The sequence below is a fragment of the Sturnira hondurensis genome, unplaced genomic scaffold, assembly GCF_014824575.4.
Source record: "Sturnira hondurensis isolate 20B ecotype Veracruz unplaced genomic scaffold, ASM1482457v3 Scaffold0020184, whole genome shotgun sequence".
NCBI lineage: Eukaryota > Metazoa > Chordata > Mammalia > Chiroptera > Phyllostomidae > Sturnira > Sturnira hondurensis.
Window position 1 is genome coordinate 84635 of NW_028092815.1, and position 72089 is coordinate 156723.

Below are 72089 nucleotides of genomic sequence, written 5' to 3' on the forward strand. Positions count from 1 at the left end.
GGGGCTGAGACTATTTTTCTTGTTCCCAACAGGGGGAAGGAAGCGCTGTGGGCGCCTGTGGGTATCCTAAAGGACTTTGACATTTTAATGGGGACATTGGGTCACTACTTCAAGTCTGTATAGCTTTAATAAACCTTTCCTTTTCTTTTCACAAATCTCTGTCATTGAAAGATGTCTTTCTTCTGGTGGTGGACAGATAAGCCTAGTAAGTATTAGTATACCATCCTTGGGAGGGGCCCCCATTTTCTGTAACAGTTTTTGGCATCCTTGGGTGGGCTAAATATTGCTCCCCCCTCCCCCCTTGAACATCTGTTCTGTAACACTTCTCCAGCCTCCAGCCTCACAGGCAGACACGTTCTTCCAGTTCCCATGAGCCTTTTCTGGGGATTTTCTTCTTTGCTGAGTGGCTCAGGTCCCTGTCGGGCTCCTGTCCCCAACACTCCACTGAAACTGCCTTACCAGCATGACACACTTATTCCTAAACTTACTCAGATTTTCAGTGGCATCTGAAGTGGAGGACCGGGTCCTTATTCTCTAGCCTCTGACTCTGCCTCTCCCCTTAGCCTGCATGGCACTGTTCTTTCCCTGGGCTGGTGTTGCCGCTTTCTGCCATCCCCGTGGACTTCTCTCTACACCCCCTTACATGTAAGAAGCTCCAAAATGTCACCTCTGGCCACCTTTCCTTCTGGGCTGACGTCTTCCTCTGAGATTGCACCCATACGCATGAAGTCATTGATGCCTCCTGGGTCTGAATCCCTAGTGCCAACTCTCACTCCCTGGCAAATGAACAAATGAGCAAAAAGAAGATGTACAGAAAGGTGTACTACATAAAGGCTTGGGACAGTTTTCTTCCACTTACTCTGAATATAAAGATAGATGCCCCACAGGAGTCTTAAATATAGCACATCCAGAGATGAAATGATTCTCTATTACCTGTCTCTCTATATCCCTCTCTAATCTCCCAGCCTGCTGCTCTTCCTCTGCTGTTGTTTTTGTGAAACGTGAGACATACAGAACCATAACTCTATACTAGTGCATTATAAGGAAGGAAGCCAGTGCATTTTCTAGTCTGCAGATGATGCAACTTTTAACAGTCCAAAGTCCATGTGCCTGATGCTTCTAAAGGTTCAAACTCAGGATGTCAGAGTTTGGAGTAAGGAAAGTTTTATTGACTGAAAGGTGCCAACTGAGTAGATGGGAGCCCTTCTCTTCAAATCCATCTTAAGAAAGTACTGAGTTCGGGCTTTTTTTTTTTGTCCAGGGAAGGGAAAATGCCAGGGCTTGTTTTTGTAAAATTGAAGCCCCAGGCAGAATTCCTGTAATAATCAGCATGTCAAAAGCAGAAGCTATTAGCCTGAAGGCTGTGGGAACAAGGAAGGTTTGAACAGATGGAGACAGGGAGACGGAACACTTGACTCTGTTAAACAGTCAGAATCTCTACTGCAATGAAACAGCAAGGTTAGATCTCTAATATATATGTATATGTAAAAATGTATATATATAATATATAAACATATATGTATATATATAATGTATATATTTTATATATATCATATATATATATGTGTGTATTTCTTTATTTCTTTCTAACTGGCTGGGTTATTTCAACCTAGGATTTTATGACATTGACATTGGGCTCTTTCTCTGTGAGTGCATTGCATTTCCCCTGGGAACAGCCATAAGTCACAGTGTTAGTTTCTGATCATTTCCCAGTCAAGGTCTCATACCTTATAGTAGGAATAAAGCATATCCATAGCCTGCAGGCTAGACAGAGGACCTTGAACTTTTTTATGTAGGCACTGGAGAAATCATTTAAAATGTTTAAGAGAGAATGCCACTGAGCACATAATGCATTCTAAAACTAAATTAGGATTTGGTATTTTTCCATGTGAATACTTCTTATACTTCCTCCTATGGCTATCTACTATTAACTTGTTTGTATCTCCATGAATTCTTCTCAAAACCACCTCGATAACAGCACTTGATTAATCTTTCTAAAACATTGATTTCATCATATCATCCATGTGCCCCCAAATGTCTAATATTTTTTATTACCCAGATTAGAGGATAAATATTATCTTTTGGTAATAACAGACTAGCTTGTAGCAGAATGATGTTCTGTCAAGAATAACCATAAAACGTTGTCAAAATAGACCAAATAATACTGTAAGGTACTGGAGAGCTACCAAGGAAGTGAAGATTCGAGTAACCAAGATCTGAGAGAGAAAGGAAGTGCACAGAGGTGATCCAGTTTGGGGCACTGATTTCCTTGTTGAGGCATTTGCCAATCTCCAATGGTGCCACAAAGGCTACAAAGTGGAGGACAAAGGGGAGCTGAAAGGTTCATAGACTAAGCAGTCATACAGAGCAAGATATAAAATTAGAATTTAAGTTCTAACATAAATAAAAGTCCTGGTAAACACTCAAGACATTCAATTGAAATGTTCAAAGACTAAATCATGTGAATAGGGGACACAATTAAAAGGCATTATAAAGCCTGAGGCTTAGTTTCAAACTATCTTTATTTTTCTAAAGATTTAATTAATTAATTAATTAATTTATAGGAAAGGAGAGAGAAAGAGAGGGAGAGAAACATTGATGTGAGAAATATTGATCAGTTGCTTCTTGTACATGTCCCAACTAGGGATGAACCCGCAACCCCAAAATGTACCCTGGCCAGGGAATCGAACTAGTGACGTTTTGCTCTACAGTATGATGCCCAATCACTGGGCCACAGTGGTCAGGGTGATTCAAAGTATCTTAATCCTTGAACAGATTAAGTGACTTGACCTTGTATCAATACTAACTGCCAGCTGAAAACAAATTAATATCCTCTCTGGAGGTAGATAACATCATCCATAAATTTAACTTATCTCTAGACTTTATCTGGCATTCAATCAAAATATTTGGCATTCACTCAAAGCTTACCAAATTTAAAAGGCAAGATCATATGATTGAATACTAAAATCAAACAAATAAATGCAAATGTTGACATCATCAAACATAGGCTTTCAACTAACTGCAATTAATTAAAATGTTCAAAAATTTACATGAAAAACAGATACTTTCAGAAGTTGAATTTATATATGTGGCTATAAAAGAGAATAAATAAATAAACAATAAGTGTAATAAAAAGCCCACAAAGACATGTAGTTTGAACCCCCAAAATACTGAGTTGACCAAAAAGTTCATTTAGTTTTTTCTGTAAAATAAAAAACACTTTTTATTTTCATCTATAACTTTACTGATTTGAATATTTTAAGTATGTTGGCTCTCCTGTGGGTATAACTTTGACTGTTCTCAGTTAATGTCTTGATTTGATTGCTATTGTTATCAAACAGAGGTCCAAGGCGGGGGATACTTGGCCCACCAAGGGATGCCAAAAACTGCTACAGAACAACAGGGGCCCCTCCCAAGGATGGTATACTAATACCTACTGGGCTCTTTTGTCCGCCACCAATTGGAAAGACATCTCTCAATGACAGAGATTTATGAAAAGGAAAGGAAAGGTTTATTTAAAGCTATTCAGGCCTAATGCCGTCATTAAAATATCAAAGTCTTTTAGGGTATACACCTACACACACACACACACACACACACACACACACACAGCACTCCCTTCTCCCCTGTCCTAACTCTGGGTACCATAAATCAAGAAAAGAGTACACGTCTGTTTTTCCAGGCCACTGGTATCATCAGCTGTATTGCCTGTCCAGGCAGGATCTCCAATTAATCCAAAGTCACGCGGCACCTTCCACTGGCAAGAGTTCTTTGTACCAAGTTCCAGTCAAAGTCTCTCCTGCTTTCCAGGCCACTCAGCCAAAGGGAGCGCCCCAAAGCCACGTGGGCCTCTTCTACCAAAACTGCAGGGGTCCGCACTCCACCAAAAGCACATGTCTTTCTTCTTTACCTGGCTGCAGGGATCTCCATTCTGGCAAAGCTGCATAGTTTTCCCTTTCCCTTTCCCTTTCCCTTTCCCTTTCCCTTTCCCTTTCCCTTTCCCTTTCCCTTTCCCTTTCCCTTTCCCTTTCCCTTTTGGCAAGAGGGGGTCTGCACTCTGCCAAAACCACTTGGCTCTCTCTTTCACCTGGGCAAGAGGGGACCCTTACTCTATTAAAGCCACATGGCTCTCTTCTTTCATGGCTGCCGTGTCTGGGTTTAAATTCCCACACCCATCTTCCTTTGCAGCCCCGTTTCTGACTCCTCCCACAATCAGTTACACCTGCCAGTATTTCTGTATTATTACAAGTTTACTGGGCTGCCATCGTTAGTCTGGGCAGGTATGGCCCTATGGCGTGGAGCCAATAAACTCCAAGCTCTCATGCAGGCACTATAACTTAGAGGATCAGCCCCCAGTTACATCCTGGGTAGAAGCCACTTCATTGTCCCTGGCTCAAAGCATGGCCACAGCTCCATTTGTCCCTCCCCTCCCCAGGGGGGTGTGTGGTGAGGACATCTTAATATTTCCTGGGCACCATGAGCTCTGGACCCGATTCCAAATTCTTTTCTGGGGCTCCCCTCCTGGCTGCGCCCTGTTACACTATCAACTTCAACTGGTCTACCCAACTGTGGAGCATCACCCAGCGAGAAATATCCAGCACGAAACTTTGCAAACCACTTTTGACATATTTGATCAGCCACAGCACCTCCTCCACACACTGCACAAATCTTTTTTTTTTGCATTTCAGTTGCATTTTTACCTGTCTTGAAATAATAAAGCAAAATATGCCAAAAATGTTGCATATTTTCTTCCATCTTCAACATTAAAATGACTACACAAAAATCCACCAAATTTGATAATTTTTTTAATGCATGCTGATATGACAGGTGTCAAAATACAATTTAACAAAATTGTTTTGAATGAAGTTAAAGACAACTAAGCACTACCAGAGCCATCTTACAGAAAAAAAAATGAACTTTTTGGCTAATCCAGTATCAAAACTTCATGAGATATAAAGACTAATATTTAATTAAGAGACAAAGGTCATCAATCTAAATAGTCTGAATTCAGGTAAACACTATTTACTACAGACATAGTATAATAACAAGGACAGAAAATGGTGGAAAGCAAAAGGATGAAAAAAGATAAACTATGAAGCACAAAGAAAAAGAAAGCTTGTATAGCTAAATTAATATCATACAAAATCAACATTAAGGCAAAAAGCCCTACTAGCAATAAAGAGGGACATTTCAAATACCTAAAAAAGGCATAAGGATAGATAAACAAAATCATATTACTGAACTTCAAAAATTTAGTTGGATATGCCATGGCAGGTGTGACTCAGTGGATTGAGGGCTGACCTGTGAATCAAAAGGTCACAGGTTGGATTCCCAGCCAGGGCACATGCCTGGGTTGTGGGCCAGGTCCCCAGATGGGGGCATGCAAGAGGCAACTGATCAATGTTTCTCTCATACACACATTGATGTTTTCCTTGCTTTATTTCTCCTTTTATTTCCCTCTTTTAAAAAAAATAAATAAAACCTTTAAAAATATTAGTTGGATAAGTTAATAGAAAACATAAGTAATGCAAAGAGGAATAAGAATAAATATGACATGAATAGTCCTAACAGGTATCAAATAATTTTTGAATTGGTAATTTAACACTTTCTCATACAGAAAATCCCAGGCCTAAATGGCTTCACCACCAGGAAATACTTCCAAACATAATAAAAATAAGCACAAAGCACAGATTCTTCCAAATAACAAACTATAAGATTGGGTGTTAGATAGAAGAGTATGAGGCCGAATGTAAGACATGTGTCAGAAGAGTTAGTTGTAATTAGAACGGCACGCTCAATATTACTTGTGTTATGTAACAGCATAATGCAACTTGGAGCTCACTCTCAAGGTGATTGCTTTTGATGGAGATTGGGTTTTAGAATCATGCCTCATCCTTAAATAAGGACTTAGCCATGCTCTGGTTTACTGCGACTCTGGGATGGTGCTCCAACCAGGGAAAGGATTTCCTTCTCACACCTGGGTGAGCATCCCTTGGCTCAGCCACACCAACCAGTGGGAGTCAAAGAGGGTGGTCTCCAGGTTGGAAGGACTGAAGCTGATCCCCATGCCTCCTATGCGAACTTGTGTAGTTAAATACACACACACCATTTCTTCTGTATGCATTACTTTCCAGAGTAATGGAAAGTAATTTCTTTCTTTGAGACCACTTCTCAAAATGTAAATGCTGTCTGTTTTTCCCCAGATTCCATCTTTATTCAGGAAGCTATGCTGAATTTGTTTTCCTGCTATAGCAGCCGGATGTAATGTTGCATTATTCACGCATTCACATTCTTTGTTTTATCCTATGCTAATAAAGTTTCTGTAGTGAAAGAATATCTAAGAGTTGGAATAATTAGCACACTTGCAAATACAGTCACACCTCAGTGCTTGTGGGCTTCAGAACTCGTCAAACCCTGTACTTGTCACATTTTGACATGAAAAAATGTTTTAGCACTTGTCGGTCGCTCGGGACTTGTCGGACTTGCTAGAACTTGTGTGAGTCACAATGCCACCTGCAAGAGAAAAGGCTTCATTTTTTGGTACTTGGTGGTTTCATCACTCCTCACAAGTTCTGGAATGAATTAACAACACATATCAAGGTGCCACTGCATCCATAACTCTTTCTAAAATCTATCTATTTAATAAGCAGGATTGAGAGCTGAGCAAATCAAGGCACACAAGTGTGTTGGTCACCTTTTTTTAATATGTTAAAGGAATATTCTCCCTCCTTACACTTACAAGGTGTGCCCCAATGACCACTAGAATGGATATAATTCTTTTTATTTATCCAATCACTCGGTCATGCCCTCACAATATTCACTGAATGTGGTTTCTCTGCCAGAGCTGAGTGAGACAATCCCCAACCTTCAGAAGTGGGGAGAGCATGGAGACACAGTCAGCAATGGGCAGTGATACTCAGAGATAAGTTCTGCAGTAGTAGCAGGAACCAGGGGCGTGTGAGCTAGGAGTAAGCCATGGTTATTTCTCCCTGGAAGGGAAGACAGGTTTTGTGAAAGAGGTGGAAATTAAGTCAGGCTTTAAAAACAGATGGGTAGGAGAGGAGTTTGCTGAAGAGATAGTGAGAAAGTAACAAGCCATTCATCCAGATGCAGGGTCAAGAGTGAGAATGGAGAAGTGAATTTGTTCATTCAGTAAACATTTCTTGGGTATCTGCTATGCACCTTGACTGTTATTTGATATAAGGGATGTAAATTTTAATAAGGCACCATCTCTGTTCTAAGGGAGATCTCAATCTTTTGGACAGATCCATAGATTTATGAATGTTTGTAATAATATTGTGAGGTGTTATTAGGGCAAAACTATTAGATACCAGAGTTTATACATAGTGAGCAACCCAGACTGGGAGGGTCAGGTAAGTATTCTCTGGGGAGGTGACATCTAAGCAGAGTCTTTTTAGAGGAGAAGGAAGCAAAAAAAGAAATTTCCTTTGTAAGAATGAAGCTATTGGAGGTAGAGTGCTCAGTGTGGCAACAGAGAGGGTGTGAGAGAGGGTGAAAGAGGCTGGAAAAATGGACATGGTTGAGAAATAAGGATTTTACCTGAAAGCAGTAAAAAGGCATTCAAGGAGTTTAAACTAAAGTTGTCACATCCGTATTTGCACTTTTAGTAATAACAGTAGTAACAGCTATTGAGCTTTACTCATTGCTAAAATCATCTGGATTTCTGGATCTGAGATGAGGAGGTATTGGAGGGATGATCTGGAGAGAGAGAGTGAGAGAGGATCGTGTCCAAATTACGGTGCTAGGAGCAAGAACTGGCATGTAAACTGACACAGAGTTAGAGTCCATGGAACCTCATCATGATTGAATATAGGAGAAAGATGGGACATGCAGGACAAATTGTGGATTTCTGGTTGGATCCATGGGGGAGACAGTGGTGTGGGCCACTGAGTGGGACTGTACGGAAGATTTGGTCATGGTACACTATGGTAAGTCTGAAGAACATCAGATAGGGATGTTTGGGATGCGGCTCTTCACACCTTTATGCACACTGGCTCATTTAATACTCATAACAACCCCTCTTGAGTAGACCAGGCCATCTGCCGTCAACAGGGCAGGAGACAGTGTTCAGTGTTCTAGGAAAGATGCGTGCAGAATGGGGAAACAGTCTGAGTGAGTTTATTCCTGTCTTGTTTATTTTTTGTTTGTTTGTTTTTTTATCCTTTAGATGATGCAGGAAGGCAAGAGAGGGCTGGAGCTGCGTATTTCCCTTCCACAAGTCAGTTAAGCTCCGATCAGGCCTCAGTAGGTTGGTCTCTAGTAAAATAGCTTCTCTTGCAGCCAAGTCTTGTTGAGGAGAACAGAATTTCTGGCATATTTTAAATGGTAACTTCTCTTCTCTCTCTGCTGAGGCACAAGGGGTTTTTCTTAAGTCTTCAGTGTGAGAATCCGGTGGGGCTCCCAAAGGCAAAACTCAGGGAAGCGTGGGGCACACCTGCAGTTTTCAACTCTCAAGTAGAAAAATTCCAGCAATTTGTCAACTGCAGGTCAGACATTCTTCCCCAGGTGCTGGTTCCTAAGGAAGTTATGCTGTGGTGAGCTGCAGTTCTCTGCCTCTGCCTGTTTGCATCTCCAGTTTTGGGAGAGCAGTCAGTGCTATGAGTTCAATTTTCTTATCTAGGAAAAGCTGTTCACTTTTTGGTTGGTTCAGCTTTGATCTTGTTGGTAAGACATTCACGCTGGACTAGGAACTGCAAGTCCTCCCAGCCTTCTGTCCTTGCATGACAGCACTCACCATCCATTGTTGCAGCCTTCTGTTTATGCATTTGTCTTCTCCAATAGCATGTGAATTTTGGGTTAAAGAGGAAAGATGTGTCTCATTTCACCTTTGTACTCCTAAGAACTAGCCCAAATCTAGGGTAGGGTATTCTCTCTGAGCTCTTGTTGAATAAATAAATAGATGACTTAACATTTGTTTTAATAAAGTTTCCAATGGTGTTTGTTTCAGGTTATCATTTCTTTTTTCTTTCTTTTTAAAATATTTTATTGATTATACCATTACAGTTGTTCTATTCCCCCTGCCTTCATTCCCCTCCACCCTGCACACCCCCTCCCCGACCATTCCCCCCCTTTAGTTTATAACCATGTGTCTCAAGTTCTTTAGATTCTATATTTCCCCCACTATTCTTGCCCTCCCCCCTATCTATTTTTTACCTACCCTCTATGCTATTTTCTGTGCCTTCTCCCCCCTTCTCCTCCTTCCACTCCCCTGTTCCTAAGCCTCCATGTGTTCTTCATTTCTATGGTTCCACTCCTGATCTAGCTGTCCTCCTGGTTTGCTTTTGTTTAAGGTGTTGTTGTTAATAACTGTGAGTTTTCTGTCCTTTCACTGTTAATATTTTTCATCTTCTTTTTCTTAGATAAGTCCCTTTAGCATTTCATATAATACGGGCTTGGTGATGAAAAACTCCTTGAACTTGACCTTATCTGAGAAGCACTTTATCTCTCCTTCCATTCTAAGTGAAAGTTTTGCTGGATAAAGCAATCTTGGCTGTAGGTCTTTGGATTTCATGACTTGGAATACTTCTTTCTAGCCCCTTCTTGCCTGTAAGGTCTCTTTTGAGAAATCCGCTGACAGTCTGATGGGTACTCCTTTGTAGGTGACTGTCCCCTTATCTCTTGCTGCTTCTAGGATTCTTTCCTTTATTTTAGTCTTGGCTAATGTAATTATGATGTGCCTTGGTGTATTCCTTCTTGAGTCTAACTTCTTTGGGACTCTCTGAGCTTCCTGGAATTCCTGGAAGTCTATTTCCTTTGCCAGACTGGGGAAGTACTCCTTCATTATTTGTTCAAATAAGTTTTCCACTCGTGGCTGTTTCTTTCCCCCTTCTGGTACCCCTATAATCCAGATGTTGGAACGTTTAAAGATGTCCTGGAGGTTTCTAAGCCTCTCCTCATTTTTTTGAAGTCTCATTTCTTCATTCCTTTCTGGTTGGATGTTTTGTTCTTCCTTCTGGTCTATTCCATTGATTTGAGTCCCAGTTTCCTTTCCATCGCTATTGGTTTCCTGGACATCTCCCTTCATTTCAATTAGTTTAGCCTTCATATGTTCCTCTAATTTGTGACTATAATCAATCAGTTCTGTGAGCATCCTGATAAACAGTGTCTTGAACTGTGCATCTGAGAGGCTGGCAATTTCTCAGTGGCTGAGAGTTATCAGCTCTGGGACTTTGAGTTCTTCTTGCGCCATCTTTTGGGCTGTTTGTGCCTGTTTCGTAGCAGGATCGGAGCCCTAAGGTTTTCACCAGAGCAGGGCAACTAAGTCGCTGGATTGTGACGTTGTATGTGGGGGCAGGGTCAAAGAGGAACAATGGCATCCCGTCTGCTGCCTGCCGCCGCGGCCCCCACTGGTGCCAAAGCTGCCACCGTCACCGGGCCCACACGTTTCGTCCCACTGCACACGAGTGTGTCACTGCTGTCAGCCCTCACCCCCTGGGACCTGCATGGTCCATCTCACTGTGCGGGAATGTTCGACTGCGGTCAGTCTGCCCCGCACCCCCACTGGTTCTGGGCTGCCTGCCTGCCTAGGTCGGGGGATCTGTCCTGCCTGACCCTGCTCGCTGCTAGCTCTGCCCCTCTTACCATCCCCGTTGAACGGTTAGATGTAGTCGGACTTCTGTATAATTCAATTTTCTGTCCTTTGGCTGTGTCTTTGTTCTCCAAACCTTAGTTGTATTCAGACTTGGTTATGGGAGAAGGCACAGTGTTTCCACCTATGCTTCCATCTTGGCGGAAGTCTCAGGTTATCATTTCTAAGTTGATTCTGAATTCCAATTTTGTCAACCTGTCTACCAGCGACTCATCCTGGTTTTAGGTCATTTGCATACTAAATAGGTGTATGTTTTCTGTGTCTCTTCAAATCATTTACAGCAAATGCTGCTTGGAGCAGAGATGTGCACGTCCAGACTGCCATCCACACAGCAGGAGTGCAAGCAGGGGGATCTAGGGGGTTGTCTCAGACGAAAAGGCTTGGGGAGTTATGTGGTGCTATTTATGTTTTCACAGATGGAGTAGAGCCCCAAGGCCACATCTGTGGAAGAGAGGAACAAAACAAGAGCTTGGGAGGTGGGCAGTGATTTTACTGACCTAGCCCGGCCTGCCAGAGGGCTTGGTAGTTGCTCCTGCACCTTGGTATTGGCTCCAGGCTCTTAGAGATACCACTGGGCCTCTCCTTCACCCTCCTGCCCCACTTCACCCTACCCTGTCACTGTCTTTCTGTTACAGAACAGAACACACACAGACAGGGCCAAGGGGGGGGTTCACAATATACTATTACTGAAAGGACCCCCTACCAGGTTTGATTGTCCGTCGCCAAAAGGAAAGATGTCTCTATGCCAGAGATTTGTGAAGAGGAAAGGAAATGTCTATTTAATGCTATACAGACTTAAAGTAGTGACCTAACATCTTCATTAAAATACCAAAGTCCTTTTTGGATACCCTGAGACGCCCACAGTGCTTCCTTCTTCTCCTGCCCTAATTTGGGGTACTGTAACTCCAGAAAAGAAGTGAATGTTTGTGTTTTAGGCCACTGGCACTGTCAGCTGTGTCGCTGTCCAGGCAGGATCTGTAATTAATGCAAAGCCATGTGGCACCTTCTCATTCCTACTGGTAAGAGTTCTGTCACCCTTCTTCCGGGCAAAGTCTCTCCTGCTTCTAAGGTCACATGGCCAAAGAGAATACCCCAAAGCCACATGTTCCTCTTCTACCAAAGCTGCAGGGGTCCCCACTCTGGCCAAAACTGCATGGTCCTCTTCTCTCCACCAAAGCTGTGGGGAGCGGGGGGAGGGGGGTCGCCATCCTGCCAAAGCTGAATGGTGGTTCTCTGCTAAAGCCCCATGGTGATTCTCTCCACCCAAGCTGCGGGGGTCCCCACTCTGGCCAAAAGTGCATGGCTTTCCCCCTAAATGGCTGCCATGTCTGGGTTTAAATCCCTGTGCCAATCTTCCTCTGTACCCCCATTTCTGACTCCTCCTATGTTCAGTTACACCTGCCAGCATTCCTGTATTATTCCAAGTTTACCAGGCTGCCATCATGAGGCTGGGCAGGTGTTGCCCCATGTCCTGGAGCCAATCTTCTTCAGGCTGCCACGCAGGTGCTGTCTCTTGGGAGACTTGCCCCCTGGTTCAGAGCATGGCCACAGCTATTTAACATATCTATGCGGCCAGTTAAAAGTTATAGATATGTTAAATGACCATGCCGTGGATTAGCTACAAAGCTGTTGCTACACAAAACAGCTCTGCATGTTTCTGCTCCATGTGTCTCTTCCCCCAGCTCACACCTGATGGCGGGAGGGGTATTGACATCTTATATGTCTCTAATATTTCCTAGACACCCTGAGTTCTGGACCCCATTCCAAACCCCTCTGTAGGGCCCCCTCTTGGCTGCACCCTGTATTGCTTCCAACTGCAGCCATAGCTTTTCTCATGTGATCTCCCTTCTCGCTAGAAGTCCGGAAACCACTTGCTTTATGGCCACAACCTTCCTTGTCTCATTCATTTGGCATTATTTACTGAACTTCTTTCCATACCACAGACATTTTTCAGGACATTGGTGAATGAGTAGAGATTTATCTTGTTTTACATTAACGTAACCTTTTGTTTTACTCCACACTGTCATGGGCAAGCTATGTAGTATCTCTGAGCCTTGGATTCCCCATCTATACAAATGGAGATAGTAATATTTATTTTACAGGTTTTTAAGGTTTTTATATAGGTTGAATGAAATTTCTGTTCAGAGTTTGGCACAGGGCAGAAACCTAAAGCATAGGTGCTTCCCCTCCTTTGCCCCAGACTGAGAGAAGAGAGGGTCCAGCCCCATCCTTGTATTTCACCCTGTCCCTGATACACAAGTGATTAACACATGCTTACTGTGTCAAGTTGAGTCGAAGGCAGCTGTGGCTGCCCCACCTGTCCACCAGCAGGCAAATTATGCCTGGCCACCAGACTCCAGTCCAGGACATTACAGCCCAACATTTCCAAGCCTCCTCTATTTATCTGGTCTGGTCTGTGCTGGAGATATTTCTATGGGTCATTATTGTAAATGGCTACAGAACTGCAAAGACCTTTTTCTCTGGGTCCCTCTTTGAAGTGTATTTGAGTGCAGTTCATCTGAGTTAGGAGCCCTCTGCTCAGCCTGTGCTACAGGGAAATTAAAAAGTACTGGGTCCAGCCCGAGGCTTCTAGGATGGATGCTATGTCAGACATATTCCCATAAGGTTGTTGGTGGACTTTACTGGGTATGATGGTAGCTTCAAAGTTGTGAAGCTCATCAGTTCTTTTAACTGAAATCACCAGACCCACAGTCTCATTATCAAACTTCCTCTCTCTGCCCTTCCTTTCACTATGCTTTTTTCTTTTCTCTCCCCCCATCTTCTACTGTATCTTGTTGTTCCTCCCCTTTTTCTTCATTTATCCTTCCTTAGTTATTCATTTCACTTATATGTTATTAGTGTCTCCCATTCCCCTTCTATATCTCCATATTTATCTTCTGCTTTATCTCTAGTTCTCTTTCTTTCTCCATTCTTTCCTCTGGGGAGTGATTCAGTTCAATTCAGCATATTCAGAAAGCACAAACTGTGTGCCAAACTCTGTGTAAGGACCATGGAGGACAGAAAAGAACTATATGTAGGACATGACTTTAGGCCTTGAAATACTGATGATTCTCTCTCCCCCCACTCCCTCCTCTCTGTGCCCTTCCCTATAACCTCTCCTCTCTCTCTTCTTTCCTCCTCCTTCCATTTTCATCTCCTTTCTCTCTCTCCCTCTTTCTTCCCTGTATCCTCTACTTATCTTTCTATTAACTTTTTCTTTTTTGTCCTCCTCTATTCATTCTCCTGAAATGACATCATCAGAATTCTATAATAAAACACTTTCTGGGTTACAAGGTTGCATTTATGCTAATCTTATTTCATTTGCTATAAGATAAATGCAATGCAGACAAAAAGCCATTTAACTGAATAAATTATAAAATTATTCAGCAAAGGATGGGTTTGGTATATTCATTTATTACCAATATTAAATACACAGGCAGCACAAAGTATTCCATATTTAATTAGATCTACAATTTCCATCTTTATGAATAATAAAAATGTTTCCCAATGAAGCGATCTTTCCTCATCTTTTCCCTACTCCCAGGTGTGCCCTTCTCCTGCTGCCTCTGCTGCTAGCCCCACAAGGAAAACATCAGCATCTGTTCAAGTCTGCATGGACCAGAATTAATCGTTGCAGAGATTGTGTTACTCTGAATGGGTTTGATTCCTTTACTGCCAGTTCATTATGGTCTGAAGTGAGAACTTGGCCATGGAATTTTTGGGCCACGCTGATCTCAGATGCTGGGCAGAGTCTCCCTGGCTGAGCCTGGAGTTTGCAGGAGCTTAATTGAACATTCTCAGCTCTGGGGGTTGCAGTTAACATCTGGGAAAAGGCCACACTGAAATTCTGAACAAAGGGAAGAAAAAACTAACTTGATCTAGAAAGTTGTGGCCAGAGGTGAGCTGCCATGGGGATCCTCATGCATGGGGGAGATGGGGTGACCCAAGTACACTTGTGTGTGGAGTCAAGTTTGTTGTCTGCATGGGCTACACTTCCCACTTAATTTTTATTTTAGTATTTTATTGAAATGTAATTGGCCTATAACTATGTAAGTTTAATGTGTACATTATGTTGATTTGATAAGTTTCAATATTGCAATCTGATGACCATGATAGCATTAGCTTTACCTTATCATATTACATAATTATAATTTATTTTGTGTAGTGGTGTTGTGGGTGGGAACTAGGTCCTTCCATAGGATAACAACAGAAGTGTTCTAAGGACTCATACTCAGGAGACTGTGGTGTCACATGGTTTATTTATGTGGAGATAGAGCTGCCCTCTGGGTTTCCAGCACCCCTTCTCCCTCTGTCCTGCCATACACCAGTGGAAAAAGTCCAACAGTATCCTCAGCAAGGCCAAGACAAAAGCCAGTGTCCAGAGTTTCTGCTTCATATTAAAGGACAGTCCCTTGGAGCCCACAGGTGGCTGCTAAACACTCTCAGTCCCCAACCAGAAAGCTTAGTTTGTTCCAGCTTCTCCAGCGTTGGAGTCTGCATGGCTGCCAGAGAGCTCAGTCCTTTCGGAGCTCACTCCACTTGCTACAGCTCCAGTAGCAGCTAGAGCCCCATGGTCATGTGGTTCCAGACCAGAGAAGGCCGGACGAGACTGGGGAGGGCATCAACTGTTGAGGAAAGAGAGAGAAATCTTTGTTTTCCTGGGGTTATATTAGCTTGAATTTGGGATGGACCAGGAGCCTTTGCAAAGAAACTAATCAACTGTGCAAATTTCTGCATGGCTTGGATGGACCCACCTCCCAGCCAGTCTCTTCTTTCCCCTTCTAGATTAGACCGACAAGCCTCTACAGTCCAGCACCTCCCCCTGTGCCATTTTGATTTCTATTGTGCATGTGCCTGCCTGCCCGTCCTCCTGCCTGGCAATCTGGTAGCAGAGGGGGGCAGAGGAGTGTTAACTCCTCTTGGCAGAGCACACTGCTGTTGTCCCTTGGGGTGTGAAGCTGTAATTTCATGGCTGAGCAAGCACACATGCTTATGTTTCCCCAGTTTATTCAGCTCAATGTCTAGTTTCCCTTGCTCTCTTTCCTATTAACACCTAGCTAAACACCAATGATAACAGTGGGAATAATTAAGATCTAGTTTCTTAGTAAGTTTGATATGTATAATAAAATGCTGTTGTCTATAAACACTATACTGTGCATTAGATCTTCAACACTTATTTATTCACTACTGGTAAGTTATTAACCTTAAATGACATCTCCTTTACTTCCCATACCCAACCCCTGCAAACCAGCATTCTACTCTCTGTTTTTATAGGTTCAGCTCTTTTAGATTCTACATAGAATGATGTCATAAAGTATGTATCTTTCTCTGGCTTACTCCACTTGGCATAATTTCATGAAGTTTCATCTATGTTGTCATAAATGGCAAGACTTCCTTCTTTCTCATGGCTGAATAATATTCCAATATCTATAAAGATGACATCTTTTTTATCTATTCATCCCCTGATGGACACTTAGGTTGTTTCTATATCTTGACTATTGTGAATAATACTGCATGTATCTCTTTGATATCTTGTTTTCATTTCCTTTGATACATGCCTTCTTCATTTTTCCTTTTTATTGTTGAATACTATCACATTGTTTGGATGCACCATATTTTGTTTATTTATTCACCTGTTGGATATTTTGTTGTTTCCTGTTAGATGCTATTGAGAATAAAACTTCTCTAAACACTAGTGTACAAATCTTTTTGTGCACCCGTTGTTATACATTTCAGTAAATGCCTAGTGGAAAATTATAACCAAACAAAAGAAATGCAGGTTCAGCTACCAGCTGCTACAAAAGCCAACCTCATGATGCAGGTGCTGGTGGAAAATGTTTGCTCAGGTGCTGCACCACCTGTTAAAGTGAAGAGCTCCTTTCTCGGAGACAGTCTCAAGCTTTCTGCTTGAGCCCAAGGTTCTCACAGGTAAAGGGAATGGGGGGCTTTTCTCTCACTATATAACTATCTTTCTAGCTTTTAGCACCCTTGGGGCCCATTCATCTTCCTAGCTTTCGGGTGATCAGTGTAAGAACCTCTCCCTACATCACCTTTGCCAATGGGGAAGACTCCAGTGCTCTGATGGTCTCTGGTAACAAAATGGCTGGATAGCCATTCTTTCTCTGCTCTCATTCCTTCATGTAGTTGGGGAGAATTATCAGTGGTCTGTTCCACAACCCTTCACAGAACCAATTGGGCTGGTGATCCATCTCTAAAAGAACAGTGAGATCCTCCTTTCTCTTTAAATCTTCATCTTGGTACAGAATTTGCTGAACCACCCACGTCCTGAGGGGCAGTTCTTCGCCTTCCATGCCATACTCATGGATTCTGTGCACGTAGCTCCTTTGCCAAAGCCGACTCCTCATTGTTCTCAGTCTAAACCCTTCTCTTCACTCAGCACAAGTTCCCCGCCTTCATGCCCTCATTTGTTGTCTCTTTTTTTCTACTGTCTGTGTTTAGGGCCAGTAGTTGGAATTTATCGTCTGCCATCTGCTATTTTGGCTGTCTAATTATCCTCCCATACACCAATTCTGTCTTATTTAGACTTGCAAATTTTTATGGGCCTTGAAGAGTATAAAACAAGTCATTGTTCCTATGTGACAGATGAGAAAAACTGAGGCTGAGAGAGCCTTATGGAGGTTTAAGAAGTTACCCAACTAGTAAATTGGGCTCTTCTTCTGTCTGTACTGTATTTTTAATAGGTTACAGGCAAAGGAAGTTAATGTAGACAAAAAAACCCTATTTACAATGAATGTGGTACTGTGGTGGAAAATAATCTGGCTTATCTTTATATAGACATTATTTTTTCAGTTCAATATAATTGTATTTAAAAATCTGCAAAGCTAAAGGAGGGATCTGGTCTTTTGTTAAAAGAAAACAATTTTCACAGTATATATTTGGTCATTTTAGCTTCATGCTGAATAATAACAGGGAAGGAAGTTTGTGTTCAAGGTCCTCACTCCAGCACACGCAGCCAGGGGCTTGAGATCTTCTAGCAGAGAACACACTCCTGGTCCGAACTCACAGTCAATCCTCCCACCAGGTGAAACGGGCCTTCTTCCCCTGGCACACTCACCAGGTCGCACACTCACTGCTCTACACAGGGACCTAAGAAACCTTCCCTGTAAAGTTGAGAAACGCGTAAAAGGATTTCTTAACTTGCTGCCTGCAACAAACCCCACTGTTTGTTACTTCTTGACAATTGCAGGTATAAAACACTTGAATTTTGTAAGATGTTCCACATTTAATAGAACAACTTAAATGTAAAAAATTAGGTCAAGTAACATGTTTTCATGCTTTTCAGAGTTTCTTAACTCTTACTGAGACAAGATATGCAGCACTTTCTTGTTCTTGGTATTTACAAACTGCTTCTGACAATGGTTACTTGGTGGTCAAAAAATAAAATTAAAAAGACAAGAAACCATACATATCAGTATATAACAATGCCTACAGGGAATGTCATGTTTTAAATTTTTGTTACTAAAATTAAACCTGAAAAAAAGGTCTAGAATACACAGCCATGTATTTTAAATAATGAGGTAGATGTTTTCTCCTACACAATAAAGTGAAGATAACAAAAAATTGCATACAACTTGCAGATCTTTTTTTTTAAGTTCAGGTTATAGTCACTTTCACAAAGAAGACACTTATAAAATAGGGGGTGGAGATGTCATACTCAGGCAAGCTCTGTACTTGATGTGTTATTTGAAGACTCAACAGTCTTGGGTCAGTGAACTCTCTTCAAAAAACAGTGAGCCTTTTCTCCTGTGTCACAGCTTACTCCACTACCTCAGTTCCATTTTCATTCTGAAAAAACAAATTGAATGTCCCAGGTTCTTTCATGACAAGTAAGGATGAAAGAATTTCTATATGTACTTGCTGGGCCTCTGGATTGTGGCTTAATATTTTTCCTTCCTGATGGAAAATATTTTTCTTTCCTTCCTTCCTTCCTTCCTTCCTGATTCTCCTGATGTCTTGTAGTCACAGACATCAGGAGAATAATCGGATGTTAGCTCCAAAAGCTTAAATGTAACCTTTTCTCCAACTTGAGGGGCAGCCGCTGACAGGGGTAAAAAACTGTAGTCTTTCCTGTGTGTTTCTACTGGATTCTGGATAATAGTAGATGAATTTGTTAGCACTTCATTTAAATGCGGCTGCCTCTGATATTCAGTGTTTCTATTTAAAACATAGGGAACAGCAAGACCTTGTCCTCAACGCCCCCCCCCCCCCATGCCCCAACCCCTAACTCCCTTAGGAGAAAGCAGGTCCTCTCCTCTACCTTAACCTCTTCCCAAACTGGTGGGCAGTCACATTGGGAGGAGGACCAGGATCCAATCTGCCACCGTTTAAGCCATCGTGCTTCCATCCTTTTGGCCTCTTCACCATCATCTATTATATCACATGTGGCTTTGTTTTTCCTCTTCTGTTTTTCTTCACACTCTGATGTGTGACAGCTTTTGGTTCTAGATTCAAGATGTTCTCACTGTTGTTCTCTTGCCTCTTCCAATGCTTCTTTGAATTTCTATAATCAGTTTCTTCATCCTCTTCCAGGACCACTTCTTTGATTTCCTAGGTAAGAAGTGAGTACTGTCTCTTTTACTATTACAGGATTTCTGGCACCTTCCTCGCTTCTCATTTTACTCTCAGGCAGTTGTTGTCCCATACCAGATAGGCACCCTCATGGTGGGGCAAGAGACTCCCCAGTAAAGGCCAAGGGGAGCCCCAGAACCAGAGCGGAAGTGCTGATGGGGGAGACTAATTAGATTGTGAGTATGTGGCATCTGTTTGCGTCGGCCAGAAGCCACAGTCCATGTGGTGCCAGGTGACTGGTGTCGGGTGATCATCCAAAGCCTCAGCCTAATAGCCCTGGAGGCTACCGTCTTGCTCGATGCTCCACGGCAGACTTTAAAATAAGAAGTGGACACTCTTCTGCCCGGGAGGGCTCAGACAAAATTCCACCAAACAGGGTTGCAGGCTGGACAAAGTGGTGCTGGAGTCTTCCCATTGCCTCGGACAGTGTGGCTGCAGTGGCCTTTCTTGTGCAGCTGCACGAATTTATGGCATTTTGGGGTGCCCATCTGCTCAGAGTGGGCCGTGCTGGGGGTGAGCGAGCCTGAGGCCCCCAGAGACCCCGGGGAGCTACAGCTACTGGAAAGCACTGCCAACTTCAGGAGGTCCATCCCTGGCATTGCCTTGTTTCCATGACTACTGTCCTCAGAGCTAATGAACAGGTGTTTCCACGCCAAGCACAAGTGCAGAGAAAGTCCAAGCTGTGACTGTGCTTGAGTCCCTCTCTGAGATGGCACTGCGCGGTGCCCTGACTTTCGGAGGTAACTAACCCAGCCACTCCCCGTGGGCTCTCTCAGGGCCCCAGAAACCGACCTTTCCGGTGATTGGCCAAGGGGCGGCCTACACAATCTTAACACGTCTTCTCAGGCAGCAGTCGGCCCACTGCGAACAGCGGGAACACAGGCGCCTGTTTTCTCTGTTCCTCTCCTTCCCCTGGCCTGCTCCTCCATGGTTCCCTTCAAGGGCATCCGCCCTGTTAGTCCGTCTCCGTTTCCATCCCGTTTGGTCCCTCTGTGCTCTGAGGGCCTTTGCCTGAACATGTCTGTTTCCACACCTATTTAGCATCCTCCTGCCCATTGCCCTTCAGAGGCCTCCCATCAGGCCCCATCTACAGACAGTGCAGGTGTGACTGCGGCGTGCTATGCGCAAGGCTGCCCTGGGCCCCAGATCCACCGCGCACCAGCACACTCCATTTCTTTACCTGTAAGACAGAAATGGTTGTGCCTCGCAGTCATCACAGGGTTGACTGAGGTGATACATACAAAACAGAAGAAGACCTGGTGCAAACCAAATGCTTGATAAGTGTTACTCATTAGTATTTTTTGTTTGTTTATTTATTTTTATTATACTTTTCCATTACCGTTCAGTTCCCTCTACTCCTCTCTCTGAGCAATCACCACTCTGTTTCTGTGTCCATGAGTCCTTTTCCATTTTTGCTCAGTCCCTCTACCCCCTAATCTTTCTTCTCCCCTTAGCTGTCAAGCTGTTCTCCATGAGTCTGTGTTTTGCTTGTTAGTTCAGTTTGTTCATTATATTCTGCATATAAATGAGATTATATGGTATTTGTCGTTTTCTGACTGGCTTATTTCACTTCCCATAATGGTCTCCAGGTCCACCCATCATGACAAGGGGTAAAATTTTCTCCTTTTCTACAGTCAAGTAGTATTCCATTGTGTAAATATCTCATTAATATCCCAATGTTCCTTCCAGATACCTCAGTTCCTCGGGATTCCTCATCACTGGCCCATGATGGCCTGGCTTTATGATTTTCCACTGCCTGGAATTTCTCCCAGCAACATTTTCATATTTCACAGTCTGAGAAGGCTCGATCTGCACTTCAGTACCAGGGGTTCTGGTGGTGGCTGCCTGGAGGGAGTGATGGCAGAGAGTTTGGGGCTGCTGAGCTCACTCAGGAAAGGATGGCTGTGCTCACATGTTAGGTTTGTGGGGCCACAGCAGGGGAGTGCTGGCACTCACTGTCCCTGCACTGTCCCCAGCTTATAGTTCTCTTTGCCATCCAGAAGCTCAGCCTCTTTGGAAACCTGATGCCAATGCTTCCACCTACCAACTCAGCTGCTCTCTCTACTCTAACACCCTAAACACTAAAGCTCCCCTCTCATAAGACATGCTACATGTTTTTTGTTTTATGACATGTTTTTATTGTCTACCTTTCTTCCTAGATTGAATCTGCTTGGGGATAGGATCCAGGGCTTTTGACAGCCATGCTTCTGTTTATTAAATGTCTGCTTCATGCCAAGCACTGAACTTCACATACATTTACATTTCTAAGCCTCCCTGGGAAACTGGGAATGATTTTTTTATCTACATTTGCAACTGACACACTTGAAAAAATCAAGCAAGTTGCTCAGGCTACCACAAATAGTAAAGGATGGGGCTGTGGTTCTAACTCATTTCTGTCTGACTCAAACCTGTATTTTTACTGCAGTTCATTCTCTCTCTCTCCATCTCTCTCTCTCTCTCTCTCTCTCTCTCTCTCTATATATATATATATATATATATATATATATATATATCCAACTGTGCCAGGTAGGAAGTAATAAGCCCTTAAATTATGCTTAGGAGGAGGCATGGTCATGAGTGTCCTCAGTGTGCAGATCAAGAAACTGAGGCACAGATTGAGCAATTCACCTACAGTTTTGCAGTTAATTGTGAGAGGCCAGGGTTTAGCCACACCATCTGGCTCCAGTGTTCCTTTTCTTGACATTTCCTCCTGGCCTGTTGAAGACTCAAGTGATATCTGCGAAGAGAGCACTTTAGCTTCAAAGAGAAGCATTTCAAGGGGGGCGTCTTTTAATCATCTACAAATCTTCCTTCACATTCACAAGCCCACGTGCCTCCACCCCACTCTCAACACACCAGCAACTGAAGGATGGACCAGGGCCTCCCGGATTTTCAATTTACGACCAACTGACCTCTGTGAGTTCCCTGGCTTCTAGACAGGGGGCTTTTTTTTTTTTTTTTAATCTCATGTCAGTGCCCTGAGCCTCTGCAGGCTTTGCTGCTGACCTGGCAGCCTGCTTAAAATTTAATGCATGCTGTTGGATTGAAGCCAGCTTAGCTTGGACACTTTGCTGAGGAGCCTGAGGTTGGGCTGCAGTTGTAAGTGTGTCTCCTCCAGGTCCCTGATGGGTCAGTGGCATGGCATGATGGGTGATATTGAAGCAGCCCATGGAGTTCAAGGCTGTGCTGCTGAGCCCAAGTTCCTGAAGCGGGGAGCACAGCGCCCCTCTGCCTTGCCCACTTGGGACCTCAGGCCCCTGGATACTGAGCTGTGCTCCTGCTTCAGAGGCAGCCCCTGTCACTTACTCTGCAGCAGCTTGCCCCTTTCAGTGAGCTATGAGACAGGGATATAGGAGTTAGTAGAGGTGGAGACAAGTAGAAATTGTTCTTTATCAGAACTGAAGCTTGTGCTTCGGAAGGTCAGCCTCACTTCTCACAGCACTCACAGCACCGAGTTCTCCAGGTTCCTTCTGGGCAAAGAAGGACCCACCTTTATTCTCCCACAAGTTGGAGTTATAGGTGAGCATCTCTTGAAAGACTATGAAGGTAAAGTTTGGAAGGAGTATGAGCAAATCCTCTATACCAAACTAGCAGAAGAATATGAGTCTTTTGTAAAATCTATGCATGATTAGATTATGTGATGACATGGGATAAGGCCCCCAGGCACGTGTCCCGAAACTTTGCTGCATATCTAGGTGCTGGCTTTGACCTCAAGAGGTGTCTGCTGCCCCACTTTCAGCAACTGCTGTGATATCACATTTCATTGCGACTTTGCATCCTGAGAACACTTACCGGTTTCTGCAGATCCATTTTATACAATTTGTGAGACCTTAACACTTTCTGGTTGCCACAAGCCTATCTTTCTTTCCTGATCATCCAGTAAAGAGCTGTGCCCTACTGTGATAAATTTTGAAAAAAAAACAAACCCCAAAACCTGGAGCAGAGTTTAGCAAAATATGGCCCCACTGGCACTGAACAGAGTTCCCCCAGCACAGTTCTGTAAGAAGTACATGTGACAAGTGTAGCCATATTGTACCTGTGTATTTTAAGTTACTTGTACTGTGCTAATTTCTTTGATCTTGGGGGTGCTGGCTGTGAATTTCATGCACCACAATTATGGTTAAAAACATTTACCTTGACCTACAGATGCTCATTAGTGTTTTGTGACCACATACATGATAACAGTGGGTTGTTTCATGTGGAGGTTTTATTGTTAAGTACAGGGATTGTTCCCAGGCACAGAGTAAGAATTGTCTCAGGATGAACATTAGATGCGATGATGATAACATAGGAAGGTCTGCAGTTCTGCATCTATGAATGCTTGATGAGGAATGAGACCAAACTGGTGACTGGCATCTGACACTTGGACTCTGCCTCCCCACAGTGTCAGAAAAGCTTTTCGACTACAAGTACTAAAAGGCCCACAGAAGTCTGTGCTGCCTCATCCACACCAAGCTCCTGAGACACTGAACCTCTGAAAAGAGGAAGGCTCCCCTGGAGCAGGAGAATCGGGGTCCACTTGGGAGCACAGAGCAGGCGGGGCTAGGGCTGGGGCTGGGGCTGGCCAGGCCACGCAGCACTTTTACTTGGGAGGAGTACCTCACCTTTGTATGAATCACTACAAACAGATCGGGATCCGTAGGTTGGGTTCTTCCAAATTGCAGTCATACCGCAGTACTCGTTTGCTTCAGAACTCGCCAAATCCTGTACTCCTTGCATTTTGACGAGGAAAAAATGTTTCGGCATTTTTTCAGTGCTTGCTCGCCACTCAGTGCCCCTCTCTCGCGATGAAATAGAAGTCGTGATTAGCCGTAGCTTGTGGACACTTCAGTACTCGTCAATTTCGTCACTCATCATGAGTTCCGGAACAAATTAATGATGAGTATGGAGGTACAGTTGTCTTTTTCAGGAGTCCATGTTCAACTGCTAGAGGTTTGGTTTGGCCACCCCCTCCCCAGAGTTGCCTACAGACAGACCTTTACCTTGTTTCCAAACGCGAGCACCAATGTAGCCTTTGTTTTGAGGAGGTGGAAGTTAAGCATATGTTTATTTCCACAGTGGTTTGATCAGAACGCATTGTACAAAATGCCTTGTTTCGTTTATTATTGTTTCTAGAAAGAGAAGTTCTGTTAAAGTTGTTCCAGTTTGAATATCGAATTTTTTAAAATCAGGGTTTATTTTTAAAAATTCTGAGTGTAATTCAAATATTTGGAATACCTTCTACAATAAAGCAATATTCAGAGATAGTTCTCATCATACAGCTTAGAGAAAGTTCTGCTATATTCACATTGGAATATTCCTTATTAATGAATGGTTTTCACTTAAATCTAACTCCAAACTGCAGAGTTATTTTATGTATATTTTTATTTTATAGTGTTAACAAGCTTAACTACAAGCAAAACACTTAAGCTATTAAAGAAATAAGTAAACTTTAACATGTACTATTGATCTGAGTGGTAGGTACTCCATAGGAATGAGCCCTCCTTTTTCCAGCAAGTGCCCAGGCTGGGTTAAAGGGAAGGACTAACAGAGGTTGGGGGCAGACAAGCATCTCTAGGGCTCAGGCTTTTCTGCTGACCTTGGCGCTGAAGCTGGTACCTGCAGTTCTGTTGGGATCAGTTGCAGCTGGATATCCATGAGGCCCCAGAACCACACCTGCTTCTTCAGGGGGGTCACGCAGAGGATTTATTGCTCTATCTAAGTGGGCATTGACTTGGATAGATGGCTATATTTGGATTTTGAAGTGGTCACTCCAGCTGTGGATCAACATCTGGCCATTAGAACAAGTGGGTCGATTGAAGCAGCTTGGATAGATGATGATGGTGCTTATCCTGGACAAAAATAATGGTGGAGGTGAAGAGAAATGAATGGACTCAGAGGTGTATAAGAAGTAAAAGGTTGAATATGAGGGAGGGAGAAGAAGTCAAGGATGAGTTCTAGGCATCTGGATGCTGTAGTGAGATGGAAGTCACATTACTTCCTAGGAGCAAATGAACAAGGGTACACTAGAAAGTGGGTGGAGAAAGACTGTGAACTCAGTTGGAGGCATGTTGTCTTGGGGGTGCCTTTGAGACATTTGCAAAAAGACACCAAGAAGGCAGTTGGACATATAGGCATGGGACTCAGGAGGAGGATCCAGACTGGAGATAATTATAGCTACTTATGGTGATAATAGAATTAATTGGCTTGGATGAGCTACTTAAGATAGAGTGTTTAGAATAAAAATGACAGGAAACTCGGGGATCAGCCTCAAATAACCCTAATGTGTCATAGTCAAGTAGAAGTTAATACTATAAAGAAGACAGAAAGGGGGTGTCCATTAGTATTTTTGAAGAGTCAGTTAGCTTCTTTCTTCAGCAATCAGTTCTAAGGCCAAGATTTAGCAAACACACAGAGAGCCTGGGTTTCTGCAATTGAAATTGAGCAAGGGAAAGAACAGACAAAACAGAAAAATATGAGAGAGGCTGACCTGATGCAAATGCGAAACATTCTTCCTGGGTTTGTTTCTGAGATAATTTAATGTGTCATTGTAGCTATTTAGCTATTTTCTATCTAGAATACCAATTCCCCCCACCCCTTTGGGGAATGGTTCTTTCTGCTCCACTGTATGAACCTGATTAGAATAGGAGTTGCCATGTCATACCTCCTGCCTCCCTGTCCGAGGAGGAGGAGCATATTTTTAAAACTAGAGCCAGTCAGAGGCCTTCTGCAGAGCTTTTTTTTTAAACTTGATGCCTAAGAATCAGCCTCACTTTCTTTATAGTTGCAAATCTTCTGCTGTGAGTCTGAGAATTCCCTGGAGAGTCTGTTTTTAGCCTCGAGGAGAATCCTTCCTGAGAGGCAGGCACATGGTGACCCCAAATGAGTCCTGGTTTCCTTTAAACCTCTGGAAATAAAAACTCCCACCCAAGGCTCATCTGAACCCTCCTGGTTTTTGCTGAAGTTTGATCACCAAAGATAGTAAATAGTTTTGACCTAAGCTATTATCTTGTATGGGATTTAGATGAATGCATCAAGACATACATCCATCCAGTAGTTAAGGGATCAGTCAGTCTCCGAGGGCTTTGTTGACAGAAGTGACTGAGGAAGGGAGGCTTTGCCCTGGGGCTGGTGGCCGGGATCAGCTCCAGGTGGGGCAGATGATGTATATAATGTGTGCATATACAATGTGTGTGTATATACTGTGTATAGGATGTGTCATGCCCTGTGAGGGTGTGAGTTACTCTGGAAAGTACTCTCTGGGATCTGGAGGTGCCACCATAGAACACACAGTAAGGAAGCCATGGGGCTGACTCCACTATTCCCCCTCTGCTGATTGAGTCACTGAGGGGAGAAGGGAGAGGGGAGAAGAAGCCTCCAGCTGGAGGAGTCCCCGTTCTCTGCACTAACAGAGGGATGGTCTCTCACAGAGCATCATAAATGAAGAACTGTTTCTTCCTGACTGTCCAGGTTACCTAAGGTCACCTTCATGAGGATCACATGACCACAGAGTTACTAGTTTTTGGTGGACTGTGGGACCAGAGCTTCTGAGCACCAATCACCTGCTGCACCAGGGGCCTCATTCCAACAGGGCATGTACTCGTGACATGCCTTCAGGCACAAACACTGCCATCCCTACTTCCTAGGCGAAGACACTGAGGCTCAGTCAGAGAACCCTACGAAGTCCCCTAACTACAGAAGCAGGAGATAGACCTGAATGCGGATCTTCTGACTCCAAGTCAGGGGGAGCTTTTCCCTGGGGTCCTTTCATGTCGAATGTCCATGATTCTTACTCTAGCACTGGTTCTTATTGGATAGAAATGAAGTCATCTGCTCTTAGTCAAGAGAGAGAGAGCTTATCCGGTAGTTCCTGGCTTTCATAATTCCTTGAACTACATTCTCCTGTTCCCTTTAGCCCTGGGGTCCAGGGCCTGGGGTCTGGGTGGAGGTGGGGCTCTGGGCCTGATGACCTTTGGAAGTCCCTGGTCTGTAGAACCTTATTGTCAGGTAAGCCTACATCACTTTGCATTCCTGAAGTACAACTTTTTGAAAAGCAGAATGACAAGGAGGAAAACACCAGACTGTTCAGACAGGACTTTGCACATGTGACTGATTGGGCTGATGAAGATCCTGCCCTCTTTCATGCTTGTGGCCACATTAGTGCTCGTATTAAGGCTGGTCTCCCTCTTTTCTTTTCAGACCCAGGCTGGCTGGTGTAAACATTCCTGAAGCACTCCCATGTCACCTCCTTGACCTTGGGGCCTCTTCTGAACCACCAAGATCTCCACTGGTCCATGGTCCAAGAACAGTACCAGTGTGATGCTCAAGATTTCACAGTGCTGCTGAGAACTTGGCCTTAGAGGAGAAGAGTGAAGAAAACCAAAGCAAGCTCCTGCTGGGAAAACTCCTGCCCCTCCCTGAGCACCGACCAGGGCTCGTGCACTGGCCCAGGGCCTCAGCCTTCCACTCACCTCTTAGCAGCACAGTCAGAGACATGCAGGTGCAATTCAAATTGACAAGGCTGAGTTCTCGCTCCCAGAGAAAGACAGATGGTGCGATGTGTGTGTATATGTGTACATGCATGTGTATATATGAGAATGATATGAATGGATACTCTTGAGGGCTTCATGCTCAGTGAAATAAATAAGACAGAGAAAGACACTATCACTTACATGTGAAATCTAAAAAAGCTGAACTTGTAGAAACAGTAGAGTGGCATATATCAGATACTGGGGGTGGGGTAAATGGAAGATTTTGGTCAAATGGTACAAACTTCCAGTTATAAGATAAGTAAGTTCTGGGATCAATTGTATAGCATAATGCTAATAATGCAACAGTATATACTTGAAGGTTGTTGAGTAGGTCTTAAGTGTTCTCATTACAACAAAGAAATGGTAATTAAGGGACATGATGAAAGTGTTAGCTAACACTGTGGTGGTAATCATTTTGTAAAACATAAATGTATGAAATCAACCCGTTGCACCCTTAAACTTATACAGTGCTATACTCGTATGACAATAATAGCTGGAAAAAAATTGTCAGGCCTTCAGGAGGCAGGAAGCCTAGGGGTGCAGTGGCCCCAGGTCAGGGCAGAGCCGAGTATCCACGTGACCGTACTCTAACTAACTGGGCCACAGGAGCCTGATGATGAGTGGAGAGTGGGGGTGGGTGGGACATTGTTAAACTAGCTCCTTCCGAGCCGCAGAGAGCCTCCACTGCTGCCGCCCACAACCATGCCTGTTCGCAGGCTGTGTGCTCTCCCAGATCTCAGCCTTGGGGTCCTTTTCTTCTGCAGGCTCTCTTGTTTACATAATTCTTCTCCATCTCTTAAGATTATATTTCTTTTGGGTTTTGTGTTTTTCTCCTTTGTCTTATTGGAAACATTTTTGTGTCTCTTCTATTATTTTCGTCCTCATGTCCCCACCCTCTCATACCTCTTTTTTATCATTTTTCCTTTCTTTTCTGATTCCTCCTGCTTTTGCTTTTTACCTTTATCTCTATCTTTTAATTTTTTCTTCATTGCCAGCTTTATTTATTTACCTCTCTTTCTTTTTCTTTTACTTTATATGCCTTTTTTCCCCCTGGGCTCTCATTTTGAATTTTCTCTTTCCATTCTTCTACCTCCAGTTCACATTGTTTTATCTTCAACAATTTGAAAAGCACTTTGAACCCCAGAAGTTCCACCATGTCTTAAAGGAATCCCAACTGCAGTGGAAAGAGAATCAACATGAGAGGAAAGGAGAACTCGTCATATTCCAATGTGGGTTTTTCAGCTGAATCTCTCAGTTCTCACACCTCTTTCAATGCTTTCAGGAGACCTGATTCACTTACTTTTCTGTAGAGAACATCACAGCTGAGCCCATCAGAACCAACTCCCTGGGTAGAAACTTGGCACTAGCTGGGTTTACTCGGCCTGCCCCTCCTGCTGTGGTGAATGTTACTGCCACACACCGTGAACAGAGAAGGAACTCACTCTCTGCAGGGATTCCTGGAACCACGTATTCTGGGAACCAGCAGATGTGTGTGACATATATTTGGAGCCATCTCAAGATCCTCCTTGCTCCACCCTTGCTAATAAGCCACATGTTCTATAGAAAGCACAGTAGCTTTGCCTCCTTGGTTAATTTAGCGGAGACAACTGTCCGATGGTGAGACAAGGCTAGAGTCTGGGAAGCCATGGAGATCCCTTAATGCCCAAGCCTACTGAAGGATGGATGTATAAGTCAGGGGGAGGTCAGGCTGGTGGGTTGGAGAATGGCCTTTGCTCCCAGGGGGAGACATCCTTGAGGACTCTGTCCTCCAAGACTCTGGATGACCCAGATATAGGAATTTGGAATCCATGACTTGCGATCGCCAAGACAATTCTATCCTCAGAATGGCTTGAAGAGCATCCTCTGGGTCCAAATCTATCTACTAGTCGTTACATATTGAATTACTTGTTTTGTGCCCTTCTCCGTCACTAGCTTATAATGGGATGTAGTGGTAAGGACTTGTTGATATTCTACCATCAGTCCCTTGCATGGTGCTTTAAATGTGGGGGGACCCCCAAATATCAGTTGACTCTTGTCTCATGAAACATCAGGAGTTCTCGCTCTATTCCCTGTGACTGTCCACCAGCCCCAGCGATGGACCAGAAGACCTTTGTCCAGCTCTGTTTTCAGTGGGCAGCAGGCTTGTGGCACTGTTACCCTGTCAGTGGAGTTGCATCAGAAACACAAAGTGCTTTTCTACTTTTGTAACCAGGTCACCAAGAGTGCAAATTAAGCTCTTGTCAACATTTATACAAAGTGGTATTTGCTTTCCCTACCCCCAGGAAAAACCCACAGTTGAAGAAAGTTTTGCTCCCCTCTAGCCCTCCTGGTCTGATTACTGAGAAGACGAACTCTCTTCTTCCTATGCTAGAGCCCAGCGGCCCCTGCACCTTCTGCGTGTCCAGTGGCTTTCCTCTGGGCAGAGGCTGGGCTGGGGCCAGGAAAGGTGGCTCAGTAGACCAGGGCTGGTGGCTCGGAGTCTGCGGGCATGCTCCCACATGGAGACTTGAGCAGTCAGGCTTCCACCACTCATTTTGGAGGTGAGGCCGGCAGTGTCCTGGTTCAGAGAGAAGCTCTGTGGACCCAGTCAGCAGGGCCCAGACCCCCTTACTGGCAGTGCAGGTGTGGGCAGGTCACAGTGGGGAGCCCTGGAACCTAGGCTGGCCACTCCAGGAGGGGCCACTGTCTCTGGTTAAAGACCTGTGGTTAAGTAGCCTGTCCCCTTCCAAGTGTCCTGACTGCCTGCCTTCCCTCCTTCCCTCCATGTGAACACTTGCTAGGAGCTCGGAGCTATGCCCAGGCCCTGGTACTCTAGCACACAGCATTGGATCCTTGAGTCCTCGCCTCTCTACATACAGCTTTATCACCCGGGAAAGTTACTCAGTCACTCTAAATCTGCTTCCTTTCCTGTGAGAAGAGTTTAATTATACATATTTCACATATAATGTTCCAAGAGTTAATTAAACAAGGAATATAAAGCTATTATCACAGTGCCCCATCATAAATAAAAATATGGTGCCCTGGCCAGGTAGCTCAGTTGGTTAGAGTGTCATCCCCAAACACCAAGGTTGTGGGTTTGATCCCCAGTCAGGGTGCACACAGGAATTCATCAATGAATGCATAGATAAGTGGACCAACAAATTTCTCTCTCTCCTTTCCTCTTTCTCAAAAAGTCAATCAATAAATACAATTTAAAAAAATATGGAAACAATCGTAATTGCCTCAAGATACCCCCTGCCCTGAGACTGTGCTGTCAGGAGGATCAGTGAGGGACAACAGCCCAGTCCTGGGCTTGCAAGTTGCTCAGCCTCTCATCCCAAGTGACTGAAGGAAGGAGTTTTTGTTTCCCAAACACTTGCCCTGTACACACTGTGTTCTAATCTTCCATATCCTGAAATGGCAGTGAGGAGGTACATTGTGTCTCAGCTCACTAATTCCTTTTTCTCAGGGGAAGCAGCTATTATGGAAAAGATTCTTTAGAATTATTTGGAAACTATTTCATTAGCCAGGGGCATTGCCCAGATGCTGAAGAACTAGTCCAGCCAAGCAGTATTTGTTGTTCTCTGAAGGACAGGCAAGGTCATTAAGTGGGAGTGCATGTGAGTGTGTTATACTGGCAAGCTCCACGCCTTATAAGTCTCGCATGTCTTCTTCCTCCAAGAAGCTTTCATAGAACAAACTGATTGCTGCTTAGGAAACATTCCTGGCATGGTGGGTGGAGATACTCTTATTTTATCAAGAGCTTGGCTCTTTTCAAATAAGTAATAGCCAGAGGGACATGGTGAGAGAGTGAAGGGTCAGGCCTATGTCTAGAGTATGGTCATCATCAAAGGGGGAGTCAAAGGCAAACAAAGAGAGAAGTGTGGGTGCAGGAGACCAGCTCCCAGTGCTTCCAAATATCCACAGCTGTGGAGCAACAAGACTCCTATCTCTACAGAAACACATGCCCTGGATTCAGAGAAGCTCGATCTGCCTCATCACTCCTCATTTCCCCTTCCTTGCTCAAAACACATGCACACACTGCACACCACACACCCTGACACACAATGCACATGCAGTGCAATCCAGTGCACAGGGATGCAAAAAGCCAAGTGCCCATACCAAACAGCATTCTACAACGGAGGAGGGAGAAGAGTTCATGCACCACATGCCACACACACAGACACACAAAACTGCACACATAGACACATACCACCTACCACATATACCCAGCACACAGAGACATGTATGTACATGTACATACCACACTCGCACAGATACTAAACACAACTTTCACCCAGTATAAACATACATTTAGTAAACAGACCTGGGTTCCAAGCCACACACTGAGGAGAGAGCTGTGGGGACACACGGACCAGGGAAGAACTGTACCTACCCACAGGGCTTTAACACAAATGGGGACAATAAATACTCAGGTACCTGGCAAGCAAGGGCTGGATAAGTGCTGAAACGGAAATTTGGGAATATTTCCCGGACAAGCAACATGCCTAGAACAGGAATTGGATGGTCTCAAGCAGAGGCCGTACTCTTGCGCACCGATTCATTACTCACCCTTGGGCCATTCACTGGCTTTGACTGAGACTTAGATGAATGTAGTCGGTCAGGAGGGTCTGTGGGGGAAGCCAGAGCCTGTCATAGCAAGAACTCCACAGGGAGAGCTCCACGCTGACAACCAATCTCCGTGGCTGTAACTTCCCTGCCCCTCACTGTGCTTTGCCCACTGTGAATGCCTCTCCGCCGAGGCATGCTGTTCAGTGAGGGTGCTTGGCTTGTCCTATGCCCACGGGACTGCAGACTTGACTTTCTTTTTCCCCCAAATACATTCTCAGGGGTAAACATGAACTGTTTACTCCCAAGCATATTTCCAAAGTAGCAGTTTCATAAGTGTTATCTTTAGTAAGTTTCCTGACAGCCTTAAAAATACTTTTGAACTCAGGTTATGGATGAGGAAACTGAAGCTTCAAGAGGCAGGATAGCACTGAAAACGAGAAACGGGTCCTCCAACAGCAAACCTCATGTTGCCATGGAGAGTGGAAATCGTAGAGGTGGTAATAATCAGTCATGGTTATTGTTACAGCAGTTATGGACCACGGTGTCTTTTTGCCAGGAAATACCAGCCTTCTGTGGACCATGTGAACTTGACACCACCACTTGGTCTCTGATTAACTCCTCATAGACAGGTTGACAAGGAGCCCTTCCATCTTTCTGGGCACAGCCACACTGGCATCTTACAAACTGAGTGCTTGAGGGACACAGATGGTTGTCATTTCCTCAGGAGATTGGGAACAGTCAGCCACTTGAAACACACAGGAAGCTTCTGAGGCAAGAAACAATGATGGAGAGACTTCCGCCAAGATGGAGGCATAGGTGGAAACACTGTGCCTTCTCCCACAACCAAGTTTCAAGACAACAAAGTTTTAGTAAACAAAAATGCAGCTAAAACACAGAAAATTGAACTATACGGAATTCTGACAATAACGAACCATTCAGCCAGACCAGTAAGAGGGGCGGAGTCAGCGGCAGAGCGGGGTCAGGTTGGAAAGACCGTTCAGTCCAACCAACCCAGGAGCTGAGGTGGAGATGGTTGGTGGATCCCAGGTCTGGGGTGGCGACGGGCGGACCCAGTGAGGGCACAGGGCGGCTGGCTGACTGTGGTCACACATTCGTGCACAGATAAACCAAGCAAAGGAGCAAACAGTGAGACAGACCGCTCAGGCTAGGGCCCCAGCAAGAATTAGAGCCGGAAAGCACCAATTGGAAAGACTTTCTCGGGGTTGAGGGGCTGGGAGAGGCTCCCAGGTTCACAGAGAGTTTGTTGGAGAGACCCACAGGGTCCTGGAGAGTACACAGGCCCACACACCCTGGAACTGGCACCAGAGGGGCCCAATTTGCTTCTGGGAAGCCACAGAGGGGACAGAAATCTGAGAGAGCAGAGCGGAGCAAAGCACCATTTTTTCCCCTCTCTGACCCTGCCCCCACGTACAGCGTCACAACCCAGCGACTCTTACCTGGTGAACACCAAAGGCTCTGCCCCTCATACATAACAGGTGTGAACAGACCAAATATTATGACTCAAGAGAAGCTCAAAGCCCCAGAGCCTATAGTTCTAAGTGATCAAGAAATAGCCAACCTTTCAAATGCACAGTTCAAAATACTGGTGATCAGGATGCTCACAGAATTGGTTGATTTTAGCCAAAAATTAGAGGAACATATGCAGGCTAAACTGATTAAAATGTAGGGAAATGCACAGGAAACCCATAGTGATGGAAAGGAAACTGGGACTCAAATCAAGGGAGTGGACCAGGAGGAAGAAAGAAACAACAAACAGAAAAGAAGGCAGAAACAAGAATTCAAAAAAATGAGGAGAGGCTTAGGAACCTCCAGGACATCTTTAAATGTTCCAACATTTGAATTATAGGGGTACCAGAAGGGGAAGAGGAACAGCCATGAGTGGAAAACTTATTTGAACAAATAATAAAGGAGAACTTCTCCAGTCTGGCAAAGGAAATAGACTTTTAGGAAATCCAGGAAGCTCAGAGAGTCCTAAAGAAGTTGGACCCAAGAAAGACTACACTAAGGCACATCATAATTACATTAGCCAAGATGAAAATGAAGGAGAGAATCCTAGAAGCAGCAAGAGATGAGGGGACAGTCACCTACAAAGGAGTTCCCATCAGACTGTCAGCAGATTTCTCAAAAGAGACCTTACAGGCAAGAAGGGGCTGGAAAGAACTATTCCAAGTCATGAGACCCAAAGGCCTACAACCAAGACTGCTCTATCCAGCAAAGCTTTCATTTAGAATGGAAGGACAGATAAAGTGCTTCTGAGATAAGATCAAATTCAAGGAGTTCATCATCACCAAGCCCTTATTATATGAAATGTTAAAGGGACTTATCTAAGAAAAAGAAGATGAAAAATATGAACAGTGAAAGGACAGCAAACTCACAGTTATATAACAACCACACCTAAAACAAAAGCAAACCAAGAGGACAGCTAGATCAGGAGCGGAACCATAGAAATGAAGGTCACATGGAAGGTTAGCAACGGGATGGGAGGAGGAGAGTTAGGAAAAAGGTACAGAGAAAAAGTAGCATAGATGGTAGGTAGAAAATAGGGGAAGGGCAAGAATAGTATGGGAAATGTAGAAGCTAAAGAACTTATGACACATGGACATGAACTAAAGGGGGGGAATGGTGGGGGAGGGGTGTGCAGGGTGGAGGGGAATGAGGGGGGGAATAGAACAACTGTAATGGCATAATCAATAAAATATATTTAAAAGAAAGAAACAGTGATGGAAATTGCTAATCATCAATAACTGTGGGAGGGGTTCATCTGCATGTGAATTGTGCCCAGAGTAGTAATAGTTGGACTGCGTGGGCCCTTGAGCAGAGGTAACACAATTTAAAACAGGAGAGCAGCTTCCATTCATGGCCAGGCCTCAGTTCAGCTGGCAGGGAGGGTGGGAGGGAGGCTTTTCCCGGAGGAGGGTCACCTGGAACTACTCAGTGCAGGACGGTGGTTTGTCTCCATAGTCAGGAACCCAGTGCGATGCCAGCCACATGCCTGGCCCTGTGTGGCTGGCCACTGACCGAAGTACCCTGGTACCAAGCTGTGGTCATTGGCACCCATTCAGGGCCAACAGGAACCCTCAGTTTGGGCACCATGGAGGAGGAGACTTTTATGCAGTGCGAACAGTTGAGCTGGGACAGAGCACCGTCGCAGAGCAGGCTGCGAAACAGGTCAGCAGCGGCCAGCTCAGCAGCGTCACAGCTCAGAGATAACACAGGACACTACGGGACAACACAGCTGCAGAGTGGTCCTGGGGTGAGGCTGCCCGGGCCATGATACAACGTGGACCCCCCAACTGGGCATCTGGGCCCAACTGTGGTCCTCTCTGGGCCACCAAGAAACGCAGCTCTGTTCCCCAGGGTTCCACAAGTTGTCTTTGGAGAGCCAGTCAGGAAGCACAGCCTACTGTAGAAAGGGAGCGTGAGGTCTCTGAGCCAAGGGAGAGCTGACAGATATAGAGAAACATGCCGTTTCTGGTGCCTGATTGGCCCATCCTCATGCAAATGAAGACTCCAAATCTTTATAGTTTGATTGGTCCAAAACACACTGTCCTGATTGGTCAGAATGGAGCTGCTGTGATTGGTCTGTGATAATGCTAATGAAGATATAGCTGTGCAGTTCCAACCAGACGTGGAACTTCTCGGTCTTACTGACTGAAATAGGACTTCCGGATCTCCAGTGTAAGGGCTGGCTCAGAGGACTGGAGTGCGGGCAAGTGGGTGGCACTGCAGGGAGCAGGGAATGTCATGCAGCCTCTTCTTGAAGCGCAGCATGCCTGCTAGGCTTGTTTATTTTGTTTTTGTTTTTGTTTTTAATTTTCGAGCCTTACCAGCTATGAGGAGCCCTTCTTGGTTGGTATTTTCTTCCTTGGGGTGCACAGTGGCTATCTGAGCAGGACTGAAACGGACCACTCTGGGCAACGCATGAGGCCCACTGCAGGGCCAGAAACTTGGAAGGAAGAGGAAGGGCTGTCCTTGTCAGTCTGGCTGGAGGTTTTGCTACTTTTTCCCACTGCCCTGCTCTCGTTCGCATGAGCCCTATGGGCTCTTCTCTCCCTCACTCTCCTTGGAGAGACTTGCAAACAGGGGTAACGAAGGAAAACAGCAGCCTCACAGACTGAGCTGCGCTGTCTCCACTGCCCTGTTGGGGCAGACAGTGATGTGCCTGCCCTTTGGATGCTGGGGCTGAGCTGTATGTCTTCCTATGTGATCTTAAATTATTAACAAAGACATTGATGGCTGTGACTTGAGTCTTTTCAAAGGATCCCCCATGGAAATGCTTCAGCAAATAGGGAAAAGAGAGGGAGAGAGAGGGGCCCAGGCAGGAGGCATGAGTGGATGTACAGGCCATCTATTCCTTTTCACGTGCTCCTCCCACCTCATCTCAAGGTGGGTTTCTCTGCGCGTGGGCCCAGAGCCGAGCTCACACACCCTTTCTTTAGGAAGGCAAAGGAGCTGGGCCTGTCTGCAGAGGCCCAGCCCTGCCCTTTCCCCAGGGATGTCAGGGGAAGGCTGTGGTACCAGTTGGGCAGTTCCCAGGGTAGGAGCAGAGTCGGATTCCCCTGTTCCTGGGGACCATATACGCACTGGGGAGCCACGGCGGCCTGAGTTCCTTCTCATTACTAAGGTGGATTTGGACCAGTGTCCGGGTGATGAATGGAGGCTGGAGAAACTAAGCCAATAACTGGGGCAGCCACGGTTCCCCCAGGCCTCCGGGTTCTTAGCCGGAGCACACTACCTCAGCTCCACAGAAATGTTTCAAACTGGGCCTCCCACTCTCCCCAAAACAGCTGCAGGGGGGCTTTCTTGTCTGACTGAGCTGCCCAGACAACCCCAGTCCTATTTCCTGCAGACTTCCTATCCTGTCCTCCTCCATCCCTCAGGCCCACGCCTAGAGTCACCTTCCCTGTGAAGCTACTGCTGGTTTTACCTGGGGTGTGCACTCCTGACTCTCAATCTCTCAGGGTGCAATTCGTGTGTCAGAGGTCCAGATGGTACTTCTTTTGTGCCATGGCTATCTGTGGGCTGTGTGTGTGAACCACGGCTCTCCCTTCTCCTGTGCCTGTGGTGTCGTTTGTTGACAAGGCAGGGTTTTGTCCTTCAAACCTCCCTGGGCATCTGCTTGAGGCCACACACTGTGGTTGGGGACTACCTCTGATCAGCAGTTGTGCGAGGCTGTCTGGAACTCGTCCCCTGCTGGCTACACTCAGCCCCTAGTGTACAAAAGTGGAATTTCTCTCTGGCAGTTCTCAGCCCAGTGTCTTCCCCAGGGTGAGTGGTTATTAAATGTGGGCCAGGGTTCCTTTTCCTCTACCCTCTAATGGTTTGGATGTGGCCCAGAAAACCTTTCACTAATTTCGTCCATTTTGAGAGTCACCACCTGTGAGGACAAATGAAGTTCAGCTACTGTGCTTATTTACACACTCTGAAGTGTGGGGGTGCACACCCAATTGGGTGAAAGTGGGAGGGGAGAAACAGGACAGTGGGTATCTGTGAGATTTGCTACAGACCCTCTGGTGAAGGACAAATTGGAACACACCTTTTTAAAGCCATTGAAGACCTATTGAATTGACTTCCAGTGTTTTCATGTGTGTGAAATTGTCTAGACAGAGACAAAACGTTGTTCTCATTTTCTTGCCAACAGGAGTAGCACAGCATGCGCATTAAAAACCATGATGCTTCGGTCAAAGTTGTGCCATCCATTCATGCTTTATCTACCCCTCCCCCCATTCTCAGCAGTGGGACTCAGAAGAGGGGAAGAAAAAGTGCAGGGGGCTCCCAGGGCTCCCCAGCCACCACTGTCCATCCAGGTGCAGCTCAGGGTGCTCCCACCTACTCCTGGGACTCATTCACCACAACCGTTCTTCCTCCAAACGTTTGAAAGCTTTCACTCTCATCCTTGGCCTCATCTCAGCAATAGAGAGGAAATTCAGCTGGGTCCTAGTGGCTTATTTTGTGAGAGACCTGCACATGTGGCTGGGGTGGTGGGGGAGAAAAGGTGCAATGAGAAGTGAAAACCTACAGGAAAAGGAGAGGATGGAAGGGGCAGGCTAATGGAATGGAGACAACACCCTCCTCTACTTCATCATCTTCCTGAGAAGGTGGAGAGGCAGGAAGTGGAGGAGGGAAGGAAAATGGGAGAGAAGAGAAGGAAATGAGAGAGAGAGAGAGAGAGAGAGAGAGAAGGAAGAGCATATAAGGAAGAGCAAGAGCAAAGGGGAGAAAGTGAGGCAGCAGTAAAAACTCTACAGCAGTTTAGGGTCTCTGGTGCTCAGTAGTCCCCTCAAGTCCCCTGTTGTCTGTGCCCCAAAAGCAGGTTTGAGTGAAGGACTCCCCAATGGCGTTGCTTCCAGATACTGAAGTATTTACTCTTGCAGTGATGGGTAGCTGAGACACCATGGGCTCCACCCACCACTCAGAATCTTTGCTTAGCCCCAAATTTCATTCAAAAGATGGCTTCAGTGCAGGTCACATTCCTCTGCTCAGTGCAGATGGACAGAGAGGGGCTTCTCTTCAAATCAGACGCCAAACTTTCTCGTGAAGGTAGAAGGCAAAGCCTGCATTTGAGAATTACTCAGCTTTTTAAACATCTGTTAACCAGCTTCTAGATACCTTAGGAAGGTTCTGCAGCTATAATCTATTCAGTGAACAGGAGAAAATTTAGGGCTCCAAGAGGCTTCCTGCCAGATGAGAGCAGTGTGGAGGGTGGTCAGAGCTATTGCACCCTGTTGCTTTTCTCTTCCCCTCCCAGCCCTGCACAGTGGCTTCCCAGCTAAGTGGGAAGGGCACCAAGGAGGCAGCTATCTGCACTGGGGAGAGTGTCTTTCTGGCAGTTCTTTGTTTATTCCTCATGAAAGCTAGAGGGTGGATAAGTAATTCCTAGATTTCATAAGACACTGCCTGGAGAACATCGCAAGGCTGACACAGAGAGTGGGAGGTTTGGGGGAGCCCTGAAAAATCTGGGGAGTAGGCTTTGCATGGGGTGGCTAATCAAGGCAGCCCGGGAATAAGCATACAATTAGCCTATTATAAAATTTCTTTGGTTATATGTGGTTAATTGTTTGGTTATTGCTTTGGTTTTACTTAAAGTTGCAGAACCTATCAAAGATGTTGAGGACTTAGGGTAATTTTTAGCCTTAACAAAGATGAATAATTTCTGGAGAACTAATACACAGCATGCTGATGCTAGCTAATAATACTGTACTGTATACTTGAATGTTGTTAAGAAAATAAGTCTTAAATATGCTCTCCACAGAAGGGAAGAAACGCCACTCCAACTGCCCTCATCTGACTCTGACAGTAGGAATGAGCAGTGTGTTCTTGTGTGGGCAGCACCATTCACATCAAAGGGCACCTACATGCATATTTTTTTCATTTGAACACAGAAACAATCCCAATCCAAATAGACAGGGAATTATCTTTCTGTTTTACCAATAATTAGAGCGGGACTAAAAACAGACACGTAACATGCCTTAATCATGAAACCGATCGGGACAGCTCTCCTTATATCCAGTGCTGTCCTGCCGCTGTGTTTTTGGTTACCCCTTCTAGTTTTCCAGTAGCCTTGTGGGGATGATTCCTGACAAGAAGGGCCTAAGTAGTGCATAGTGAGAACTGGACTCTGCCCTCATCTGGCCTCAGCCATTGAACACTCTGCACCCTGAAATCCTGGGGTCTTGTCCAGACTGGTGTGGAGACATTGCCCCCAGGGTAACTTTTAAATTGGGCAAAATTTCACCTCTAATTGTTTCATGAATGTGATAATAAATATATCATCTCTCTTAACGAGCACCAGTAAAAATTCCTCAAGTTCTGCCCTTGACTTCTGTCTGTGATGTTTTAAAATCTATTACTTTCCTTTGGAGCAAAATTGATATGAATTTAATCCTTGCATTTCCCTTTCTGCCTCAAACACAGGCAAGCTTCTTTTTAAATTTAATTTAATTTTAATTGTTGTTCAAGTACAGTTTTCTGCCTTTTACCGCTACCCTAGCCCTCCCCACCTCCCTCCAGTTTCCACCCCCCACTCCTTGTTTTTGTCCGTTATACTGTGTGTGTCCTTTGTCCTTGTTCCTGCAAAGCCTCCCCTCCTCTTCTCCATGCTGTCTGTCCATAGCTGGGATCCAGGCCCGCCCACCTCTGCAGAGGAAGCTTCTGCCCCAGGATCAGCAAGCACCAGCCTTGGTTCCAGAGCCACGAGCATCAACTTCCTAGATCCTGCCTTGCTAAATGCCTGTTTCTGGGGAGCAAGCCTCTCTGACCTTCCTTAGGGACCACGTCTCTCCCGGTTTAGCTTCAGACTGTACGACTTAGTTGTCAAAATCTGTGTGACCTTCGACAGGTAATCCATCTCTCTAGGACTCCGTTGCCTAGACTGTAAAATACGGATAATAAATATCAACTTCCTGGGTTGCTGGGATAGTAAAATAGGCATTTAACGTGACCAATCATCATATATATAGTGTAAATTGTATTGATTCATTTTGTCTTCAATGTATTCAAGTCCTCCTCCTGGCTGGAAGCCTGCCACTGCCCCTCTCCATTCAATGCTGTCATACTGTCACTCATGCCCCAGACTGATAATACTTTTTTCTCAGCAGACAGATACTTGGAATGCTTTTTCCAGCTGTGATTGTTTTGTGTTAGTCATTTATTAATTCTTCAAGTTTCAATCAGCAATCACTATATGCCAGCCTCTCATTGTTTTAACTGGCTCTCTTTCATTAATTTGGTCCCTTAGCATTTATAATACTCATTTAAAAGAGCATTAGCAGATATCTATAACTGGAGTAGTGTCAAGGATAGTGGCTCACACAGATTGAAACCCACACTATTGGTTCATGAATGGCATGTCTACCTGTGCTGCTTTGTCTGTTTGCAGCCTCTACATGCAGCCTCCTCCACACAATGAGGCTGCTTGGTTTTGTCTGCAGAAAATCGTACCCCCACCACCAGGGTCCTGAGTTAGTACTTCACCAGCTATAGGCGCATCCCCAGGGACTTACTTCTTGTTCAACACCAGCCTAGTGACTGGAATCTCATTGTGTGGTTACTGAGCCCAGCTCCACCCTGGGTCCTAGCACTCATCATGACCTCCTTTCTGCCCTGAACCCTACTTCAGTGAACACTCCAATCCCTCAAAGCTCCCCTGAGCCCCAGTACTGCTCTGTGGTTTCCCACCCTTCCTGAGAACTAGCCCTCAGTTACAGGCTGGTTTTCTAGTTCTTATTCCATGTGGAGAGATTTCCATGGGGCCAACTGTTGGTGCTTCCAAACTCCACCCCATCTGAGTCTAGAGCACCCTTTGCTACTTAACTGTTGGCCCCACCTTCCTTAGTTCCTTACCTGGACCACCACTGCCATGTACGTTTTGACCTGCTTCTTGGCCAGCAGGCCAGCATTCTCTACCTGTATCAGCACTCAGATGAATTACCCTCAGGTCCAGTCCCACCTGAGTGCATGGTTAAGGTGTTCTATCTTATAAGACCTAAGTGACCAATTCTAATGGATCCTGAGATCAGAGCTTACAAAGGAGATAACCAGGGTTTGTTTTGGTTGTGCTGAATCGATTCTAGGGTTTCTGCCCACTCACTCATGATCCCAGGAGCTCTGATGTGCTCTGGCTGTGCCTTGACCTTGAAGACATTCTGCCCTTTTCTTCAGTGAGGAGTTGAGAAGAAGAGGGCTTGGTTACATCAGACTTATGACCCTATACTCTCTCACTGCTCTAGACTTTTAAAGCCACACATTTAATCCCAGAAAGGCTATTAGGGTCATTGCTCATCCCCACAGGAAAATCAGCCATGGAAGGTGAATACTGGACAAGGTGCTTAGCTGAGTGCCAAGTGACAATGTAAGAGTCAGTGTCTGACAAAACTGAAATGACATCTCTGAGAGCCAGCTCATGCAGTTAGCACCTTCATCTCAAGCATCACAATTATCCAGCAAGGGAAGAAAGCTGTGGCAGAATTAATTAGTACCTGAAAAACAATTTCACACCAGAATAAACAAAGGACACAGAAAATAATAAATGAGCTGCAGAGTCCAAGTCTCAATTTGAGTCATGCTATTATAAAAAAAATCAATTATTTTCCAGCAATGACTAAAAATCGTATTGTTTAACAAAATAAGAAAAAGAGATTTGGAGAAGAGGGTAGTTGTCTGATGGTCCACATCCTAAAATGATAAATACTTCATGTCAAGTCCTGGGCTTCTGACAGACAGACACCAGGCGCTTGGTTGAATTTCAGTGAGCAGAGGAATAGAAAGAACACTGAAAAACATTAAAACAAGAAAAGAAATAGCAGCTACAAGTGGATGATTATAAAGCTGATATATACCTTAAAGGACTGACTGAGAGATAAAGAAGACAAAACCCAAATCACCAACATCAGGAATAAGAGACTAGTTCATATTGTGTTGTCTTCAATGAAGGTGTTAAGTTTGGCAGTAGAGGCAGTTAAATTAAAGATCCTTTTAGTTCTGCCAGACTTAATTTTACTTATTATAAATAAATAAGAAATAAATACCTATTTCTATGGCATTCCTATTTCTGTTTTCTTTTCATGATTCAGTCTGAGGTGAGGCCGTCCTACAGGGCATGCTTCTTATTTTGGGTCTGATCAAACAGGCTAAGGTGCTCTGTTTCACTGGGAGTGAAAGGCCAAAGTTCTCCGGGCTGCTCAGCCCTTCAGTCCCTGCTCAGCCCTCAGGGACCGTCTCTACCAGGTCTGTGGAACATGAGCATGCACACATTCAGCCAGCCTGGGCACTCGGGCTACGAGCACAGGAGAATCCTGTGAGGACGCTGCTTCCTCACCTGTTCTGAGGCCCCCATGTCTGCCATGCCTGCTGGCCGGTCTCTGAGCTCTGTCCCATCCCTGCTCACTCTTTCTTCCTTTGCTATATAGTTTATCTGCCACCAGCAGAAGACCTTGGTGACCATGGGGTTGCCCGTGTGCACCCTCTTTTCTTTGTCTGCAGTTTTGTGCTGCCTGTTGATTAATGCCAGATTATGTCATGTCTTTTGCCCAGGTTTATGGTTATTTACAGCAAGGAGGTAACTCCAGAACCAGTAACATATCTATGTGTGTACGCAGATTTGCTGTTAGGTGGATAAACACTCCTTGTAGCTCAAAATAAGAGGATGCATCAAAGGGTAAAGATACTTTGTTGTCAAGGAAAACATGGCCAGAGAGCCACAGTACCAGTACGTGTCCTATTGCTTGTGTTTGATGGATGAGACCCACCCAGGGACCTGGGATGAGGCATTGGAGAGAAGCAGGCACACACAGTCCTTCCCTCACCTCAGGCTCTCTGTACACCTTGATTCATCAGCTGTGCATCCCAATTTTCAGTCAGAAACACCCAGGACTAACTCTTTCATACACTTTGAAATAATTCATCGAGTTGCAGACTCTCTGAGAAAGGAACCCTTTTGCACACAGGAGAAACTGAGGCTGGTAGGTGAGTGGTTGGCCGAAAGTTGTAGCACAGACACTCGAGGCAGAGCCTGTCTCCACAGCTGTTTGTCATTGATCTCCGGCTGCTGTCAGGGGAAGACAGGGCCTCTCCAGACCGGAAGTCCCATCCTTTTGCTGAGACTGGGCACAGCTGGGCCTGGCCCGTATTTATTTTCTCAGTGCTCGACATGACTTATTCCTCTGGAACCGGATTCATCCACCTCCACACGGGAGTCTCTGGGGCTATTTGTCTGGCCTGGGGCTTTGCTGCTTTGGGGCCTGCCATATCTGCCTCTTCTATCTGGACTGTAAACTAATGAGAGCAGGAGAAGTCAGTTATCATTTTAATGAGATCCTCACATTCAGAAGTTGGAGGCCTCTAATTTATTGCTGCTTTAGGATAAAACCGCCGAGAAATTGTTACTCCCACAACCGACTGGTTCTGTGAGGCTTTTAAATGTAACCCACAGAGAGGACCTCTGACAGATGACCTGCTCGGGGCTCCTGCACGAACGCTTCCCTCCCTCAGCTGCCCCCTGATGGAGATGTCCTCCCGGGCACCCTGCCCCAGCTTCCCCTCTGTGTTGGCTCTGCCTCTCGTCACCTGCTTGGGACACGCCCGCAACTGTGTTTTCAAGGTACAGCTCTGTGAGGCCACAGTGTGATTGGTAAGCCCCCGACCTGCAGGTGGCCTGAGTTCCCTCTACCACCAGCTGGGAGAAGGTGGTCCTGCTGCACCAGCTGACCTGTTTTCCCACCGGGTACCTGCTGGGGGCATGACGAGAAGCATCCACGGAAACGAGTCAGTGTTGTCTGTCTGCCCAGGGGACCAGGGCCTGCAACAATGTGAGATGCCCCTGTTTCCCCAAGGCCTAGATGGGAGACCTGTGTTGGGGGGCCCAGGCCTGGCTCTGGGCTATTTACATTTCAGGAGTCAGCTCAGAGAAACTGTGTGGGGGGCCAGAGCACTGGAGTGGGGGCCAGAGACACACTCCGACACCCTCTCCTTTCTTCCCTGCTGATCGCTTAGTGCCTGAGCCTCAGATTCCCTGTTGGGGACACTGACTCATTATCACTTATATGAGGCTATGTAGTGTTACCTGGGTACCCTCAGGTGCCCCCACTTGTGGGCACCAACAAGGTCCTGAGCAGTTATAGAGACTCAGCAGCCCCACCTGCTGTGACACTGCTGGCCCCCGGGAGGACAATGCCTGTGTCCCCACAACTCTCCAGCTCCCCCATGCTGGCCTGGGGGCTGCATTGCCCTGACACCAGTTCAGTGGAGGTGAGGACACAGCTGGGCACCAGTGCCTGTGGATTTCCTGCTGCTGCTGCTGCAACAGCCCCTGATGCCAGCACACTGGGCAGAGGCATCTGTCGGCTCATCTTTAATTCCCATCGTGATCCTTCCTGCCACTGTTATCCCCATTTGTACAGATGAGCAGAACTGAGGCTTTTTCAGGCCAAGAAATGAGCACAAATTTAAACTTGGGCAGTGTGGCTGCAGGGTGCCCACTCTAGAGTGCTGTGAGCATGTTTGGACCCTCAGATGAAGGCCCAACTGTGAGGCCTCAACTATAGACTGAGGCTTGCATCCCAGGCCCCATTTCTGACTGTCTAACTGGCCTTTCTAAGGACAGATTCCACACAGTGGAAAAGATTTTTAATGTTAAAAGCAGTTGATGTCTCAAGGCAGCATTTGTTTAATTGGCAGCGAGTTTTAAAGGAAGTTGTCTTTTGTTTCTAGTCTCTGGCATCGTTACTAATACAGTAAGTTTCTCATAGGTCATAGGTGACCCAGATCAGCCTAAGCAGAGCTGGGTCAGTGTGTGCATTTGGGTTGCAGCTGAAAATTGCAAAAGGATCACCAAACCTAAGGAAGCTCTGACACACACTCATAGTTCCCTCCTAGAAATAGCAAATTGCATCAGGCCTACTCCAAGGAGGCAGCGAAAAGGTGTCCTTGCTCCTTACCTCTGGCAGCCTCCAAGCGGGGAGCTGCTGGAGCCTGGATTTGATCTTCCAGGTGCACCGGCTGCTGCCTTGAGCCCTTAGGAGGCCAGGCCTGCAGTCCCTCCCCTGGACACTAGTGTGAGCCTGGGCAGCTCCCCAAGGGGTCCAGAGACCACTACTGCCTGGGCCTGGAGGTGGGGCCCAAGGTCCTCCCTTTCCACCAAGTCATGGCTTCACTGGCATAAATAAAATTGCAGATAAAACAAGCAAGGAAACACAACCTCATGAATATGGATTCTCTTAATTTAGAATTTGGGTTCTTTTAAATATTATGTTTGTATTTCTGTCATACGTTTTAAAAAGATTTGCTCAGCAAATTTTTAAAAATGAGATTTAGTAAGAACACAAACTGCTTCAAATAAAAAAACATATCAAGTGCCACACGCATATGGTTTTACGTTATAAAAACCCCTTAGTTTATTTAAAGTTATTTTTTTCTTAAAGATTTTATTTGTTTATTTTTAGAGGTGGGGGAGGAGAAAGAGAGGGAGAGAAATAGCAATGTGTGAAACATACATTGATTGGTTGCCTCTCGCGGGCCCCCATCTGGGGTCCTGGCCCACAACCTAGGCATGCGCCCTGACTAGGAATCGAACCAACAACCTTTTGGTTTGCAGGCCAGCAATCAATCCACTGAGCCTCACCAGACAGGGTGAAAAACTCTGTTTTAACTAGACATTAATATATGTCTTCCAGAGACCTCTACATTTTATTTGCATACTTAAAGTCAAATGCATAGATACAGTGAGTTTTTTGTTAATTGAAGTAGAAAATTAAATAATGAAATAGGAAAAGTAAGTATAATAACCAGGAAAGCCAACAATGGTACTATAATTGAATAATAAATTTGGCATGGGTTTCTGCACTTCTATCCCAAAAAGGGGGGAAAAAAGGAGCTTCATTGCTCTCAGTATTTGATAAAAGGAAACACAGGATTTTTTAAAGAGAGATAAAATGTTTTAGGTGCTAAATTATAAAAGGAAATTGCCATACCAGACAATGAATTTGTAAAAGCATATTTATTTGTTTTTAAGCATCCATCAGTTACACTGCTCACTAATTCAAACAGATCTTCTCACAAAGAGTCTGAGTTAGTGATTGCTTTGTTTACTTTTAGAACTTGCTCTTTTTTTTTGCTTTGCTATGCCTTGTTTAGTCTGGCAAATGCTTTTTGATTTTCTAAGTGTTTCTCTGATTGCTTCTAATAGAGGTGCACTACTCATCCAACAATCATTTTTTAATTGAGGGTTTATGCTGTGCTAGGCAATTGGATGTGGTGGCAAAACACACAGCCCCTGCTTTTTTTGAGCCTAGAGCTACTGAGAAAAGCTGAAACAAACCAGTGACCACACCAATAGATACCTAATTAAAATCATAACAGAGGCATTCTGGAATATGATGAAGGAGCAGAAGGGAGGGTGTGTTTAATAAGAGGATGGCTTTCTTGAGTACATTATATTTTCCTGAGACTAAATAACGAGTAGAATCCAGCTGAGATAAGAAGAAGAGGTGAGGGAGAGATGGAAGCAGTGAAGAGCAGGTGAGAGGCACCAGAAAGAGTGGGGATGACACTGGGCCTGGCAGGTAGGAGAAAACATGTCGAGTGAGTTGATCCTAAAGAGACTGGCAGGGGTCAGATTTCACTGGGCCTTGTGGGCTGTGTTGAGACATTTGGAAATAATCTTCAGAGTGATGGGAAGTTTCTGAGAGGTAGTAAATGGGCAGGAACAGGTGATACAGGTTGGCTGTGATTAGCAACTAAAAAGTAGGTGTGTCTGGAGAGAGAAAGTGGATGTGGGACAAGGCAGAGGCATTGTATCCAGGACAAATGATGGTAACTTGGACTGGGGTAAGACAGTGGAGGTAGGGGAAGTGGGAAAGGGGCACAGATTCGGGAGGATTTAGTAGATTACCTTGACAGGTCTTGGCGACAAATTACCTGCAGGACTAGGGCAGAGGAATAAGGTGTCAATGATAACTCCAGGTTCTGGCTGCAAGTTCAGGTAAATTGGAGTAGCCACTGTTAAACTCTAACCTAAAAGGGAGAAAAAGGCACTGGAGGCAGCTTGGAAACATGGACAGATGAAGGAGTAAAGAGAGTAGGAGATTCCCATCTATGGCAGCCCTAGCATCCCCCACCTCCTGCCACCAGGGTAGTTCTGTATATCATTCCAAGCAAGGTTAACAACATGGGCTCTTTGGAGATGAGAATACTTTCTGAGGTCTGGGAAACTATGACAGCTAGTGGTCTGCATGGCTTGCCTTGTCCTAGCCTGTGCTTCCTGAGAGGTATGGCCTGGGGTACAGGATTTCAGTCCTGACTGGGGAGTGAGAGATCAAAAACAAAGGAGCTGACGGTAGCAGGGCAGGTTGGCAAGGATGCGGTGCATGCCAGGGAGGCACACATTGTGCCACTGCAGGGAGGCAGCTCTGGGCACCGCTGGCTGTTCTGCCAGAGGACACGTTTGTGGAAGTTATACAAATGGTCTTGGGGCCTTTCATCAAGGGAGTGAAAGAGGAAAGAATTTATTCACACGACCGTTTTCTGTTGGTCAAAAGTTGGCCCCATGGGGCCTTGGCCCTACAGGATGCCCCGAGACTAGGTGCTCGCTCGTAATGCCCCTGAGAAGTTGGCTGAAGTCTTTGCAGAGAGGCTGGGGCTACAGTTAGTGACCAAAGTCCTTGGCAACAGTGAGGCCAACAGACTATGAGATGTCTTGATTCCTGCCCTGTCCTCCCAAGGAGACTATGTCCCCTGGACCTGGCTCAGCACACAGAAGCCTTATCCACTGACCACAACCCTGGTCAGGCCCAGGTTTGGCTGCCCAACCACCAGAGAAGGGGAGATGCAAGCCCCTCACACCCCCTTCATGTCCACTGCACCATGCACGAGACAAGCCAGGGGCTGGAGACTCAAGAAAGCACTGTTTCAGTTGACCGTATTTGGCTTTGGGAGGAGGAACGTGACTTCCTCCTAGCAGATTGCCTTCCTTCCTGTGTTTACTATATGTGAATATTGAAAGGAGCATGAGTCTTTTGATGGGAGTTGGAGAAGTTTTACAGCAGAGGATTAAAACTCCCCCTGGACTAAACAAAGCTCACATGTGACTGACTATGAAGGAAGGCTGCTGAGGCTCTTGGGAGCAGGACTCAGCATCCATCTGCTCCTAAAGAAGAGCTTGGGCTGCTCAGAGGACCGACCTCTCTGCATATGCAACACCAGAGGGTCTGAGCTTGGGAGGCTGGGGAGATGCGCCTGGAGGACCAGCGCTTCCTGATGAAGGCATTTGAGGTGAGGGACCAGCAGGCTCAGGCAGCCTCCACCTGCTGGTTGGGCTCCATTCCAACCTGTTCTACATCTGTATCATGCAAATCCTAACCTGTTTGGTGGTGAGAAGGGCTCACTGGCTGCCAGAAACCAGTGGCTCTCCATTAAAACCCCAGCCCCACCTTTGGGAGTGTCGTTTTTCAATCCTTATCTCTTTCCCTGGCTTCCTTTGGGAGGAAGCTTGATTGACGAGTAGTTTGGTTATCAAAACCACTAGAGTTGAGCTATTATCCTATGTATATATCTGTTAGCTCACTCCTCACATCCACAGTAGGAGGAAGGTATTATCAACCCACAGGTGAGGAAACCAGGGCTTGGAGACATTGATTATCTTGCTGAAGGAAGGCCACACACCTGGGGTTGGTGGCAACAGAATTCAGCAGCATCCAAGCTGAGTACAGATGCCGCTCATTCAAAGCAGGATTTCACAGGGCCTGTTTTAAGAGGGGAGCATTAAGGTCTTTCTTATTTTTCGTATAAATGTTGGTCTGCCTCACTCAGAGGAGGTTGTAAGTTAGTAAAGGTTTTATTCTGGCCATGCGGCTGAGTTGGTTGGAGCATTGTCGCACACACCAAAACATTGTGGGTTTGATCCCTGGTTGGAGCGCATGCCAAGGTTGGGGGTTCGATTTTCCTGTGTGGTGCATACTGGAGGCAACTGATCAATGTTTTTCTCTCTCTCACTAAATTCAATAAGTATATCCTTGGGTGAGGATTTAAAAAATAGTTAATGTTTTATTTCCTCAGGTTTAAAGAATCACCGAGAGGTGTAACTCACAGTAAATGTATCATTACCAGGGCCTTTCCCAAGCAAAGCTGTTCTAATTTTTCATCACTCCCAGCTGTCCCAATGCCTCCTAAAGGCTAAGTTAAAGTGCAGCTTCCCTCAGCCCTCTGGGTCCCACAGGCTCTCCAGGCAGGTGGGGGAGGGAAGCCGCAGCTCAGGTGACAAAAGATGTCCCTGAGCAGATGTCCCTGAGCTGCCTGCACTAGAACTGCTGCCAGACTTCAGCTGAATTAATTCCATGCAGAGTCATCCTGATGGCATCAGGGACACCTGTCCATGCTCCCTGCAGCCAGTCCTGGCCAGGCCTCCTCCCCTAGCCCTCTGGTCCTTTCTGCTGATGTTCTGCTGCTGTGGCCCTCTTGATGCTCAGACCATAGTGACCACCTCTCTCCTGACCCACAAACCTCTGTCTGGACTTAACCCATCCCTCCTTCAAATTATCTGGTGTCTGTTCACCCAGCTCAGCTGCGTGGCATGGTAGTTACAGGATTGGACCTCAATGAAGGAAATACCAAATTTCAGAATAGAAAAGCACCTTAAGGGATCTTGTTGGGGGGCGGCCACTTGTTGCTCTGATACATGACCTGAAGATTTGTGTTGAAAGAAATGTGTTTTTATTAACAGGGTTCCAATTTGGAGGGACTGAGAGCACTCTTGCTCTGAGCTCCTCTCTCTCAGGAGATCCAGAACTTCTCTTACTCTCCAAAACATTACAAGCCAAAACCACACCCAGAACTTCCCCTTTTCCTTATCTGTTCTTTTGGACCTTAAGCCACTGCACAAACAGATCCCCATCCTTTCTGGAATGTGCCCTTGTGGGTTTCAGAGTCACCATCTTTTTGCAGCAGGACCTGGGGCCGCTGCTCTCAGTCCCCATGTGGCAGTCCAGGAACCACGTGCCACACTACACTGAATCAGAGTCCCAGAGGCTGGAGCCCAGCGTGGCATGCATCCCAGCACAGGACCTGCCTCCAGGAACAGGTTTCTGACCATATGGGGCCTCAGCCCCTGGTGGGCCTGGCATCTGCTGGTACCACATGTGCTCCTGTTCATCAGGGGAGTAAGGGCCAGAGACCCAAGTGTTCAAGTACACTGAAGACCAAGAGTCAAGAGGTCTAGTTTCTCCCTGCCCCCTCTTTTAAAAGTCCTCTCTCCCAGAATCCCATGTGCAATGGAACCAGTGGGGGTGCCCAGCTTTCCAACTAATGAGGGCTATTGTTGGCCATATTTGCCTTTGCCCCGCCTCCAGGGAGTAAGAGGCAAAGTCTCCTCCCATATCCTTCCCTGCCTGGTCTTCTGGGTTAGGCTCAGGCTGATACCTGCCTTTGTTGTGTAATGTGCCTTCAGCACTGTGCCCTCTGCTCCTTGGGCTCCTCCCTGCCTTGGAGAAAGAATGGTGCTTTTAATCTGAAGCCTCAGCAGCCCTCCCAGCCCCTCTGCCTTTTTTTGGCAGGAGGGGGAGCAGCCTCTAGCTGGATTTTGGGGTTTCTCTGCTTTCCAGTGAGCTCTGCTCCAACCTATTCCATTGCAGTCTTACTGCGACACTTCCAACCATATTTGCAAATGAGAAAAACAGGGGTCAGAGGTGGCACATGCCCTGCCCAGGCCTTCAAAGTTAAATAACGTGTAATATAATTCTCCCGATTGTTCGGCTAATGGCCTTCTCACCTGCACTGATGTTCAGGGGAATGCTATTTTAATGGGCTTTCAGTTGAGGCTGTGAGGTTATGACCACAGTCTCCATCATCACTCCCTGTTTACGGCTGACTGTGCTCAGAGACAGAACTATCCTGCTCTATTAAAAAAGCTTAGATGGAGAGAGAATTGTGGATCCCAATTTCATAAGTGGATGTGCATGTGTATTTCCACAGTTACAAAACCACATACACACAGCTTCACAGACTGAATAAACAACCACCTATTTTCACCACACCAGAACCTCTTAAACTGGAGTATAGCCTACAATAGGGGCTGGTGATTTCTAAAGTGCCATCCATTATGAAGTCTGGACACTGTGCTCCTGCCTCCGTGGAGCCTTTAGCAAGTTCTATCCCAACCCCATTGCTCTGATCACACTGGGTGGTGGGTGGCCAAGCTCCCCAGCACTCTACCAGTAGGCCAGAACACAATGGAGCTGGCTCAGGACTTCTCATGGGCCCTCAGGGCCTACCTCTGTGATTACTTCATCTCCCAGACAGCCGTTACTTTGCCCCCAGGGGAGGGGGTTTCTCCATGTGCTTTTCTTCTTTTTTTAAAAATCCACTTCTTTTATTTCCTTTAAAAAAATTTAATTGTTGCTCAAGTGCAATTTTCAGCCCTTTACCCCCATTCCAGCCTACCCCTCTGCCCTCCTCACCTCCCTCCTGTCTCCACCCTGTCCCTAGTTATTGTCCATGTGTCCTTTATACTAGTTCCTTCAAACCCTTCCCCCCTTCCCCTGAAATTCCCTCCCCTCTCCCCTCTGGTCACTGTCAGCCTGTTTTCAATTTCAGTGTCTTTGGTTATATTTTGCTTGTTTGTTTGTTTTGTTGATTAGATTCCTGTTGGTGGAAATGCAGACTGGCACAACCACTGTGGAAAATAAAAGGCTTTCTTAGGCTCCGCCGAGAAAGAAATGCCAATCAGCCACAAAGTCAGGCAATAAAGAGCCTTATTGGGGTTTGTGTGCCTGGGCAAGTTCCCCTGGTCTGCAGAGTGAGGCCGGGGAAGTTGCACCCAAGGAGGGAATGTCATGGGGTTTTATTTTTGTTGGCTCCCCATGGGAGCTGGGGATTGGTCCCCTCTGAACAAAGCTGCAATACAGCATTGGTGGTTTCTGTGCAGAGGTCCCTTTTGGCAAAGCCCGCCCTTCCGGCTCTCTGATTGGATGTCAGCCAGCGTTTCTGGATGCCATTTTGATCATCAGCCATCTTGATTTGTAGTCCAGCCAGGGAATTTGTAGTCCAGCTTGGGGCTTCCTAGAAAACAGTATGGAATTTTCTCAGAAAACTAAAAATGAATCTGCCTTTTGACCCAGCAATTCCACTGCTGGGATTATATCCTAAGAACCCTGAAACATCAATCCAAAAGAACCTATGCACCCCAATGTTCCTAGCAGCATAATTTACAATAGCCAAGTGCTGGAAGCAACCTAGGTACCCATCAGTAAATGAATGGGTCAAAAAACTATGGGACGTTTACACAATGGAATTCTATGCAGCAGAAAGAAAGAATGAGCTCCTACCCTTTGCAACAGCATGGATGGAACTGGAAAGCATTATGCTGAGTGAAATAAGCCAGGTGGTGAAAGACAAATTTCCTCTGCTCTTCTTTACCTCCCCCCATGCTCTGGGCAGCACCTGACACCTGCAGGAGCCACTGGGGCCAATACATGTTCTCAGCATGGCTGGATCCATCCCTCTTCAACTTTCATCTCCCACAGGAGTCCAGCCCGCCTGCTCCTGCCTTGCTTTTATGGTATCACCATCAGGTGTGGACAGCAGCCTAGTTCAGCTGCGGCACTCACAGGAGCTCTGTGGTCCCCAGCACTGGCTTGTGGAAGCTTCAGCAGCTCTCAGGGTGGGGGGGTGATAGTGTGAGAGAGGGAAGAATGGGGGGGCATGAGGCAGAGGAGAAATGACATATTCCTCCAGAACATGGGGAACTAGTAGACACAGAGCAATGTGAAAAAGAATAAAAAGAATAAAAGACACACATGATTTATAGTATAATATCACATTAGTACATTAAAACATGCAAGCACAGAAAAAGAAGCTATATGTTTTTCTGAGATATAAACACGTCCAAAAGTTTGTTATTTCTAGGCTCATCCATCCAATACTTAGGGGTGGGTCCTTTGGGGACGAGCAGGAGGCTGGGAGTGGGTGTCATGGTGAAGGAGGGAAATGACATAAAACAGAAGACAAGGTGCTGGGCACAAAACGGCCCTAATGGTGTGCCGGACATTGGAGGGCACGGTGCACCCAATTCTCTGAGTCTGATGGCCATGCTAAAAAAGAGAAAGAGAGAGAAATAGAGAAAACAACAAAAATTAGAAAGCACCTGCTTTTTGTACTCATTCCATTTGAAATGTTAACCAGCCAGTTTGTTGCTACAATGTTTCTCCTAGCAGGTTCCCTTCCTCTGCTCCACTCTCAGACTGCCAGCTGTCCCAGCATTCATGCTTCCTCCAGCAAGTAGTGAGAGCCTACTGTGCAAAAACTGAATAAGGCATGGTTTCCTCCCAAAGCATCCCTGTTTAGTAGGAAAATAATATTTGTACCTAAACCCCTGAAATTCATACCAGATAAGCAAACAAACACACACAATTTGTTCAAATGAGAACATCTCAGCCCTGGGGTCCCTGAAACATGTTTTGACTGCTTTGACAACAAGCATTTGATCATGTTGGGCAAGGTGTTCCCATCTCCGGGCCTTGCGTCACTTACTAAAAATAAAAGAAGTTAAATCTCCATTTGTCACTCTAAACATGGTACCAAAACTTTAAAAAAGTAAATTGCGAGCAAATCATTATTATAAGCACAGAGAACAAAACACTAGCAAGCTGGATCTGGCAGAAGGTAGGATGCATACTATATCACCATTGGAGACTGGCCGACGTGGGGCCTCTGTGCACTACATGACCTGCAGGGTCTCGACTTCATGCTGAAAAGAACTCAAGAACTAGTGAAAGCAAAAGCAAGTTTTATTTAGGCTGAGAGAAGGAAAAAGACCAGGACAGAGGTTTCTGAAGACAAGACTGGGGTAAGCCCAAGGGGCTGGCTGCAACAGATGCCTCCTACCTTGGTGGCAGGTCTTCCAGGGTGCCACCACGAAAGAAGCAAAAACACAGGTAAGACTAGACTTCTGTGAACTTGAGAGTGAATCACTCTCCTCTGTCAGTCACTTTCTGAGATTATATGTTTCTAAAGGTTGGTCTCTTCTGAACTTTGTGGTGCTAAATTCTGTCTCTCTACCTTCTGGTTGGAAGGGGGTCTTATTTCTAACATGGGCAATACTGGAAGCGCCATGGATCCACTCAGCCCTCCTCCTACTTGTGGTGTTGTAACCAAACAAGTGGGTTTTGATGCCTGTCCAATGAGGGCAAAACTGGTGAGACAGCTGCAGGTACAAAAAAGAAAAGTTTAATCACGTGCCATACAACCTGGGAGATTGGTGGACTCTTACCTCGGAGACCATCCCCCCGTTCCTGCTCAAGCCCCCAGTTCTTATAGGTATAGGAAGGGGAAGGCTTTTTTCTATCCAATTATCTTGATAGGTTTTGGCATTCTGGGTCCCTATCCATTCATCTTTTTAGCTTTTAGTGCACTCAGTGGTTCAGTGTAAGAACCTTCGATACCCTCTTTGCCAATGCAGGAGGCTCCCCTGAGCTCTGCCTATAGTAACAGTGTCAGTTTTTATTAAGATGATGGTATAATGACTTTTGCAGTCATTCTTGGGTTGGTTAATCTTCTCTATATCTTGGATTAATCTTGTTTTAGCCCGTTCTTGTTTGTGACTTCTGTGGCCACCACAGGGGTTTTCTGCCGTAAACTGGTTCCCTGTGGTCATGCAGAGGTGGGGGCTCTGGTGAGAAGGCCCAGTCACTTAGAGGCCTCGGAATCCACTCCTACTTCCTCATTTCACTTGTCAGGGGCTTTCCCTAACTTCTTTCTATCCTGCCTCAATGTCATGAGCAGTTTAGGTTTACTTTAGAAATACAAACGGAATTTATAATTGGCAAATCAATAAATGAATTCACTGTATTATTAGAAAAATTAGAATAGGTTTATGATCATCTCAATAGATGCAGAAAAAGTATTTAATAATATTTAGCATTAACTCAGGATAAGTGCATCATTACATGTTAAAGGATTTGACTGGCCTTTGCCCCTGGTATGTAGGAGCCAGAATCTAAATCCTTAGACTTTTCCAAGTAATGGAAGTGTTTTTGTTTTTGTATTCCTGAGCCCCTGGAGCTCACTTGACTTTATGCTAATGTGTAGGCTCTATAAAGTTTCATGATGGACTTGTCACTGTAAAGACCAGAGTTGGGACTCTGAGCCAATGCAATCAACTTAAAAGCATATTGCTAAGTGAACAAAGCCAGTTTGAAAAGGTCACACACATTATAATTCCAAGTGTATGACATTATTGAAAAGGCACAATTATAGGGACAGTAAGATCAGTGGGTGTCAGGGACTGAAGGGAGGAAGGAATGAATAGGTGGAGCCCAGGGCATTTTTAGGATGGTGAAACTCTTCGTTATGATACTGCAGAAGGGGACACCTGGTATTATGTCATTGTCAAAACCCATAAAACGGAGAACCCTATGGAAATATGACTTTTTAATTAGTAATTCTGTATTGATATTGGTTCATCAATTGTAACAAACATATCAGTAATTCTAGGTGTTATAGATAAACTTTGTTGGGAGAGGGGACATGTGGGAATTTTGTACTTTCTGCATGATTTTTAAATAAATTCGAAACTCAAAAAATAAACATTATTCAGTTAAAATTAGTAATGATAAAAACAGTGTATGACTCAGCATGTGGGCTGTCCTGGAAAATGTTTCCTATGTGCTTGAGAAATTGCATATTCTGCCATTGTTGAGTGGATTGTTTTCTTGATTTCTCTTTGGTGTGGTTAACTTACAGTGTTGGCCAAATCTTTTATACTCTTGTTAAACTTCTGCCTCGTTGTTTTAGCTATTGTTAAAAGTGAGTTATTAAAGTCTCCAATTATTATAGTTGAATGGTCCATTTCTTCAATTCTCTTAGTTTTTGGAGTGCTGTTTGCAGGTTAATATACCTTTGCTATTGTTAGTTATGTCTTCCTGGTGGACTGCTTAGTTTTCATTAGGAAATGCCCCCTTTACCTCTGGTATAGATTTTTGTTGAAGTCTATCATTTGTGAAGCCCCTCTTGCTTTTATATGGTTGTTGTCCTCACTATGTTATTCCTCATAAGGTTGTTATCCTCATGTATATAGTCATTTTACTTGAAATCTATGTGTCTTTGAACCTAAATGATGTCTCCTGTAAGCAGCATATGGTCAGATCTGTTTTGAAAAGTCTAGTGTGACAATGTTTGCCTCTTCATTCACTTGCCCAGTCCCTTAATACTTTGTGTTGTTCACAGAGCTGAATTTGCGCGTGCCATTTTGTTCTCTGTTTCCTATTGGTCTTGTTTCACCTTTGTACCTCTAGTCTTCACATGGTAAGTGAATACTCTCTGGTGCAACATCTGAATTTCTTTAGGGGCTCTTCTTTTCTTAGCATTTGCTCTAAGACTTACAATATATAACTGAACTTACCAGAATGTAGGTCAGAGTTTTTCTCACTTAGTTTTGATGAAATATAGAAACTTCGTTCCATTGTTGAGTCCTACAGTAAATTTTCATTTTAGTTACTACATTTTTTATCCAGAATTTCTATTGGGTTCTATCTCTTTATTGATAATCACTATTTGCTAAGCCATTGTCATCACATTTTTAAATTCTTTAAGCATGCTTTTATTTAGTTCTTTAAATATCTGTATATCCATCATTTATCTGTCATCTATCTAATAGAAGCTTTGAAGGTTTCTTCTTCTTTTTCCTCTTGTTCTTCTTCTTCTCCTCTCCTCCTCCCCCTCCCGCTTCTCCTCTTCCTTCTTCTTCAAGGAGGCTCAGCATTTCCTGGATTCCAGAAAGAAGATCTTCTCTTGTCTTGGTCTCACGAGAGCAATAGAAGCAGAGCCCTGGGAAAAACCTGGGGTATATTTAGTCTGGCCCCATTGGAGCTGGGTACCACATCTGTCACTGGGTTCCCAGGAACTCTCCCTTGATACTTGTTCCAGTTCTCACCCTGGCCAAATGAAGAAGGCTTGGGTCCCCTGAGATGACGTTGCCACTGAGAGCCTCACCTCAGACCCTGGCCCTTCTACTTCTGCCTCAAAACAGGACTATGACAGATGGCAGCGAAAGCACAGCCCCAGAAGAACACATCTCTACGGTAACCCGCACCTCTGGGCATAAACACAGTGACAGCAAGCTGGCTGTGGAGCCCAGGTGGCCAGCCTTTGTTCTTGCAACAGTGGAGGGAAAGTGCCCAGACCAGGACTGTGTTGGCCACGTCAGCTGCCAGGTCTCAGGACAGGCCAGCTTACTTCTCAGAGCTTCAGCCCCTCTGATGTAAAATGCAGGCATACTTTCCCTCGCTTCAGAGGAAGTTGAGAATAATACTGAAGAGCCAGGAGCTCGACTTTGTAAGTACTTGTTATAATGTTACCTCAGTGGCAGTTGTCAATGCCCTATCAGATCTCTCACTGATTAAGTATAAAAGTTCTGGTTTGGGGAACTTTATCATTGTGGTTATTATCAGATGGAATTTGGCCAACCAAAAGGTCAGTTGTATTAGGGAAGGCACACAATGTTTAATTGTACTTATTTTGTGACAGCTGTTATTCTGGCTGTTTTATTATTTTTTTAATCATCTCAAAACTCAGCAGCACTTACCAGATATCATATGGATTATGTATATAGTACAACTGTCAATATTGTATTATCATCAGTGTTTGATGATAACTGTATTAGTAACAGTTTAGAAGAGAGAACACTGAGTCTTATGTTGGGGAATTTGCTTCAGCTCATAAAGCTACTATGAGTTCAGAATGCCAGCGTCCTTCTTTCTTTTCTTATTTTCTATTTTTATGTTTTGTCCTTTTTTTAATGAAAAAAATGTCCATTCCATCATTCTCTCTCCATTGGCAACCATCAACTTGTTCTTTATAACTACGGGTCTGTACTTGTTTTCTTGTGTTTATTTATTTGCTCTTCTTATGTTTTGAATTCACGTATAAGTAAAATTATATGGCATTTTTCTTTGTCTGACTTATATCACTTAGCACAATACACTTTTGGTTCACCCATGCTGTCACAAATGGCAAGAGTTTGTTCTTTTTAATTGCTGAACAATACTTGATTATATGTATATACATATACATTACATCTTCTTTACCTATTCACTTACTGATGGACATCTAGCTTGCTTTGATATCTTTGTTATTACTAGTAATGCTACAATAAAGAAACCTCTCTCTTCTAAGTTCATGAATTGGACCCTTCGAAGGCAATTTCTATTGCCTGCTTTTAATCATTTCCTGTGCGTAAATTATTTTCAGTTTTTACGTGTTTCTTATTTTTTTTCATAATTGGGTACTGATAATATAGATAATATATGTTTAGATAATATATTGCAGGAATATATTATCTAAATATAATATTTAGATAATATTTTATCCAAATATAAAAATATATATAATATATTATATATAATATATTTTTAGATAATATATTGCAGGAATTCTGGGTACTGATTCTCCCTGCCCTCTCAGGGTGTGTTCCCTGCTGTTGGCTTCTTCATGTAGTGACTTGGCTGAACTGACTTGGACAAACCTGTATTTCCTGCATTGCACAACCTTGTTCCCTTCTCCAACTTCCCTCTTGCTTTAATCTCCTAACCCAGATTCCCAGGATCTCCCCTGGGTCGGATAAGCTACTTACTGGTTAAATTGTATGTTTAAGCACCCTTGGCCAGTTATACTTTTATTCTTTAATGTATGGTGTTTGGGGAGAGTGTGTCACAGTACAGAGAGTTTATGTTTTTGGTCCCACATTCATCTAGAGACTGGTAGCTTGGAGGTTTCCTCCTTGATTCCTTTGGAGAGGAACAGTCTTGGACATGCACACTATCTTCCAGACTGCCTGGGGTGATACTGTTTTTCATCCTGTTTGGTCAGATGGCTTCCTGTTACATCCTATACAACATCATAATACAACATCCAAACTTCCTGTTTGGTCAGATGTTGTATTAAGCCCCTTGTGCTGGGTAGCTCCTGTTGTGCTGATGGGTGTGTGTTCAGCTTGGGCAACATTGCCATGTCTGCCTGCCGTATATGTTGTGCTGATTGCTGCTGAGTGGGTATAGCCTAGTGTGTGTACATCTTCACCATCCCCAGGCTGGCTGTGATCTCAGGAGGAATCTCCTCGTCTGCCCTTTCCTGGTTCTCTCTATTAAACTTCTGGCTTCTTTCCATTTTGCTTGTATCTGGAATCTCCATCTTATGAATGAGCTAAAGTTGGGGCAGTTGAGACCCCAGGATCCTCAGCCTGTTGGGATCCTGATCCACATTGAAGTAGAGTCTCTATCCTGTGAATGGGGGCTGAGTGGAGGAATGGGACCCAGTCCTGTCCCTGACACCTGCCTGGGATAGAGCTTCTGAAACACAGGATGGGGTGTAAGAAACTCCAGGAGCTTGCCCTTCTAGAAACATAAAGTTATAGCCCCAGCGCCAGGGCTGAGGACAGGGAGAACCCCCATCTTCCTGTCTGCGCAGGCTTGGAGTAGAGTTTCCATGACATAGTGAGGACTATGGATCAAATGCCACAAACTCTCACTGTCTCTACAGAGATTTAGATGATTTTCTTGGATGCAGTTGTTCCATTTACTATAAGCCCTTGGGACAAGTCCCAGAGATGTTTAAGCTTATTTTCACCAGTTACCTTGTCATTCAGAAGCCTTGCTTTCTCCAACTGAGTTTTGGAGTAAGTTTCTTACACAAGAATACTTCATTAGCTTAATTTGTGGAAGCACTAATGCTGATCATCTGGTCAGGGCTTTCTGAAATGTTTGTTGAGAAAATGCCTGATAGATCCAGGAGAGACAGTGGGCTGCAGAGGCCCGATGCTGTTGGTCAGGGGTGTGGCAACAGAGGGTTGGAGGCTTGCTAACCTGGCCTGGAGGTAAAGCCACTAACTTATGATCAACTCTTTCAGACACAAGATTTGCTTTCGTAAAACCATGATTTTATCATCCTGTTTATAATAACTGATAATGCAAATAATGTGGAATTGAGAGGGACAGAAGTTAAATCATATATTCTAAGTCAGGTGCAGAAAAAACTCCCCACAACGTTAGCAACAAAACCATGTGTGAGCCATGCTGCCTCGAAAGCCGCGGATCCTCTGCTCTCAGTTCCACCTGCACACCATCCATGACCTAGTTCCTGTTACAGACTGTGGGAGCCAGGCCCTGGGCTGGAGGAACACAGTGATGTGCAGACATCTGAGTTTTATGTTTCTTTTGGAGAAAGTGGAACAGACACTCCTTCTTCCTTCATCTGCAAAACATTTTATTTTTCACTTAAATACCTCTTTTTGACTTATTCTATTTGAAGGTTATTTCTTACTGCTCACAATAGATGGATGGTCCCAACTGCTCCATAACATGACAGGCTATTAAGAACTCCTTTCAGCTACTGAAAGAAAAATGAAGATAAAGAGAAGAGAAAGCTATTAGAAGAGATAAATAGAAGCACAAAAAGGCTTTATCACCTCATGGGTACATTTTAAAGCTCTCATCATGTAGCTCTCAGTTAACAGATGGACAATTCAAAGCTGAAGTTAAGATTTTCTGTGATAAGAAAAAGCATAATTGTTAGAGGTGCATAAAAATAATTTTAAAATATCTTGTGACTCAGGAGTAACTCTTTTCTAATAATGCCAAACACTCTTGGCAGATTGGAAGGGGCTGGAAACTGATAGCTCCACTTCCAAAGGATGACAAGTTTAAAGGGCTCGTCCAGTTCTCCTGGCAAAGATGACATTTCTTTAGTGGGAACAGGCTCTTGGAAAAGTAAATGCTGTGGCCGTTGAGGCCAGGAGTTTTGGGAATAAAAAAATTCAACTGCAATAAGTTGAAGTAGTCCCTATATAAAACAAGTGGAAGCAATTTTTAAAACACTTTTCAGAAAAAAGAAAATAACACATTAAAATCTCCTTCAAGAAAAACTCACAGCTGTACTTAAAAAAAATCCTTGCCTGAGGATAGGTTTATTGATTTTAGAAAGAGAGAATGGGGGTGGGGGGGTAGAGCGAGAGAGAGAGGGAGAGAGAGAGAAAGACCTGTTGGTTGCCTCCCATACCCATATGCACCCCAACATGGGACTGAACCTGCACCCTTTTGGTGTATGGGACACACTCCAACCAACTGAGCCACCTGGCCAGGGCCAGCTGTATATTTCTTATATAAAACCTTTTTCACACTATCCTTTGTTTTTTAGTAGAAAGTTAAAACAAATGTTTCTCTCCTTTTTAAAAGTTTTGGACATTCAATGTTATTTGATATTCCTTTCAGATGTGTGACACAGTGTTTAGACAATCATGTACTTTACAAATAGTTCCCCTGATATTTCTAGCACCCACTCGGCACCATACATGGTTATTAAAATATTATTGATCATATTTCCTATGATGTACTTTGCATCCTGTGAGTATTTTGTGAGTGTGAATCTGTCCTTCTTAATCCCCTCACCTTTTCAGGTAACCCTCCAACCCCCACCCATCTGATGACCATTAGTTTGTTCTTTCTAGCTACGAGTCTGTTTCTGTTTTGTTTGTTCATTAATTTTATTCTTTAGATTTGTCATAAAAGTAAAATTATATGGTATTTATCTTTCTCTGACTGACTTATTTCACTTAGTAAAATACCCTCAAGGTCCATTCATGCTATTACAAATTGTAAGATTTCATTTTTTATGGCTGTGTAATATTCCATTGTGTATACATCTACCATTTCTTCATTCAGTTGTCTATTGATGGTCATTTGTGTTTTTGCTGTACCTTGGCTATTGTAAGCAATGTTGCAATGAACATAGGGGGCATGTATCTTTTCAATTTAGTATGTTGGTTTTCTTTGAAAAAAATACTCACAGACGGAATTTTTGGGTCACAGAGTGGTTTTACTTTTAATTTTTTTTCAGGAACCTCCATACCATTTTCCATTGTGACTACACCAGGTTGCAGTTTCACCAACAGTGCACATGCATTTTCTTTTCTCCACATTCTTTTCAAGACTTGTTGTTTGTTGATTTATTGATTATAGCTATTCTGGTAGGGGTGAGGTGATATATCACTGTGGTTTTAATTTGCATTTCTCTGATGATTAGTGATATTAAGCACCTTTTAATATGTCTATTTGCCATTTGTATGTCCTCTTTGTAGAGGTGTTCATTCAGGTCCTTTTGCTATTTTTTTTTAATATGATTGGGGTTTTTTGGTGTTAAGGTATATGTGTTCTTTATAAATTTTGGTTACTAACCCATTATCACATGTCTCATTGGTGAGTATCTTCTCCCATTCATTAGGTTGTCTTTTAATTTTGGTGACTGTTTTCTTTGCTGTGCAAAAACTTTTTGTTATGATGTAGTTCCATTTGTTTTTCTTTTGTTCCCTTACCAAAAAAAGATATATCAAAAAAATTTTTTCTAAGAACAATGTCAAAAAGCTTACTACCTTGTTTTCTTCTAGAAATTGTGTGGTTTTGACTTTTTTAAGTCTTTATTTTAAATTTGTTCTTGTATATGGTATTAGAAGGCAGTGTAGTTTCATTTTTTTTGCATGTATCTTTCCAATTTTCCCAACACCATTTACTGAAAATACTGTGTTTACCACATTATATGTTCTTGCCTTCTTTATCATGTTGAATATATAAATTGACCATATAGATGTGGGTTTATTTCTGGGATCTCTGTTCTGTTCCATTGATTTATGTATCTGATTTTATGCTAGTACTGTGCCATATTGATGAATAGAGCCTTGTAGTATAGTTTGATATCAGGTAGTGTAATACTCCCAACTTTGTCTTTCTCAAAATTGCTGTGGCTATTTGGGTCTTTTATGGTCTCACATAAAATTCAAGATTATTTGTTCTAGTTCTGTGAAAAACCCCATTGGTATTTTGATAAGGATTGAGTTGAATCTATAGGTTGCTTTGGGTAGTATGGGCATGTCAACAGTGTTAATTCTTCCTATGCATGAATTTGGTATATGTATACTTTCATTCATTTGTATCTTGCTCAATTTTTTTTCAATGTCTTAGAATTTCCCATATATAGGTCTTTTACCTCCTAGGTTAAATTTATTCCTAAGTATTTTATTTTATTTTTTATGCAATTATAAATGAGATTTTTATTAGTTTCTCTTTTAATAGTACCTTATTAGTATATAAAAATGCAACCAATTATGAATATTTATTTTATATCCTGCTACTTTTCTAAATTCATTTGTCAGCTCTAGTAGTTATTTGGTGGAATCTTTTGGTTTCTCTATGTACAATATCATGTCTTCTACAAATAATGACAGTTATACTTCTTCCTTTCCAAATTGGATGCCTTTTATGTATTCTTGCCTGATTGCTGTGGCTAGCGCTTCCAATTCTATTTTGAATAAGAATGACCAAACTGGACAACCCTATCATGTTTCTGATCTTAAGAAAAATGTTTTTAGTTTTTCCTCATTGAATATGATGCTAGCTGTGGATTTGTCATATGTGGCCTTTACTATGTTGAGGTATGTTCCCTCTATTCCCACTTTGCTGAGAGTTTTTATCATACGTCAGTGTTGAATTTTGTCAAAAGCTTTTTCTGCACCTTTTAATGGGATCCTATACTTTTAATTCATTTTTGTTTATGTGGTGTAATGTGTTACTTGATTTGTAAACGTTGAATGAACCTGATATCCCAGGAATAAATGGTGTGTGATCATGGTATATGATCTTTTTAATGTATTGCTAAATTCAGCTTGCTACTATTTTGTGAAGAATTTTTGTAATTATGTTCATAGGAATACTAGCCTATGATATCCTTTCTTTGTAATGTCTTTATCTCATTTTAAAATCAGGATAATTTTAGGCTCGTAAAAGGAACTCAGAAATCTACCTTTCTTTTGACATGTTAAGAATAGTTTGAAAAGGACAGATGTTAATTCTTCTTTTAATGTTTGGTAAAATTCACCTGTGCAGCCATTAGGTCCAGGACTTTTGTTCAATTAAAATGTGTTGATTACTGCTTCATTTTCATTGGTTGTAACTGGTCTGTTCAGATTTTTCTGTCTCTTCTTGTTTCAGTCTTGGAAAACTATGTGTTTATAAGCATTTGTCCATTTCTTCTACATTGCCCAGTTTGTTGGCATGTAATTGTTTAAAATGTTTTCTTCAAATTCTTTGTATTTCTGTATTGTCAGGTGTTGCTTCTCCTTCTTATTTTATTTATTTAGGTCCTTCCTCTTTTTCACTTGATTCTTGTTACAGATTTATCAATCTTGTTAATCTGTTCCAACAACCAACTCTTGGCTTTTTTTGATCTTCTGTATTGTTTCTGTGGATTCTATTTTGGGTTTTCTTTGCCACTGTAATCATTGTGATTTCCTATTTTCTACTCACATTGGGACTTGCTTTTTATTTTCTTTCTAGTTTTTCCAGGTAGATGGTTAGATTGTACATCATGCACTTTTTTATTTCTTGAGGTAGGCCTCTATTGCTGTCACTTTCCCTCTCAGTACTGCTTTTGTTGTGTCCCATAGATCTTAGGTTGTTGTGTTTTCATCTTCATTTATCTCAGAGTAGGTTTTGATTTCTTTTTTATAAACTTTTTAATATTTTTGTTCAAGTACAGTTGTCTCCATTTCCTCCCCAGTTCCCCCCCACCGACCCCAGCCATTTCCACTTCCCACCCTTGATCCTACCCGCCTTCGATTTTGTCTGTGTGTCCTTTATAGATGTTCCTGAAAACCATTCCCCCTTTCCCATCATTATCCCCTCCTACCTCCTCTCTGGTTACTGTCAGTTTATGCTTAATTTCAATGTCTCTGGTTATATTTTGCTTGCTTATTTTTTTACTTGATCTCATTGTTAACCTATTCATTGTTTAGTCATAAATTATTCATGATTCTGTGTTTTTTCATGTAACTGATTTTTAGTTTTACATTATTTTTGGTTGGAGATCATGCTTGATGTTATTTCTGTCTTAAATATATTGAGAGTTGTTTTGTGGCCTATTGTGTGGTTTATCATAGAAATGTCCCATGTGCAATTGACAAAAATGTATATTCCACTGCTTTGGTCTAAAACTCTCTAAATATACCAATCAAGTCCATTTGGTCTAGTGTTTTATTTAAGGTTGCTGTTTTCTTGATGATTGTTTTGTCTGGAAGATCTATCCATTGATGTCCATAATGTGTTATAAATCCCTACTATGATTGTATTACTATTGCTTTCTTCTGTTTTGTCCATTTAGATTTGCTTTATGTGTTTAGGTGCTTCCACATTAGGTGCATAAATGTTTATGACTTTTATTGTTTTGTTGGACTGATCCCTTTATTATTATGGAACGACCTACTTTGTCTCTTATTATAGACTTTGTTTTAAAGTCTATTTTATATGATATAGATATTGATACCCCAACTTCTTTTGTTTCCATTTGCATGAAATATTTTTTATCCTTTTACTTTCAGTCTGTGTGTGTCTTTCAATCTGACTTAGGTCTCTTGTAGACAGTGTGTGTGTGTGTGTGTGTGTTTGTGTGTGTGTGTGTGTATACGTCATTTTGTTTTTTAAAGATTTTATTTATTTGTTTTTAGAGAGAGGGGAAGTGAGAGAGAAATAGAGGTTGAGAAACATCAATGTGGTTACCTCTTGCACACCCCCTACTGAGGAGCTGACCCACAACCGAGGCATGTGCCCTGACCAGGAATCGAACCACTAACCCTTTGGTTCATAGGCCAACACTCAATCCACTGAGCCATACCAGCCAGGGCTGTGTCTTGTTTTCTTATCAGTTCAGCTACCCTATCTCTTTTGGTTGGACCATTTAAGCCATTTACATTTAAAGTGATTATTGACATTTTACTCATTGTAACTATGTTCCTCTGTTTCTTCTCTTTCTCCTTTTTCTTCTTGTTCTTCTCCTCCTCCTCTCCTTCCTCTTCCTCCTCCTTCTTCAAGAAGACCCTTTAAGATTTTTTTTAATACTAATTTGATGGCAATGAACTTCTTTAGCTTTTTCTCATCTCTGAAGCTCTTTATTTCTCCTTCAATTATAAGTGAAAACCTCCATGAGTAAGGTAGTATTGCTTATAGGTCCTTGTTTTTTTATGACTTTGAAAATATTATGCAAATCACTTCTTGCATGAAATGTTTCTTTTGAGAAATCAGCTGATAGTTTTATGACACCTCATTTCTAGGTAATCAACTGTTTTTCTCTTGCTGCTTTTAGGATTCTCTTTGTCTTTAACCTTTGTCTTTTAAGCCCATATAAAGATGTGGGCTTTCTTTGGGTTCATGTCATTTGAGACTCTGTGCTTTCTGGATTTGTGTGCCTTTTTCTTTCACCTGATTAGGGAAGTTCTCAGTCATTAGTTTTTCAAATAGGTCCTCAATCTCTTGCTCTGCTCTCTTTGTTTTCCTTCTGGTACTCCTATTATGTGAGTATTGTTTTGGTTGATGTTATCCCAGAGATTCTTTAAACTCTCCTCATTTTCATTGTGGGTTTTTTTTTCTGCTGTGATTAGTTTATCTTTCAAAACAGTGATTTGATTATCTGCTTCTTCTAATCTGTTCATTCTATCTTCATTCCTGTTATTGTATTCTTCATTTTTGCCTGGTTCTTTTGTATTTCCTTTCGTTATGCCATTGAGTCCCCACTAAGTTTTTTTAGTATGTTTTATTCATTGTTTTCAGTTCTGTAGTAGATTGCTTGCATGTGTGTTATTTAGGGTTTTTTTCCTGGAAATTTCTCCTATTCTTTCATTTGCAGCACAGGAATGATGCAAATCACTTCTTTGTTTTCCCATTTTGTCTTCTTCTCTGTGTTTGTTTCTATATAATGGTTGTATTTGCTATGACTTCCACTCTTGATAGTGGGTGTCCTGTGGGGCTCAGTGGAGCAGTCTTTCTGGTCCCCTATACCAGGTGCTCCAGGAGTGTTTCTTGCATGTGTTATATGTGCTGTTATGTGTAGTTGAGACTTGATTGCTGCTGGCACTTTTGTGGGTGGTGTTGACTCTCAGACTGGGTGGTTGTGAGTGTTGGCTGTGACCAATCAGTGTACAAGCTGCTGTGCAGGAGATGACTGCATGAGAAAATTTTATCCCAGCAGCGTCCAGTGCCTGCTGAGACTCCTTTTAGGTGTGCGATTTGTGGAATTATTTGAGTTGTGCTCTGCAGTGATCTGAAGCCAATGATTGGATTGTTTTGTTTGTTTGTTGTTTTTTCTAGGTCCTCTTGGGAGGGACTTCAGTGCAGGTTAATGTCAGATGTTGCCTGTGATCAGCCCTGGGATACCTGTTAGGAATTCATAATTGATAGCTGCTTGTGCTATGCTTGGGTTCATGTGGAAGGGATAAGTCTTCACCCTGATATCTGCTACCCTCTGCCAGCTACCCATTAGGCTTAGCCCCTGGAAGAGCCTCAGGTGGTACACAGGTAGCATGAGGCCGTTTCTGTGGGAGTCATCAGGTAAGGGCAAGTGGTGTTCACCAGGTTATTACAGTTTCAAACTCAGCACAAGTACAGGGTCTGAGGCAACTCAGTAAAAGTCTCAGGGTACACTGAGGCAAGCCACCATATGCATGGTGCCTATGGGCCTTTGCAGTGGGTCAGGATCTTAGGGCATTATCATGGTGGAGCCAGTAGTGTTCACCAGGCTAGAGCAGATAAATTCCCTTCTTGTCTTCCCAGTGTCCCACATCCACCCATCCTGCCATGGAAAAATTTCAGTCTTCAGTAGGACCAGGATGAAGGCCACTGTCCAGAGTTTATGCTTCATATTTAAGTACAGTGCATCCCAGCATCTGGCTAGCTTAGCATGTGCTTCCAGCAGCAGTCCATTTTAGGCTCCCTTCTGGAACCTGTGTGTAGAGTTGCACAGCCATGGGCCACGTGGCTACTAGGGCCACATGGCTATGGAGAGAAGAGGCAAGTGCATCATGCAAGTGAAGTTTGGGAGCAAGAGAAAGTGAGCTTCTTCCTTTTTTTTAAAGATTTTATTTATTTATCTTTAGAGGGGAAGGGAAGGAGAGAAGGAGAGAAATATCAATGTATGGTTGCCTCTCATGGGTCCCCTGCTGGGAACTGGCCTGCAACCCAGGCATGTGCCATGACTGGGAATTGAACCTCGATCGTGTGATTCGCAGGCCCGCGCTCAATCCACTGAGCTACACCAGCCAGGGTGAAAGTGAGCTTCTTTGTTCCGGTAGGATTGTACCAGGATCTTGGGTTTGGGATGAACCAGGCAGTTTCTCAAAATAGCCAATCAACTTCCTAAATTTATGCAGATTTGGGGTAGATTTAACTTCCCAACTAATCTCTTCTTTCCCCAGGCTAGATGGATGCTAGGGTGCTAGGCCTCTTTGGCCAAGCACCCTCCCTCACCCCCACACCCCTCAACAATTGGGACAAGAGAGGAGGTAGGGGATATTGTTAATCTCCTTGGTGGAGAAATGCTGTAATCCTCTAGGGTGTGCAGCTAGTTTCCTGGCTGGCAAGCAGGCTTATGCTCCCTCCATTTATTAGCTCCATACCTAGTTCACTTTGGCTCCTCTTCTCAGTATCTAGCTAAACACTGACGGTAACACAATCACAATGAAAACACTATATGTGTATATAACAGCCACAAGATGATTCTAAAAGGTAGAGTGAAGTTAGATATTCTGGGAACACCGGGATCTGAGAACAACACGGTAATGATGTCCCTGGGTATTCTTTTTGCCTCATATATTCTAAACATATATTGCAGCTATAGAAGATAGCAACCCAAAAACACCAACAGGTACAGACAAAGAGAAAATTTAAAAAGCCTCACCAAAAGCTGTAGCTCTCTAGGCAAAGGACCAGAGAAGGGGGAACCTAGTAAGACCGAAAGCTTTTAGACAGTAATGGCCAAATCCACGAACAAGTCTGTGGCCTCACCCTTAGCAGCATAGGTGGAGTGGGGGCACTAAGATCTCTCCCTGGACCCAAACGTAGTGAGGTGACATGTTTCTGCCCTCGCTGGAGCAGCTAAGGGAATGGCTGGGTGAGGCACCTCACCTTCACTATATAAACTCAGTCATTATAACCCACCCTGGTAACAGTCTAAAAGTATATAAATCACATGATTGTATCAAATGAAGGAGAGAAAGCGTTTGACGAAGTTCAATAGCCATTTATAAAAAACTCCCAGAAAAGTGGGAATGAGTTGAAGAGAACTTCCTCAACTTGATAAGGAGTCCCTACAAAAACTCCGCAACTAACATTATACTTATTGGTTAAAAAATGGACATTTTCTTTCTAAGATAGAGAACAGGTCAAGGGCATCTCCTCCATCCACTCTAGTCAGCGTAGTGTTGGTAGGATAGCCAGTGCCACAGGCAAAGATAAAGAACATGACAATAGAGAATAAAAAAGAAATGCTCTACACACGATATTACTGTCTATGAATAACAGCTCAAGAAATCATTTTTTTTTAAAAAGGAAACTCTCTAGGCAGAGAGTTTATTAGCTTTCTAAAGCTAATAAATAAATTCAGCAAATTTGCAGGATATGAGATAAGCATTAAAAAATCAATTGTATTTTTGTTCTGTGACCATGTGGACACCAAAAATGAAAAATATAATATCATTTAATATTACTCAAAAATGAAATACTTCACTATAAACTAACAAAACATACATAGGACTTGTATTTTGAAAATGCTCATATATTACAAAACACTGATAAAATAAATACAAGAAAACCTGAAGAAATATATTCATGGATTAAATTTTTAACTTAGTGGAGAGATGTCAATTTTCTTCAAGTTGATATAAAGCTTAATGCAATTCTTATCAAAATTCAGCAAACATTTTTGTGGATGCAGAGCAGACAAAATCATTCTAATATTTATATGGAGAAGCAACAAAACTAGAACAGCTAAAGTGACCTTTAAAAAGAAGAATAAAGTCAGAGTAACCAATATATCTAATTTGAAGATGTACCATCTTTCTACAGTGATTGACACCCTGGGACTCATGACTGACACACAGAAACAGACCCACAGAAACTATGCTCAACTGGTTTTTCACAGAAGCACAAAAGCAGTTCAACAAATGGTGCTGGAGGACATGGGTAACCATAGGCAACGAAATCAATTTCAGCCTGTCTCACACCCACACAATGGTTAATTCAATGTGGACCCCAGACATGAACATAAAACATAAAACTTTCAGAAAATAAACATACAGGAAAATGTTTGGGACTTGAACCTGGCCCACCTCAGGCTGCTCAGGCTGGTAGGAATGGTGGTGGTTGCCTTTCACCCTGTGCACTCTCTCATCCTCTACTGCTGTCTGGGGAAGTCACCCCAGTGGCAGGCAGCCCTTTGGGGGTGGCTGTGTTTATCTCCCTGGAAGACTTTAGGGGTTGTCACTACTTAACACCTACACACTCTTCTAACTGATGACCTCTGTTGCCTCTGACTGATAGAGTGAACTTGGACTTTTGCAGGTTACTCTTAAGCTTTGCCTGGAGACGGGTGGGAATTCCACGTGTAGATGGGGCAGCTGTTCTTACTCTGCCAGGTCCCTTGCTTCTCCTGCCTGCTGGTGGTGCCGTGTGCAGGCAGGAGAGCAGCTGATGTTGTAGAGAGCACATCTAGCAGCTCCCTAAATAAGGCTCAAAGTGTTCAAGAGAGGGATGTATTATTCTCCATGCATGCTGTAAGATTTCAAACAGTAAAGTAACATGACCAGAAACTAAATTGCCGTCCTCATCCTGCAATTCTCTGAGTTGACTTTCATTTGTGGTCATTGTGAGTGAAACACAACTACTTTCGGGAGAGTCGTGGTAAGCTCATGCTCCTGGGTGGTGCGAGGGGTGACGTGGCATCACGAGTGATGATGAGACCAGAATTAGATGAGGGTTTCAGGAACTACAGGGCAAGGTGAGCTACACGGTTTCCACACAAGCAGGTGCCGGAGAGCCACGTCAGTATGAGTAGTAACAGTGCTGTTGTCTTCTCCCAGCAGCAGATGTAAAATCAGACAGGAATGGCACACCTGACAACAAAGAAAAAAGGGACTTGCCAAGGCAGGGGCGGTGCCACACACTACCAGAACCCTCCCGTGCACTGATGGGACATGGGGCAAATCCTCGAGTGCCTCTTACATGTCCCAGTATAAACGTTCTGTGATAAATCAGCCCATGCACCCTCGGATTCAGTGATGCACATCTGTTGACAAGGCTGTGCCTGTGGACAGGGCCCCACACACTGCGTGGACATCATGCACAGGGACGTTGAGGATCCAAAAGGAAAGCAGAGGTCAAAGTGCTTTACAACATAAACAATGCCAGTCAAATATCATGGGGGACCTGAGAGTGGGGACTTCTTCTTCTTTTCCTTAAAGATTT

At 44.0% G+C, this 72089-nt stretch overlaps 1 pseudogene; it reads right to left on the reverse strand.

The window, feature by feature from the left end:
• Positions 1–18284: 18284 nt before the first annotated feature.
• Positions 18285–45125, reverse strand: LOC118975237 (coilin-like; annotated as a pseudogene).
• Positions 45126–72089: the final 26964 nt, after the last annotated feature.